The sequence below is a fragment of the Nansenia antarctica genome (genome assembly GCF_963989245.1).
Source record: "Nansenia antarctica genome assembly, chromosome: 18".
Classification (NCBI taxonomy): Eukaryota; Metazoa; Chordata; class Actinopteri; order Argentiniformes; family Microstomatidae; genus Nansenia; species Nansenia antarctica.
This window is the reverse complement of record NC_137691.1, coordinates 14,734,205-14,801,580: the sequence shown is the minus strand read 5'-3', so window position 1 is coordinate 14,801,580 and position 67,376 is coordinate 14,734,205. Positions and strand designations below refer to the sequence as shown.

The 67,376-nt window shown below is 43.9% G+C and overlaps 2 protein-coding genes and 1 pseudogene across 3 annotated transcripts; all 3 read right to left on the bottom strand.

The window, feature by feature from the left end:
* Positions 1-8,081: 8,081 nt before the first annotated feature.
* On the bottom strand, positions 8,082-15,146 carry LOC308172994 (uncharacterized protein; the record flags this gene model as incomplete). Its single annotated transcript, XM_080547963.1, has 6 exons — positions 8,082-8,089; positions 14,156-14,308; positions 14,489-14,624; positions 14,763-14,838; positions 14,973-15,068; positions 15,136-15,146. The coding sequence occupies 6 exons, from the start codon at positions 15,144-15,146 to the stop codon at positions 8,082-8,084; spliced, it is 480 nt and encodes a 159-aa protein (XP_080404089.1).
* Positions 15,147-17,619: 2,473 nt separating this feature from the next.
* Positions 17,620-21,188, bottom strand: LOC308172992 (adenosine deaminase domain-containing protein 2-like; annotated as a pseudogene). The gene is made up of 8 exons: positions 20,810-21,188; positions 20,399-20,527; positions 19,878-20,028; positions 19,590-19,745; positions 19,193-19,408; positions 18,515-18,749; positions 17,905-18,037; positions 17,620-17,730 (listed from the first exon to the last, which is right to left on the bottom strand). The product of its transcript is annotated as an adenosine deaminase domain-containing protein 2-like (transcript).
* Positions 21,189-26,786: 5,598 nt separating this feature from the next.
* Positions 26,787-32,624, bottom strand: LOC308172991 (SH2 domain-containing protein 5-like; the record flags this gene model as incomplete). The annotated part of the gene is made up of 9 exons (XM_080547952.1): positions 26,787-26,984; positions 27,129-27,288; positions 28,241-28,346; positions 28,949-29,144; positions 30,032-30,232; positions 30,997-31,143; positions 31,700-31,774; positions 32,239-32,319; positions 32,571-32,624. 9 exons carry the CDS (start codon positions 32,622-32,624, stop codon positions 26,787-26,789), a joined length of 1,218 nt encoding a protein of 405 aa, XP_080404078.1.
* Positions 32,625-67,376: the final 34,752 nt, after the last annotated feature.

Below are 67,376 nucleotides of genomic sequence, written 5' to 3'. Positions count from 1 at the left end.
GTACTGATATTACATGCATGTTTCATTTACATTTTCACAACTACACGTTCGCTCATATGTGGGGGACGTACCGGTCCAATCAATAGAACGGCTATATTCAGTGGAAATAAGGGCCAGACGGACGGACCTTATTTCGCTGTAAAAAAGACGTCCACAGACGTCTGGTGCGCACTGGGCACGTTCACCATCTTTTTTTTAAAATGTATTTACTACAACATCAGAAGGCTGAGATTCAACAGAGAGAGAGAGAGAGAGAGAGAGAGAGAGAGAGAGAGAGAGAGAGAGAAAGAAGGGAAAGATATAGAAAAAAATAAAGATAAAGTATAATTACATGAGCGTGGATGTGTGTGTGACTCACGGCGGCGCCGCGGCCTCCGACCAGCTGCCTGCCGCCAAAGTCTGCGAAGGCCGGGGTGAAGTCGGGACCCCGAGAGATCACCCTGGAGTCCACGGACCCCCGCACCGGCACCTTGTTCTGGTTTATCTGGGGGGGGGGAGAGAGGGGGAGGGAGGGAGGGAGAGGGAGGGAGGGAGGGAGAGAGGGAGGGAGAGAAGGAGAGAGAGGGAGGGAGGGGGGGAGGGAGGGAGAGAGACAGAGAGACACAATGAACAGGCCAGCAGGGGGAGCAGTGAGAAGACAGCAGTGAACCTCTACTCTGAGCCGGGGGGGGGGGGGGGGGGGCGGGACCGGCCAGACCCTCCCCTTCCTCCCCCCTCCTCATCCTCCTCAACCCCCTCCCCCCCTCTCATTAGGATCTAACCCACTGGTGCTCTAAACGCTAACATGTCATACACATTAGATACTGTACTGTGTGTAGACAAACTCATTACTCTGGAGGGTCTGCTGAGAAAAAATCTATCTACATTTGTATTGACTGAATAAGCCAGACTCATGGAGTAGTTTGCTCCTTACAAACAAAGAGTTCCCCTCTGAGGGAGGAAGAAGACAGTTTCCATTGCTCCCATATTCCACATATTAGTTTTTAGAGCTCAATATTGACTGAGCCATATTGGTAGAGGGTTCAGGGCCTTCCTCACTGCTCTGGCTGACATACAAACACACACACTGTCTAAAACACACTCACATAGACACACACACAGACACACACACACACACACACACACCTTGTCCAGCACTACGTCACTGATCTGAGGCAGTCCCTCTGGCTTCTGCACGCAGGCGGGCGTGAACTGGAAGCCCAGCAGGAAGTCCCGGTTGTACTGGCGCTTCCCATTGGCCTCGGCCAGATCTAGACCAATCAGGGAGTGAGGGAGAGGGAGAGGGAGAGAGAGAGAGAGAGAGAGAGAGAGAGAGAGAGAGAGAGAGAGAGAGAGAGAGAGAGAGAGAGAGAGAGAGGGAGAGAGGGAGGGAGGGAGAGAGAGGGGGAGAGGGAGACAGAGAGAGGGAGAGGGAAAGAGGGAGAGAAAGAGAGGGAGAGAGATAGGGAGAAAAAGAAGGAGAGGTGAGGTGAGGAAAACTAGTTAGGTACAGAATGATAGAAGTCTAACTCTAAATTAAGACATTCATTCAAATCAGTACAAACAAAACAATTCCACAACCTTCACAGTGATCAAGGTCATGTGGAAACAGTAGGGGAGGGGCGAGGAGTTTACGCTCATGCCAATAGCTGTATAATCTGTATAATTAACCCGTCTCATTAACCCTTTTAGACCTAATTATATATTCATATTTTCATATGTGCATTTGATTGGCTATTATTAAATGATAGCATAATGTATCACAACGGCCAACATCACAATTACAATCTGACAAACAACAATTTCAGGCTGTCCACTTAAAATTGTACAATACTGTTCCTATAGACCATCTTAAAAGTCATACTACTAAAACTATTAAAACAACCTCTCGACTAAGACTCCATTAAAAAAAACTTTCAACAACCCTTCCCTCCCTCCTTCCCTCCTCCCTCCTTCCCTCCCTCCCTCCATCCCTCCCTCCCTCCATCCACCCATCCCTCACTCCCTCCACCCCTCCTTCCCTCCATCCTCCCATCCATCCCTCCTTCCCTCCCTCCCTCCCTCCCTGCCTCCCTCCCTCCCTCCCTCCCTCCCTCCATACCTGTAGTGGGACTCTTCCTAGAGAGGCTGTGTGTCTGGGGCTCGGAGGGGCTCTTGCCCTCGGCTGAGACGGGCGCCTCTGGCCCCGCTCTGAGGGGGGCCTCTTTAGTGTCTGAGGGCCTGGGGGCCCTGGCCGCCTCGCTGGCCTCCGCTGTGGCCTGCACGAGTGGCGGAAGGCCAGGGGGAGGGGCCGGCCCGGCGGCGGGGGTGGGGCTGGCGGCCGGCGTGACGGCGGGCACCGCGGCAACAGGTGCCACAGGGGTCGCGGTCACGGCCATCTCAGGGACCACCGCCGTGTCCGTGTCCGTGGTCTTTTCCGAGTCTTTTCGCTCTCTGGAGGCCTGAGCCTGGCTGGTGGTGAGGGCCTGGCTGGTGGTGAGGGCCTGGCTGGGGGTGAGGGCCTGAATGGGGGTGAGGGCCTGGCTGGGGGTGAGGGCCTGGCTGGGGGTGAGTCCCTGGCTGGGGGTGAGGGCCTGGCTGGGGGTGAGGGCCTGGCTGGTGGTGAGGGCCTGGCTGGGGGTGAGGGCCAGAAAATGCTGAAATGAAGATGAATATTAGGACCATTGGTGGATATTTGGTACTAAAAGGCAGCACCTCCACAGAATCTGTGATTCTAATACACTGGAGACAAACAATATGATGCTATGATAAGTTGGTGCTTACCCGGGCCCAAGATTGCAAGTCAGATACCAGCCTCTCCAGCTCCTGGGTTTTCTCCCTGGAGATGCTCAGTTCCTGCCTCGCCTTGTTAGCCTGACCCTGAAGCTCCTGTGCATGGCACTCTGAGGCCTCAGACAGGGCCTTCTCCTGAGAGGCCTCAAGCTCCTTGGCCTGGGTCTCACACTGCTGCACATGCTTTTCCTATACAATGCATAAGAAGAGAGACATTTTAACTAATTACATCACCAATTGTTAGGGAAGGGACAGGGAGGGAGAGAATGATCAGGAAAAGGTCTGGTCAAGTCTCTATACTTTATGTGTTATAGGTTAATATGTGGCAGCACTCAAGAAAAGGCATTTCTAATAACATTCAAAGCCATTTCGGTAGTCTTCACCAACCTCTTATTGTCCCTGACTTTCAATGTTTTATCCAGATCATCACTCACCAGGTCAACAATTTTCTTCTGCAGGCTGTTTAGCTGACCCTGATGTTTGTCTGTGATCTCCTTCAGCTCCTGGTCCTTCCGGCCCAGTTCCTGCTGTTGTTGCTCTTCAGAACGTGCCATCCGTTCCTTCTCCTCTGCCAGTTGGGTCTGTAACTCCTCTAACTGCCTAGGAAAAGGAGGGGGAGAGGGGGATAACTAAACTACTACTACAAACTAGAGGCTCATTCTATGGAACAGTTTTAAAGAATGATAGACTGAATATTGATCATATCGATGGCCGAAACGCAAAACCTCCTATCTGGAAAATGTTCTGATTTGCGGTTTTCACTTTAAATTAAAGTAAAGGCCGATTTAAAGTTCTGCGTCGAATTTACGTGCGTAGCTTACGTAATCTACGTAAGGGGTCTCACACTTTACACTTCTGCGTAGGCCGCGCTGCAATTACACCATCACATCGCTAGGTGGCAGTGTGTTTTCTATGCCCCTGTGCTGTGCCTCTTCCGGTTAGGAACTCAACGGAGCTCAAAGCTCAAAGCGGCATAATAGCGATCTTTTTGTTGTTATGCTTGTTGTAAATAAAAGTTCTATGATGCATTGAAATGACATTAAACTAAGATAATACGATGGTTATCATAATTTTTCAAATCTTTATTAATGAGTAATTACAGAAAAAGTAAATGACATTTCTGTCATGGCTTCCGCATTTTGGCCGACGAGAGAGTCGGAATCATGTGCTACCAAGCGGACCAATCACAGAGCTTATGGTTGCGTAGAAACTGACGCGTTCTTAAATTTTTGGAGATGTGCGCGTCAAGCCTCTCCGTAGGCAAGGCGGGCCCACGCGGGCCCACGCAAGGCTACGGCGTCGATTTTACGCAGAAGTTTAAATCGGCCTTCAGGCTGCACATGATAAGTCTGTCTGTGAAAAAGTGAATTTTGCAGATAGGAGGTCTGAAGTGTTGAAAAACCCACTCAATATAACAAATAACAGTTTTAGAATCACTAAATACTTATAATTTGTGAATTGGATTCACTGTATCGCCAGCCGTCCTGTTCCTAGGCTACTGGGTTAGAGATACATGGCTTTTAAACAAACATGTTTTAAAATGTTCATGTTCAAAAGCAAGGACTGTGTGATCATCTAATTATGTGTAGTTATGTTGATGTTCTATCAGCGTGTTCTGATGTGCTAAACATGCAGTTACATGTCAGTATAGCGATGTTTTCTTTTTAGCTGCTAGGTAGCTCAACGAGATGATACCAACATTCAAATAAGCAAATCTTCTTCAACTATTTTTCAATGTATGACACATCCTTTGAAAGCTTACAATCTGCACTTTCATAATCTCTGAACTGAAAAATTACCTTGCCCTACTTGGGGACTTTTTCACCAGACCATGTCACATATGGAGACAAAATTAACCTCAGTAAGACCTGATAAACCAAGATAGAAATATGGTGAGACCTACTTTAATATAGCAACTATCACATGCTTTATGAGCAACATCTTACTATTTGAGATGAGCATTAAAACTACAGTACAAGTACAAGATGAGTAATTTGTGAATATTTTGTATTCTGTTCAGCAAGCAATGTAAAGACACTTCAACATCACCCAAGATTATACAACTGTAATTTCTTAAATAACACCAAAGGCAAGTCAGGTATCAACATTTGTAAGATAAAAATGAACGTTTCATTGTTCTACAACAGAGCAAATAACATTTGGATTGGCATGTTTGAGGACACACCTCTGCTGAAAATGCAATGTACGAGAGACTTCATCAGAACATTTTTGGGCTGTTAAAGGCATGTACCTTTCTTTTTGAGTGAGGTCTTCATTCATTTTGGTGAGCTGTTCTGAGCGATCACCTGTTGACTTCATCATGTCTGAGATGTCACTTTTGAGTTGGGCCTTGTCCTTTGTGATCTGATCAAGTTTCTCATCCCCAGCCTTTAGCTTCCTCTCCAGGCCTGAATGTGAGAAACACAATTAAATCTACTAGTCAGTCCCTGAACAAGAACACACGCCGTTTTGTTACAACATACACATATTTCCCACACAATGGACATGTCAGTAAAGACAACTTTCCCACACAATGGACATAAACACAACTTTATCACCAAGGAGAGCAATAATGGGGATATTTTGTGATTTTTTTTTATCATCACGTGTCCCCTTTTTAACCAGGCATATTCACACTTACACCGGTGTTTTATGGAATGAAAAATAACCCATAAGGAAGACAATTCATTGGAATTTACTCACACTTTACTCAACTAGAACAAAAAAACAATGTCACATAAATGGTGACTTGTACTGTGTGTGTGCTGTACGTTAAACACCACAATTCTGGCCAAAGCTCTGACCTGCAAGTTGGCTCCTTAGAGCCTCTGATTCATCGGAGAGAGATGTGCATTGCTCCTCCTTTTTGCCAAGCTTCTCAAGCAACTCTGAAAGAAGGAGTTGAATTCAGATTACTTCATGTATCTACAAGTAAGATCTGTCAAACAAAAAGGGTATGAAAGATCAAGCCAAGTAAATACATTTACCTTGCATAGTTTGTGTTGATTTAATCTTCTCATCTGTGCTTTCTTCCAGTTTTTGTTTCTGAGGAAATAAAAAAAGTTATTAGTATGTGTGTGCATGCTGGAATGTGTTGTTCTAAGACACACCTCAAAATTACTCACAATTCATAATGAGACATCCAAGTTATGCTTATACTAAAGACTGAAATTATGGTTTATCCATGATGATATAATAAGTCAAAACCTCTATAGGCATCTAGCCTCTTGAAGAATGTGTCACCACCATGTGATGAATCTGTGTAGCACAACATTGCATTCTTTGTAGCATTCACTAGCATGCTGATGATGCTATGCTCTTCCTTACCTGAGCTTACCTTAAGTCCTATCCCAACAGTCATGCCACCCATGCCCAACCCCTGGCTCCTCACCACCCTTCTGTAGGCCCCATAACTCACCAGCTCCTGCTCCAAGGAGCTCTTTTCCTGCTGAACAGAGGTCAGGCTGTGCTGCACAGAGAGAAGCTTCTGCTGCTGTCCTTCCAACTCAGAGCTTAACTCGTTGAACTATAGCACAGGCCCGATGGTGACACCATGCATGGACATGGAGGACATTTTGAAGAAAACAAAATGACAATAAGTAAACAAAATAAATATGGAGGAAAGGGTAATAATGAATAAAAATAAATTCAAGTAAGGAATTTGATGAAAGGGATAAGCTATAACAGATAGTATCATACAGATGTATTCCATGATCAATTGGCAAATGTGTTAGTTATAACATATGGGATTGGATATACATTTGGAGATTGAAAGGGTGATTGACAATGGGAAGATGGATGTAGGCCCACCTTGACGCCCTGTGAGCGGGCCTGGCTCTGGGCCTCCTCCAGCTGGGTCCTCAGGCTCTGGAGTTCTAAGTTACCTTGAGTTTCCTGGGAATTCAGGGCCTCCATAGCTGCCACCTGCTCTTGGGCCTCTCTGGCTCTGTCCTGGACCTGCTGGACTAACTTTGCTTCGTTGTCTTCCAGCTCCTTTACTTTCATCTCAGCAGCATGCAGTTTGCCCAGCACATCCTCCATCTCCACCAGGTGCTGCTCCTCAGCACTCTCCACACTGGTCCGCAGAGACTCATCCAGATGCTCCTTCTCTTCTGACACAATCAGCAGCTGTGATTTTAGCTCCTCTGTCTCCTGTGCCAAGACTGCAGCCCCTGCCCTGTGCCTGGCCCCTGCCTCCTCCAGCGCTAACTTGTGGTCCACCTTCAGCCTCTCCAAGGCACTCTTGGTCTCTACTAGCTCTGTCGCCTGGGCACCTTCCCCTTTGCTGAAGGACACCTTCAACCCCTCCATTGCTTGTTGGTGAGAGGCAATGGCAGATTCCAGCTTAGAGCGCCACAACTCTATGATGTCTGCATTTTCCTTCCCACCTTGGCTCAGGCGCATTCGCAACTGCTCGTTGTCACCGGAGAGCCTCCCGGATGAAGCCTGAAGCTGGGCCTGTGCTTCACGGTGGGCTTTCTCTTCAGCCCCCATCCTCTCCTTTAGCTCAGTCAGCTCACCCTGTTGATTGGCTTCCTGAGAGGCCAGCTGAGCTCTTAGTGTGATCACCTCCTCAAGAAGAGGTGAGGCAGTGGAGTCAGCACCCTCAGAGACCTGTTGGGACTCCAGACGCAACCGCAAGTCGGCCACTTCCCTTGTCCGCAGAGAGAGGTCCCTCTCCAGCTCCATGATGCGGGACTTCTCGGACACCGTGGCAACCTATAGGACAGGACAACTCTGGCTCAAAAAGAGTGTGTTCTGTATACACTTGCAAGACAAGGTAACTGCTGAATATCCCTGGCATCGCGCAAGTCTTTGAGGAAGGGTCTGTATTGAGTTTAAATAGGGCCCTATACAAACACGTGGCAGAGAGGTCCATCATAGCAGTAGTATAAGTACATCAAATGACACTCTAATCCCACATTTGTAATAGGATGCCTGTTCCTAATGTATTGCGCTGCCCTCTAGTGGATATAGTTTGGTGGTACCAAAGTTCAAAACACCAGAGGTGTGCTGTGTGAGAACTGATATTATCAGTTCTCACACAGCACACCTCTGGTGTTTTGAACTTCAGCCCCCAGGAGCTGCAGTGTCTCCTGGTTTTCATACTTCGAATTAGATCTGGAAACCCAGACGTGTACACTCTCAGTGATTCATTACATCAATTGAAAAAAGAAAACCAGCAGAGACTGTGGCCCTTAAGGATTGCAGTTGAATGCCCTTACCATATTGGTTATGATACACCTAAGGGAGGAACACATTGGCTAGGAATAGGAGCAGGAGAAAGACTTGCAAGAGATGGGGAACCCCAGATAAGCAGGCTGGGAGGGTCAGGTGTCTGAGACACAGGATAACTGGGAACAAGGGGGGGTTGGGGATAGGGAAACTGACTGGCTACTCAGCAGCACCAGCATCAGGGCTTAAAGTGGGGAAAAATGCTGTGCCTGAAACTTTTTCTTGGGGAGGGGTGTCACAGTTTGAGATATTGGGAGAGCGGGTACATAAGACAGCTTCTTGTCTCAATGTTTAAATGCATTAATACTATTTTATAGTCAATACAAAATATATGTCTCAATGTTAAAATGCATTAATACTGTTTTATACTCAATACAAAATAAACGTAATGCTTTGTACTACTAACATACATACACCTAGACTAGAGACTGTCATCATTCTCTCCTAGTGGGAGATCTTACCTCACAGATGAGGACAGTGGGTGAGTCTTCGTCTGGTTGACCGAGGTCTGGGTTTCCCACAGGGTGGGTCAGGACACACGCCTCAGTCACTGGCAGATCCTCCACGGTCAGGACTAGTAATATCAAACATGATTATGTTTATTGGTAGGGTTTCTAGAATGTTCTACAGGCTATATAGGTGGTTCACAACAACACACAAGTGTTGTAATCATTTCTGAACTAATAAATGCACTCTATTATAGTGGGTTGATGTTATGTACTGTAATGTGATTTGTAAAATTCGAGCCATGCTTGCCGTAGCTAAATTACCGTCCAACTTTGTCCACTCGGTGGACTAGAAGGAATAATGACATTGACATTATGAGCTTAGAATGATAAGGTTCTATCCAGTGGCGTACCGAAAATCCCGGGGGCCCCCCGCAAGGTGGCGGCGGGGGCCCTTTCGCAACGGAGGTTTAAAAAAAACGTGCGTTTTTTAGAGTCCGATGCGTTATTGACGTTGTGAAATTTCGCAATATGCACTCTACATTCTAAATGCTTGACTTAGCAAAAGGTACAAGTGAGAGCAATAGCCTATGACTAAAACCAAATGGTAGACCACATCAGTATCATAACATAAGTATCATCATCAGTAACATCAGTAGCTGAATGATGTACCTGTATGATGCACTGGCATTCTGTGACTGTGAACCTGGCCGGACCCTGCCCTTCTGCCTGAGTTTGAGTATGATGCTGCCCAAATAAATGTTATTGTTTAGTGCTGTACGCTTTCGTGGTATTATATTGTGTGAATTATCATCTGTATGTTGTTTTTAGAGAATCTACCACCACCTAAAGAATGCTTATTGTACTTGTATCCATGTTGAGAGTGAATGACACAGGGACAGACAATCAGGCAGCAAGGTGCACCGAAGCGAACTGACGCTGAACCCCTCATATAGGGCTTTCACACCGGCAAAGAACCGTGCCGGTTCGCGTTCGCATGCCAGCTGCAGTAACACTGGCCTCCACAGTGGTGCTGCTAGCAACAGGTGCATCAACGACGTTTGTCCCTGACCCAGTGCTAATCGCATCCCTACCCGTTAGTCTCAGAAGCTGCATTGGGTAAAAGAAAAGATGACATTTTTCGAAGTTTAAAAAAAAAAACATTTTTCGAAGTTTCGAAAAAAAATAACCTACCTTCCTCCTCAGTGATAACAGGGGCCTCTTGAGAGCCCCAGGTCTTACAGATGTAGTATGAGCCAGCAGCGGCTCCTACTAGGCCAGCCGCGATGACAAATTCGCGTCTTCTCAGCTGGTTTAGAACAAAACTCATCTTTTAATTAATCGTCTCTTGTCTAGCTACTTCTTACATCTCCTACTGTCAGAAGGCTACTGAAGTGAAAGACTGTCTGAAACGGCTTTGCTATGTCACCTATGATGTCACAATGTACAGATCTATGTTAGAATTATAAGGTTCTATCTCCATTTTTGGTCATTATTTTTATTTTTTTACATAATCTGATCCATTAGGTGTTTATTAATGCCTGTGTGGTGTTATTTTTAAAATGTTTATTTTTTTGGGTTAGTAATTAATAAAATACAAAGGTTCCATCTCACAAAACATAAACCGAGTTGGAGTTACAAGGTTCTATCTCCAGTAGATTCAGTAGTGTTTGACAGCTCTCTCTCTAAGAGAAACTAAATCATACATCTTTGGGGGTCGCTAATAATACATTACCACAACCATTATTTGATCAAAAATGTCAATGTAATGAGTATTATTTATATTTATTTATATGATAAATATTCTAAAATAAACACGTTATCCAAAACAACGACGCGCACCATTAATCTCCTGTGAATGACAGTAGGCCTGTAAGGGTCTCTCTCTCTCTCTCTCTCTCTCTCTCTCTCTCTCTCTCTCTCTCTCTCTCTCTCTCTCTCTCTCTCTCTCTCTCTCTCTCTCTCTCTCTCTCTCTCTCTCTCTCTCTCTCTCTCTCTCTCTCTCTCTCTCTCTCTCTCTCTCTCTCTCTCTCTCTCTCTCTCTCTCTCTCTCTCTCTCTCTCTCTCTCTCTCTCTGTCTCTCTCACACACTGCGTGCGGCTAGGTGGTGGGCCGAATGCGTTTATCGCGAAGTTTATCTTTTTCCATCTACAGAGTAAACGATCTCTTACATATGATATTAAGTAATTGATTTATTTGTTTGCAGCTGATTTTCACAAACGTATTTTTTAATAGTCTGTCTGCTCAGGCACATCGCTGGTCGCTCTAGTTGATAAACCAATCAGAATTCGAGTACGGCTTCATTAGGACCCCGAAATGTAAACACTGGCTGACTGGATGTTAACCCTAGCAACCGCGGGGAAATAAAGAGATGTGATGAATTATGGAGTGTTGTATGCATTTCACAAACCGAACGGACAATATTATTATTATTATTATTATTATTATTATTTGTACATTGTTCTCTACAGTGGGTGATTCTTCAGCTCAAAGTGCTTTAATCATTATATAATCTTAATTTAATTATTTTGTAACTTAAATGCAATATTAAAAGCATGGGTTTTTATAATCTTAATTTAATGATTTAGTAAAGATGGGTTTTTAGTCTTGACTTGAACAAATTATCTGAGGTTGCATCCCTAATGTATATGCAGTATGCCAACATACGAAACATTGAAAGAGCCCACAAGAGAAGGGAAAAATCAGTACAGGAGGCTGCAGGTTTTTTATAGCAATATAAGTTATTTATAAGAACAAGATGATATAAACAAGCTAAGATATGACGTGAACATTATTAACAATATGATATAAACAAGCTAAGATATGACATGAACAAGATGTGAACAAGGCATCAATGGGTCAGGTTCAGCCCTGCCAGGTCAGGTCCAGAAGATGTGCAGTGCAGTCCAGGGCTGAGCATCTGGGGTTACCTGGGTAAACAGATTAGGAGAGTTTTAAATAAACTAGGCTATAACTTTGGAAGCATTACTACTTTTACTATTGTTGTGGGAACAGTGAGGAAGATAGACATTGGGGAAATGCTGGTCTACAGTCTGGGACCCTTTCCTGCAGCAATTGCGAACATAGATGGCTCTCTTGTGAAAACTGACAAAGCCAAATTAATGCACTTTCTAGAAGGATCAGTAAATCCACCAGCCACAGTTGAAATCCCTGATGGCTCAACCTGGGTGTGGGATGCAATGGCACTAGTACAGGCTATGAAACCTCAAGATACATTTGGAAGATTTGCCAACAGTGCACTAATGTACCTGATCAACACAGCCAAAGTGAGTAAATCTAAAGTGGTGCATTTTGTCCCTGACACCTACAAAACACTGAGTATAAAGAACGCAGAAAGAGGTCGACGAGCAACAAAAGGATGTCAGTTGACAACAATATATTCAGCTGACCAGAAGACACCAAGACAATGGTCCAAGTTCTTGGCTTGTGGCCAAAACAAAGAAAATCTACAACAGTTTCTTTTTGAGACATGGTCCAAGTCCAGGAAAGACCAAATTCAAGACATCACTTTGATTGTTGGACATGGGTCTGAGTGTCATGTGATCAGAGTCAACAGCAGTGGCACAGAACTTGAGGTTTTACCACTGCTCACACTGTTCTCAATACAGGAGGAGGCAGACACCCGGCTGTTGCTTCACTGTGCACATGCCTCACAGTATAGCTCACATGTTGTGATCAGCAGTCCTGACACAGATGTGTTTGTACTGGCTATCGCTTTCTGTAAGGAAATAGGAGCAAACCTGTACTTCCACACAGGGAAAGGGACAAACAAACGCACCATACACGTACAGAGAATACACAGCCATCTTGGAGATGAAGTCTCTGATGCGCTAATTGGATTTCACTGTTTCACCGGCTGTGATACAGTGAGTGCACTGCACGGCAATGGAAAAGTGAAGGCCGTAAAAACACTCCTGTCCAACAAAGAGCATTGTGCTACTTTCCAAAAGTTGGGAACAGCTTTTCAACTGCCAACAGAGCTTTATGAGGAAATTGAGGCATTTACATGCAACCTCTACGACCACAAAGGCTGTAGGGATGTAAATGTAGCTAGGTGTCAAATGTTTAAGAGTGGGAAGTGCAATGACCGAAGTCTACCACCAAATAAAGATGCCTTGCACAAACATACTCAGCGGGCAAACTACCAGGCAGCCATATACAGGAGGTCCCTTGAGAGCCAGCCAGACATCCCTCTGCCAATGAGCCATGGCTGGAAGATAGAGGGAGATTTCTTTGAGATTGACTGGATGTCACTTCCCCCAGCCCCAGTCGCAGTTTTAGAGCTTGTATACTGCTCCTGCAAAAAAACAAAATGTGTGAAAGGGAGATGCACATGCAAATCTAACAACCTACCATGTACAGACATGTGTCTGTGTTTGCACTGCGAAAACACACTAGTGTTATAAATGTTCTCTAACACTTGAATCTTTGTCTAGTCTCGTCAATTATAGGCAAGGCAAGTGAAGATACACTTAGTCTGGGTTTTGTCTTACCAGCTCACCTCGTAAAAGTGAGACGATTGACAATATCAAAAACATGCTTGCACACAAGTTAATGTTACTGGTCCCAATTTGGCACAATTATTACTGAAATAATTGAGAATAGAGACATTGTTGACATACGTAAACTAGCTGTTGTAGCCTTTAAAGTTAGATAACTAGCGTGTTAATTAATTAGCTTCACAATCGTGGGTGACGTTAGTTCGGATTCTTCACTAAAATAGCATATAGAACATGTTTGTATTGACACAACATGACATGGACTTGTTCATTAATATGTGATATAAATTAGTATGACATGCACATCTTACCTGAAACATGACTTGACAGTAAAGTTATCCGAAACAACTCAGTCTTCTTGTCTTTCCAGATAATAGTTGTTTACTTCCTAGTTCCGTATTTTGAAGGAATATCATTGGCAGACGTCAAGTCAGGTGACGCTTTAACGGGTTTTGATTGGTTAGCGGCATAGTAGCCCCAAGCATTCTCCTTATTAACTTATGGATCGTAAGTTTACTTTTCATAAAACGTCGATCGAAAATCGGCTGCCAACCGACGGAAACATGTTCCAAAAAAAACTATTTAGCTTATATGAAAAAATCAACTAGTCTGTAGTTGTAGATCAATCATTTCACAAACGGAAGCAGATAGACAGCTTCGGCCCACCGCCTAGGCAGGTACTTCCTGCCCTTCTCATCTCTCGAGGGAACAAACACACACAGGTTAAAAAGACCAGTGGGATAACGAGTCTGATCACTGACACCTGTCCGATAGCCTACTCCCCCCCCCCCCCTGCACGGGAGAGGAAATCGGCCACGACCATCTGCGCCCCCGGCCTATGAACCACCGTGAAATTGAAGGGCTGCAACGCGAGGTACCACCGGGTGATCCTCACGTTGGTACTTGGTATCCTTCATGCGGTGGAGCCACTGCAGGGGAGCATGGTCGGAGTAGAGGGTGAACGAGCGCCCCAGCAGGTAGTACCGGAGGGCGCCGACCGCCCACCGAATGGCCAGACACTCCTTCTCCACCGTGCTGTACCTGCCCTCCCGCTCCGACAACTTTCGGCTCAGGTACAGCACCGGACGGTCGGCTCCCTCCACCTGCTGGGTCAGCACCGCTCCCAGACCCCTATCCGACGCGTCTGTCTGCAGAGAAAAAGGAATGTTAAAGTTAGGAGCATACAAGACTGTCTCCCCACACCATATCGCTGGTACCAGTGCAAGTAGGCCCTGGCTTGCAGCATCTCTCCAGCACGCTGAACAACATGGCCCAGCAGACAGGAAACGCTGCTGTGATTGGAACACACAGTGAGGAGGCGTGAGGAAGCCGAGTCTCCCAGTGTGTTGTGAGGGTCTGAAATCAAATACAATTTGACACAAACACACCTTCAATACTTTGGAGTCGGACAGCCATTTTACATTGCTAATTTACCACTCACATACTTCCTAATGTACAGAATCAACTCAATTGCTGTTAAGCTGTTAATCGTATCTGAAATGGATCATTTGAAATACAGGCATGTTCATTGCTCACCAGTCCAATGGTCCACAGGAAATGGGTTCCAAGAGACACAGCGGTGGCCTTTTTTCAACTTCTGAATGGCATTTGACACAAGGAAAGAGTTCTCCTTTTCACCCCTGGCAACAGCCAACACTGCCCGACTACTATACTGAGGGAAAAGTAGAGTCAAAGATATATGAAGAAAGGAGATGAGATATCGTCAGTAAAACAAAGTTCAGCAGATATAATGATCTCGTTCAGCAGGGAAAATGGGTATAATAGAATAGAATAGTTTGTCAAAGGATACAGATGTCCCTGCGGACGAAAGCTGTGGAACTGCATGGAGGGTGCGGTTGGCCAAGGAGTCCCAGTGTGACTTCTCACTGAAATGTGGACAGCATCAATAAAACACATCTGCATGGGTAAAAATGTTTAAACTGAACCCTAAAAAAGGACAAATTAATTGATGCTGCTGCCTGGTATTCACGATCATACAACAAGACGTGTAACACTACACAGAGAGTAGGCCTGGGTGGTGGACAGGAGTTTAGCTGCAGGCGAGGGGCAGACAGACCTCATCAGCTCCCAGGGCTCTATGCCTAAACTCAACCCACTGGAGATGCAGGAAAGAAACGACAAAACATCAGCGAAAATAAGACAGACAGAGACAATGGACATACAAAGTGAACATCATTAATCAGCGATGTACAATGTGTTGCCTACGCCGACGACAATGGTGAGGTCACCCTCCTAGAGTGTGTGTGACTGTGGACACCTGCAGGGGTGCAAACTGGTGATGGCCCAAAAAGGTGTTATGCTATATTTAATGTGCTTTGTGTATAACGTGTTCAATTATGAGGATTGATGTATCTGGCTGATCCTATTTGCTGTAGATGGGTGGTTTAATGTGATGATCACACGATCGGTCGGTCATACTGTATCGCTTTTGGAAGTGCACTGATTGCGTGCCAGTCTCCTAATTTTAGTTACGTAGGCTATCCCTGGCATTTATTTAATTCTTGCTCTTGTAAGTGTGCTGGGTTGGTGCCAATTATTGACCTGTGCGCATTGTAATGAACAACTTGGCCTCTCCATGCTATAAAGTAACTTGCATTCAAATAATTTTAGCTCAGGCCTACTCGGGTCGACAAGGCCTTGTAATAAACCAGCTTCGCCTGTGTTTATTGTGTGCTGCATTCTGATAATTGTAGGTCTAGTCTTCATCGGTAGGCTCCGTGTCCAATTTAGCCTCTGCAACCTACTATTCATGTCAGTGTTGCATGACGAATACCATAGCATATCGGATTATATAGAATAGTTAATAATAATTGTGCCCCCCCATGCAGTTCATTGGCCCACCCTAAGACTGGGCCCTGGTGACGGGTCTGTGTACTCTGCCTTTGGTTTGGAACACTTACAAAGTGAGGTTATACTTAGCTGTAGCCAGGGGCGCCGCTAGGGGGTGGTAAGTTAGGACGATTCTAAGGCCCCAGCACTGACAGGGGCCCATGAGAATATATATTTTAAATACATTATATTTATAAATAATATTATTATTATTATTATCATAAGGACGTTAATGTAGCCGACTTCAAATTATAATTCTATGTATTAAAAAAAGTCACAAAAGAAACAAACTGGAGTTTTGTTTCTCTATGTTTAACAAAATTGAGCCTTATTATTTACCCCTCTATTTATTCATTGCATAGTTCAGTCCACCGCGCGCGAGCTGCTAGACTAGACGCAGTGGTTCTCAAAGTGTGGCGCGCGCCCCCAGAAGGGGGCGCAATAGCAATACTGGTGGGGCGCGAGAGACTGGGGAGGTCAACAATTAACACTCAGGTGAACTCTTTGACTTGTTCTAATTGTAGCTTCATAATCTTCGGAATGGAGTCATTTCTGATGACTGTGCAGGAGCAGCACGCCACCAACGTGCTGATGGAGACGGTGTCGCGCTCCCTGGAGCTCCTGTCTGAGTCGGTGCAGCAGCTGGCCGAGACGCAGCAGGAGTTTGTGCGTGAGTCCCTGCAGCTCCAGAGAGAGACTGTGAACGTGCTCAGAGACTTTGCCAGCGGAGCCCTGAACCTCATGCACGACAAGCTCAATGGACGACCGGCGCTATAGCAACAGAGGCCCCCCTGTGACGGTGTAACAGGCAGCCGAAGTCAATATGGTGCCTAGTATCAGAGGTCTCCTTTAGGACAAATGCATTTAGTGATGTGAATTAAGGTTGTCAATGCTTTGATCGAAAATGTACCTTAGTATAACGTGATTGAATGACGGTTGCCTCTACAACGTGTTTGAAGATTGTAACTTATAGTTACATCGCCTCACTAATTGTGTTTGTCATAATCAGGCAAAATCTGATCAGTTTACATCAGATACCAAGCACGATCTTGACTTGTCACCTCCAAAGACTTATCTGCCCCCCCCCACCCCCTGGTGCTGGACTTCTATAATCCTTTTACACTGGGCACAAGATTGACGCTTGGTCAGTACTTTAGGTATTTCCAGGGGTTTGTGTTCTGAATTACTGTATGTAGGGGTCATCTTCCTGTCACCCTAACCAGTCCAAATAATAACTGTCACATAGGAAAACTAATAATTGGATTTTACCATTTCTAGAAAGACTTATGCGTGCAAAACGTATGCATCCATTTGTTTCGTCTGATCTCAGATGGTTAATGGGGTATAGTTGGTGACAGAGCAGCTTAAATTTTAAGGCACTTTGCCAGTTCAGTTTTGTTCTTTTAAGTGGCTTGTTGTATCATGTGAAAATATGATAAACCTGTTTCTGAGAGTTTTTTTTATTTAAAAAGACATTTTAAGTTAACTCTTGTATTAACTGTCCCGGTGTACTAATGTAAGGAGATTTCGGAGATGGTGTGGTACATGTAAATAAATTACATTGATTACCTTTGGGGATTTAGGTCCTAAGCTTGGGCAAGATATACTTGTTTGTTTTCCCTTCTAATGCAATACTTCAAACTAAATCTTCAGACTTTTCTGTTTTTATTTTGCACATTATTGAACATGAACATGAATGTGAAACCAAACAGAACTTCAAACTAAAGAACATTAAGCATGCAGTAATGCTGAAATTAGGCACAAATCACAAATTCAAACTCCTCTTTGAAACAAAACTACGCCCACACCCATGGGACTCAGTGGCTGAAGCTGTCGACCAGGTGTTTGGAGTCCCAGGGTCCTGCGCCATTGGAGAGGAACTGGTGGTTGACAACCATCTTGGCATTCTGATAGAGACTGGCTTCCAACTGAGGGAAGAAGGAACACATCACACAAAATTCACATTCATGCTGTCAACACAATCTTGGCCAGATGATATTCGGTAGCACATGATATGGCTACGATGTCGCCTATATGCAGTGCAGACAAATACAGGTCCACGGGTGCCAGGATATCTACTGATTCATGGCTCAACAACTCACCTTGGCACTGTGATAGGTTTGGAGGTTCAGTAGAGAACTTTGCCCACTCAGCTTTGCAATTTTGCAGAAGTAACAGTAGAGGGCTCTCTTGCACAGTCTGCTGGAGAAGCCAGGCCCACTCACAGTTGGGGAGCTAAGGGGCCAGAGAGAGCATTACGCCTACATAGAAAGCTCCCTCCACAATGAAATTATACATTTACATAATTTGTTTTTAAATGTTTGACATTTACCAGACGCTTTTATCCAAAGCAACTTACAAACGTGTCTAACAAGTAAGTGAATCACATCAGTCATCATAAGAACAAATCAATGCTAGGAGCAGGTGCTATTGGCAGTCACAATGCTAGAAGAAGGAAGGATCTTTTTTATATATACAGTAGAGGAACTGTACAGGGTAGTGGGGAGTGAAGAGGTCTTTACAGTCAAGATGGACAGGCAAGATGTAGTCTGAAGAGATGGGTCTTCAGTACCCATCAGACTTCATTGTAATAGTAGTATACCAAGTACGTAAAGTATGAAAGTAGTCATCGAGATCATCTATGTTTCATCAAAAATACTTAAATTGTTCCCATGTTACGAGCATCGTCTACCAGTAGCACCATTGACTTACCCATCGACAACAAAGCCTGTTGTGCTGTCCAGCACCTCGATGCTCAGGTCCCCGAGGCACCAGTTGATGCTGAGGTCTTTGCAGTGGCGAGAGCTGTGTTGAGGCGCCACCCCGTCACAACCGAGGAAGAATATCCTCTGTTTCCTAAAGGGTGGGACCAGCTGCTCCTCCCAGTCATCCCCCAGGCGATTGTTGATTGCGTCCGACACGTTGTCCGAGTTATAGCTGGAGTCACCTGAACGGACCAGTAAACCAGAACCAAGTTCTCAAAATTAACCAGTTAAGGCCCCAATACAATTCTAGAACACTGCTGTAGATTGCTGAGAATTGTCAAGATAAAGATAAAATATTAGAACAAGCCTGAGAAAAGTATCACACACCAGTATTACACAGCACATTATTCAGGGAAAACAGACTAGATTGAGAAAGATTCGGTGACTATTTAAAAATGTACCAAAAGTCAGCATTAAGATTCTGGTTGTTGTGTTTGTATTATGGTTTGAAAACCAAAGCCGTCAACGGCTACTTACCGTAGAACATAGAACAGCCATTCCTGGCCGGGGGACGGGGGGGACTAGAGGCTTAATACCTCCCAGTGTCACTGGAGCACTGTCCGTCAGTCCTACAAGGGAGGGCGGCCTATGCTACTGTGATTGTAATGCATCCTTGGTTACTTACCTAGGACCACATTGATGATGTAGAGTGGCTCAATTAAGTGGCTCAGCAGCGCCCCCTGGACCCCGGTGACGGCCCAGCGGCAAAGTTTGTCACTGTCGGACATGCAGCAGACCCGGGCGGGCGCCCCACACACCCGGATGGAGGAGAGCCACAGGGATCAGAGAACCCTTAGCATGGCACTGCAGCATCAGGGAACTGTAGAGATTCAGGGAGTTCCTATGGGGACAGAGGATGCACACAATCACTCTCACTGGGTCACTCAATTAGATCACTAAATTAGTGAAATGTCCATCCAATACTTACACTTCTGAGTGGATGCAAGCAATTAAGATTTCCGCATTGGACACTCAACAACAGCAGCCAGTATGAAAATGCACACACTCACATGGAACCGCACTATGCTGCCCCTCTTGGGGTCTGGTTGGTGTAGAGGTGAAGGTAGGTTTTGGGCTTGAGCTGTAGCAGTTGGCTGTCTGAGTTTCTCTCGTAGATGGAGCGCTCCTTGCACTTTGGGTCATGGCTGAAGAACAGCAGAAGCTGCTTGTACAAGAACCTGAATAGAAATACAGGATCGGACACATCATTTGCTAGTCTCCAGTATTAATAGCTAAACAAACCAAACAAGTGAGTGAAGTGAGTAAGTAAGTCCAGACGATCCAACAAAACTCCTGTCAGGCTGATGTACCTTTGGAGAGCCCGTCTGGCGATGACCATGGCATGGCAGTCATGCACCATGGTGCCACTGAAGCAGAGCCAGTCACTGCAGCTTGACTCGCCCGTGCCCAACGCCACAACGTTGTAGCGCACATAGGACTGGCCCCAAGTGTCACACAGCTCTGGAGAGGGAATAATGTGGGAGAATCACATCCATAAACTATTCACAATCTATAGACATATATATATATATATATATATATATATAACACACATGGACGACACATAAACTGTGTGTGCGTACATTAGACATGCTCATCAAAAATAGGTGTCATTTACAGTCGTTAACATATTTTTGTAGTGTATTATTATTGAATAGATTCCAGGGACGGAGTTGAAAAGGTGAGAAGGTCAACGAGAGTTGTGGAAACAGACCTTCTTGGGGGGTTCGGATGCATAAAAATAAAAAAAGACGTGATTTTGGATAAAAAATCGAAAAGGTGACTAGTTTGCATCCCTGAGATTCCCCAGTGAGCAGAGAGAAGACCTCACCTCTCTCCAGGACAAAGGCAGCCAGGCTGCTCTTGCAGCTGTGGAACTGGGAACACTCCCCCAGGAGGTCGTCAAACACGTTACTGGACACTGCTGCCATCCGATGCATGTGCCAGTCAGTGTAACCCACTAGAAAAGCAGATGCTTTCAGAGTCAGAAGAAGAGATGTACTAACCCTGACTCTTGGCAGATCATGCAGTATGTAGGCTACAGTATGGAAGACTATTCAATCAAACTGTTAGAAAAGGCAAACAGGTTTATGCCCCATGTTATAATCCTCAAGCCTAGCTGTGAATGTTTCCACTGACTTCCATCACAAAATAACCTGTTCCCTTCTAAATACACTCACAAGTTGTTTAATATGAATTAAATATCAGTTTGATCATCAAGTGAGAGCACCTGGCCCCTAACCTCCACTCTTGGGGCTGCTCTGCAGGTTGTTTGACTGGTCCTGGAGCCCCAATTTTAGAAAGCTGTTGTCCAACTTGGGTGGGGATGTGCCAAGGAGGGAGAGGCCATCACTGTCGTCATCATCATCAGAGTCGTCCTCCTCCTCCTCCTCCAGCATTGGGTCAGGCAGTATAAGGCTATGCAGGGGTTTGGCGAGGGAAGACCTCATGGGCCTATAGTCCTCTGGTAGCAGAGCCCCAAAAACGTCTGGGTTACTGGAATCAGTGTCACCACTTACACAGAAATGTCGTCCAAAAGCGCCGCTGCTGCTGCCCCTGTGCATAAGAGAGGCCCCTGCCTTTCTAGGCAGCCGGCTACGTACAACATCTTCGTCCACCATGATTAGTACCTGCAGTGAACACAGAGTGCATGGGAATTCATTTAACACATGCATCAGTTGTTAGAAAGAGATGCCATTCGTAAACTAAAGTAAAGGCTAAAGGATACATCTGAACGGTAGGCCATTGTGATGGTAGTCCGTGTTAAGACCTAGCATTGTAGTACCACTGCACTGGACTGGCATCTTATGAGATGCTTTCGTGGATTTTTTCATAAAAACATTTTCTGATACAACAACAACACTAGAACCGTGTGTATGATTATCTGCAAATGTCTCCCTCACATTAAAATGCTGCTGGCATCCCGAACGACATCTGTGGTTGAAGTATGGTGGAAGAAAAAAAAAGCGCACGTGCAGTTTTGGCTAAACTAATTAGCTCGCTATCCTACTCAACCAGATTTTTTGTTGAAATATAATTAATTTCAATTGTTCTTTGTTTCACTCTATTCGACCATTATGTATGCCGGTTAGTCTCGTTGAGTTAAAATAAAATGTTCTGGTCTATATTTCAATTTTAGATAAAAGTTATAGGTAACTAGCAGGTGGCGCTGTGCAGACTCGATTACTGTACGAGTTAAGTTCATTCATTTATGAGTGAAGTTAAGGAGCTAATATATAACATTACTCTGTGTTGTAAGAATGATCTCTGTGAGAGATATTTATCGTTTTATCTTACCTGGCTTGTTAAGGGCTCATGATATGACAACGCAGGGATGTGACTGAACATAAGTTATACTGCACATACAGGGGCGCCGCTAGGGGTGGTAAGTTAGGACGATTCTAAGGGCCCAGCACTGACAGGGGCCCATGAGAATCTTTTTAAAAAATACATTATATTTATAAATAATATTATTATTATTATTATTATCATAAGGACGTTAATGTAGCCGACTTCAAATTATAATTCTATGTATAAAAAAAAGTCGCAAAAGAAACAAACTGGAGTTTTGTTTCTCTATGTTTAACAAAATTTAGCCTTATTATTTACCCCTCTATTTATTCATTGCATGGTTCAGTCCACCGCGCGCGAGCTGCTAGACTAGAGGAACATTACCGCAAATAGTCTGACAAGGAGAGAGACGATGTCGTGAAAGCCAAAGCCAAAGTCAGGGTCTCAAAAGAGAAAAGTAAAAGTAAAGAACGAGGAGAGTGACAAAAAAGGGCGACAGCTAGTCACAAAGTAAAAAAAAAGAAGAAGGGTAGGCCTATTCATTCACAGACCTTCTTTTGGGGCCCATAACATGTAGGCTATCTAGACAACAGTGGTTTAGTGATCTAATCACTGCGTGGATGATCTAGTTAGCTCGCTATAGCTAATTAACATTAACTTCAAGTAAAGTTAACTTACAGTGCACTGTCAGTATAATTTCAGTTAAATGTATGAGATGAGGGCAATTTTGGTCCAAATATAGATTATTAGAGCTCAGTGAATTTGTATCCAGCAGCTATGCACTCTTGCTATAGCTAGCTAGCTAACTAGTATAATGTTACATGCTAATCACGTCATGCACAGATGCAGCTTCAGGATCAGGCCTCCTTCCCTCAACCCACCTCCCAGTTGAAGGAGAAGGAGGTGGGCAGTAGGAGTTTGGGGTTAACATTAAGATTTAAAATATTTTAATGTATGCTGCATTACCATGCAAGTATTGAATACAACTTTAGCTAATATTCATATTTAGTTAATAGTTCTTCCAGTAATTGCAATAACATTGACCACTGGCATCTTAATAATATTGTTAGCTAGCTAGATAACATTTAAGTTAGCTAATCTGGTGTAATGTATGTATTACTATGTTAATACTATTATAGGACATATTATGAATTATGTACCTATGGATACTCCATGCCAGGGCCCTCTTCAAGCAAGGCAGCCAGAGAGGAGAGCAGAGGCCAAGAGGCAGAAGAAGAAGAGCAGAAGTAACAAAGGACAATGACAGCAGCACAGCAAGTTGGCTTTATCACTAGATTTCAAGGATCTTATTAAAGATTTTGCTACTAAGAAGGCCCAGCGTTTAGTTGATTTGATCTCTTTACTCCTATCTTGAATCGTTGTGCATTACTCTAGATATAGTTTTTAGCTCTCCAGGTATACTATTCCACAGTACTGCAGCAGTGTAAAAATGACATTTCTCCCATTTCACATTCAATTTCGCTGGCACCATGTCTGTGTTGCTCCCTCTTAAGACACGTTTGTCTTTGTGTGAAACAAGCAATGCTGAATCAGTAAATATATCTCTGCTGTAATTCTTCATTGTTCTAATCCTGACAGTATTATGGCCAACTGATCTTTACAAGATCTACATTTATTTAGACACAATACCACCCCATTAAAATTATATTTTTACTTTTTGTGTGATTTATACTTTTATAATTGGGTTCAAATCTTCATTTAATTATACTTTAGTCCTTGTGTTGTTCAAGTCTTAATTTAATAAGTTAAAGAATGTTGAGATTTCTTTGCTGAATTGTTGATTCCTTAATTTTAAATTACATTTACAAAAGATGTCCATCATTGGATTTCTTGCAGTGCATCAATAGTTCATCAACTTCAACTGGGTTTAGGTTGATGGGTGGTTTAGGTGGGGGGGGGGGGGGCCCAAAATGATATTCTGTCATGGGGCCCAGAATCTCTAGCGGCGCCCCTGCTTAGAAGAGTAGCCAAAGAGCCAAGGACCACTAGAAAAGAGCTCCAGAAAGACTTGGAGGCAGCAGGTACAACTGTGACAGAAAGGACAGTAGGCAATGCACTCCACCGCCATGGCCTCTGTGCACGCTCAGCCCGCAAAACAATAAGCACAAAGCACAGCCGTAATTCATAGACAAACGCCTACCTTTTAACCGAATCGCGGTAAATCCATTCCAATTATTGGATAAGCAGACGCCCTTCCAGATAAATCCAGATACAATTCCTGATTGGTATGCAAAACATATCAAATGTTTTGTTTTGCATAGCTGATATGCCAGATCGATGTCATGTGTCACCAATCAGTCAACGTGGATGAAAAATACTCCATCCATTCGTGTTACTGCATTCAGCTACTGAAGCTAAATTGTTTTGCAGCCAATTGGCTATTGCCAGAACTTTATCTGGGAGTAATGACTGTATTTTGAAGTTACAAACATAAGGCTTGGAGTTATTTAACTGCATCTCTGCGTTGTTATCTGCCTGCAGCCTGGCCAGCTTCTCCTCATACTCCTACAGGGGACAGGGTGTCAACAACAACAACAACAACAACAACAACAGCTGGGGGGTATTCCATCAACGTCGCTAAAGATCAATCCAGGCTTATTTTGATAAATCCCACGAGATGTATACAAAAATCAAGCCTTATTGTGTTGAGTCTCGCGAGACAACAAAACAATCAAGTTTTTGAGCTTGTAATAGAAGCCAGTTAAGAAGAAAAAATCTGCTTCCCAATAACCTTGCTTATCACTCGCTAGTTTAGCCAAGTTAAATAGCAAGATATCATATTGACCAGAGAAGCTTGAGCGATCAGAAATCAGACAGGTTGTCAATTGGAATCCAAGCTCTTAACAACCATCCGCCAACTATAAATAGCTACACTTGGCGGATGGCATCATTTGTAGATAAATAAATACTACTACTACCCGTGCCGTGCTATCAAAGATAAACCAAGGTTGAGCAAACACATCAGCTCACTACGTGCTCTTATCTCCCCTGCCGTCCTCTACCTCCCATCCTCTTCCTCCCCTGCCGTCCTCTTCCTCCCACGGCGTACTAAGTTGCTTATAGTACAGCGGCTAATCTGTCATATTATGAGAAATTGTGCACTTTTTGAAGAAAGCATGACATTTCTACCATAGCTAGTACATACCATAAGGTTACGGTAAATGTTTACCTTGACCTAATTGCATTTCTTGAATTCTGGCAATCTCAAAAGTATCACCAAATGAATGGGCATCCCTAACTTGGAAATGACACCTTAAGTGTTTTTCTACTCTGTTTGGTTCCAAAATTAAGCGTGTTTTAACATTAGGCCATCTTGAATTTGACCTCTCCCGGGCCTCTGGGGTCAAATCTGACTTCCCTCCACATCTGAAAATAATAAACCTTATGATATGTACTAACTATGGTAGAAATGTCATGCTTTGTTCAAAAAGTGCACAATTCTTGTGCTAAGCCGCTCCACTATTTATATAATTAGCAACTATAAACTTCAGCCGTCAGTTTGATTTACTACTACTACCCTCATTCACCTTCACTGGCTGCCGGTCAAGTCCCGCATCACATACAAAATCCTCCTCCTCACCTACAAATCCCTCCACGCCTGCGCCCCCCAGTACCTAACTGACCTCCTCTCCCAACATACCCCTTCCCGGAACCTGCGGTCCGCAGACATGGGCCTGCTGTCCACCCCCCGCACCAACCTACGGACCTTTGGGGACAGAGCCTTCAGCGTGGCCGCAGCTACCCTCTGGAACTCCCTCCCCATAGTGATCTGCAACGCCCCCACCCTGGACTCCTTCAAATCAGCCCTTAAAACCCACCTGTTCACCAAGGCCTTTGGCCCCTAGTCACTGTTTCTGGTTTGCTTGTCTATCTGACCATTCCCCTTTAGAATTGTAAAGCATCCTTGGGTTTTTGAAAGGCGCTATAGAAATCAAAGTTATTATTATTACTACTAATAATAATAAACGCTATTTATCTATCCAAAATCTATCCATGTTTCATTATGGCCACTTACTATAAATAAAAGAACCCCAAATTGTTGTACCAAACAAATTGATTGATCAAGGTAAACAAGAAACTCGGATCAGAAGTTGTTTGTGCTGTTTATGCAGTACAAAATAGTTACACGGTATAATAAAAAAAACATCTATAATCTTCAGAATAATAACTTCAGGCATGATATTATGTAATAGCCCAGTTAGAAATGACTGCATTGCAACATTAAACATCAGGACAAAGTTTAAAATCAGCTTTGAAAAAACATGATACAAAAACACATTCTCACATAGAATATGTCACTGTACAATCTTTAAATGACTGTAGCATATATGCTGTATATAGCAGACTATATGTACTGTACATGCAATTTACAGCAGAACATGGGGTAATGTCAGAGAACATCTTAAAAGACACCCAGACAAATTCAACCACAAAGTTTTGAAGTATTGAAGAATTAATACAGATATTTTACCTTACCGTTACTTTTTAAAAGCAATTTGAGGTGTGTCTAAAAACCCATAGGGTGAGACAGTGTGAATCTCAAACACACAGCCTACACATGACAAAACAATCGTACACATAAAAGTACAAGTGCCAACATCTTCTTCCACCCCAACAGTCAAGCAAGTGATTTGTGCTACTAATATTCCCATCTAATAAAATACTCACCAAACAATAACCAAGTGCACTAAAATAAGGCACGTGAATGAACAAGCTATATACAGTACCAGTCAAAAGTTTGGACACACTTTCCCATTCAACTGAATGGGGAAGTGTGTCCAAACTTTTGTCTCGTAAGTGCAAAGTAAAAAAAAAAAAAAAAAGTAAGAAGGTATTGTACATAATGTCACATATAAGGCACATGAGGTGGAGGATACTGCGATCACTCCGTTGACCAGAGATGATGTTTAAACCCACTGCTTCCTCTGGGTACCTTTTCTAGCGCTTCTTTTGCGGCCTGAAGTCTGCTGCGCCTTGCTGGCGTTCTCGTCCCACTCGTAGCAGTGGTTCACCCTGGCGCAGCTCAGCTTGCACTCCAGCTCCGCCTTGGCCTCTGTGTAGTGCTCGATCAGGGACGTGATGCTGCTGAACTCCATATGGCAGTTCTAGGACAGAAGAAAACATTCCAAATCATGCACAGAAAAGCACAACAACAAAAAGCTCAGTTAGAAGCACACAGTTGTGAATGAAAACCATTTCAGTTGTCACGGGAGAAAGAGACATGTTTTCAACTATCGTTGTGTCTTCACCTCCAGGACGTATTTGCCGCTGGTTGTGTTGTCGACGAGGTAGGTGACCAGGCCTGAGGAGAGGCGGATGATGAGGGAGCCACAGCTGGGTCTCTTAGGGTGGGAACACAGGAGGTACGAGCCCAGGACGTCCTCGGCCAGCAGGGATGAGCTGCTGTCACTGCAACGCCAGGATAAAATGGTAAACGGACTGACTTATATATAGCGCCTTATTCCAAAGCGCTTTACAATGGCCTCTCATTCACCTATTCACACACACATGGCGGCAAGCTACCATGCAAGGTGCCGGCCCGCTCATTGGAAGCAATTTGGGGTTCAATGTCTTGCCTAAGGACACCTCGACATGTGGTCAGCCGATCTACCTTGCGATCATTAGATGCCGGCTCTACCTCCTGCACCACAGCCACCCCCTACACAAGACAAGGGCGAAGGCTTGAAGTCTAGTGGCAGCTAGACCAGCGATACTCAACCCCCGGTCCTGGAGAGGTGGGGAGCGGTGGGTCAAAGTTTGTCCCAGCCTAGTGCGATCCATCACACCAGATTTAACTAATCAACTGATCTTCAGAACCACCGCTGAGCTGGGACAAATGCCTGCAGTACCGCAGCTCTCCAGGACCAGGAGTGAGGATCCTTGCGCTATATATATATATATAGACTATGCTCAGCAATGAAGTGAATCAAATGAGTTCTCATCAAGCAAGAACATAAAGGACCTGGGCTGTGTTCGGATTGTATAGAAAAAAATGCAACCTTTTAGACTTTTGCTTGTGAGCAAAGGAAGGATTCTAGATGATCCGAACACAGCCGTGGTCTGGGTTCAGTGTACAGTCGTGAGCTTAGAATTATAAGGTTCTATCTCCGTTTAGGGCAGTTCAGAGATATTGAGCGTCAAAGTTTTTACATTCCATTATGTTTTGTGAGAACCTTTGTGTTTTATTAATTACTAACTCAAAAATGTCAACATTTTAAAAATAACACCACACAGGCATTAATAAACACCTAATGGATCAGATTATGTAAAAAAAAAAAATTTGGACCAAAAATGGAGATAGAACCTTATAATTTTAACGTCACGCAGTGTACGTGTAAACACCAGAGAGGGTGGCACTCACGTGGCGATGCCAGCCCAGCACCACACCGCCTGCGCCAGGGCTTCTTCCGTCTCTGCCAGGCTCGGGGCCCGGGTTCTCCGCACCGGCGTTTTGTCCCGCCCCTTTGCTGTTTCACACACAAGGGAGATTTCCTTAGAATTCGGGTTTTCTGGGATTTTGAAGACCACAACATTCCAAAGAAGTCCCTCGGGGGATGGTATTATATTTCAAGAGGGATTGTTTGTTTTGGATGATCTCCAAGTGGAAGTCAACCTCAAGTGGAGAGTCACAGTGGATCAAATGCATAAAATGTACAAGAGTTGAGATGAACAAGGATATACAAGAGTGATAAAAAACAGTTTATAAAAGAGTCAAAAGTATGTTCATGCTCAAAACCGTGTGTCGTTAAACATGTGACCGGGTTACAGCACCCAGTCAAAAGTTTGGATATGAAAGTGAGTCCAAACTTTTTGACTGGTACTGTATGGTAACGGTGAAAAGCTTTCAACATCACCACAATATCGGAACCCCCACTGTGACAAAATAAGTGCCCATCACCTCGTCGACAACGACGGTGAACGGATAACACAGACTGAACACCACGACAGACGGTGAGTGAGGGGCGCGCCCCCCCCCCCCCCTCCTCCCCCCATCACACGACACAGAGGGTTATGCTTTACCTCATCAACTGTTTGACTCTTGAGAGTGCTCTGTGCACACTTAGCCCACCTGGTGGAGAAGGGGAGCTCAGCTGATCCTGAACACGCCGTTGTTTGATGGGGGTGTACGTGAAGGAGCGATACGCCCCGGAGCGGATGCATTTATTGCGGATGGCTTTCTTGCGCACCAGGGAGGGGGAGGAGGAGGAGGGTGTGAAGACCTCCTCTTGGCCGCTCTTCGGTTCCCGCTCGGGGGGCGGGGGGGGGAAGACCTAGAGTAAAAGAAAGATATCTAATCAACAAATCTATCTAACAACATGCCAACAACATCTGTTGTTGTGGGTCTACTTTTAAACGGACTGCACTTATATAGCGCCTTATTCCAAAGTGCTTTACAATGGCCTCTCGTTCACACATTCACTCATTCACACACACATTCACACACCAAATGGCGGCAAGCTACCATGGAAGGCGCCGGCGCCGCTCATTGGGAGCAATTTGGGGTTCAGTGAAGGACAAGGACACCTCGACATGTGGCCAGCCGGGGTTCGAACCGCAGATTTGTCGACCTTGCAATCATCAGCCCAAGGACACCTCGACATGTGGCCAGCCGGGGTTCGAACCGCAGATTTGTCGACCTTGCAATCATTAGACGCTGGCTCGACCTCCTATTGTTCTGTGATAGGCCTATCAGCTAGTTGTAATGACACAGCAGTACGTTGGTCAGTACTGGTTTATTTTTTTGTCCCTAAATACACCAATCAGCCGCAGAGTGATCATTTCCAAACAACCAAATCAATAGTGGAGAGCCATCCAGTGGATCCAATTACATCCACCCAGTGACTCAGAGGGTAGGGTGGTCTAGTAGGGGTAGTGGTGGTCTAGTAGTGGATAGTGAGTCAGACTAGTGATCGGAAAGGTTGTGAGTTCAAATCCCGCCTGAAAAACACCACCACTAGTGTGCCCTTGAGTAAGGCACTTAGCCTTCAGTTACTCCAGGGGGAATGTCCTCTGTAATCTGTAATTGTAAATCCCTTAGGATTAAAAGCGTCTGCTAAATGGCTAACTCAGTGACCACTCGGTTAATACACTGCCAAGACCATACCAAGCACGCAGACGTGACAAGAGTCAGGTGGGTGTCCAGGGTCCATACCTTCTCCCCTGGTAGTAAGCCCTGTGTCGGGGCCCTTCTGAAGGACACGAGGGCGCTGACGCTGAGAGGGAAGCCGTGGTTGAGGAGGGAGGGGGCGCGGCGGGGGAGGGCTCCAGCACTCTCCTCCTGAGCCTCCTCTGGGTGCTTCTCTAGGTAGGAGAGCTGGAAACACCTGCACAGCAACAGGTTCAGGAACTGGGCCTAGGAGAGATCCCAACCCACAGAGACACCATTAAGACCAGCTAAAGCTACAGTACAACACTTCAACACACTGGCACTGGCACCAGCACTGCCCCCCTTCCTTCACACTTTTTATTTTTAATGTCTGTGTAGTTTAGAATCATTTGTTTTCTTTCTTTTCTCTAGCACCATGACGGCTTGTGGCACTTATTCTTAAAGAAAGACTTACTCACGGTGATTGTGATCGTAACATTCTGTCACTTTAGGACAAATGTAATTATTGTAAGTCACTCTGGACACACTGGAAAGTAAAGTACGTAGCCTTGAGAACCGATGGTTTGAGCCTAATGGCCCATCGGAGCAGGAACCTATCTCCTGTTTCCGTAGCGTGAGGCGGCTTGAAGTACACCCCCTGGACATGACACTGGTATGTTGCAGGGTCTTACCCCCAATCCAACCCTTAATGCTAAGTGCCAAGCAGGGAGGCATCGGGTACCATTTGTATAGTCTTTGGTGTGACTCAAACCTCCCAATCTCAGGACGGACACTCTAACCGCAAGGCCACTGAGTTGTTTCTCTGGATAAGAGTGTCTGTTAAATTACGCGTAAAGACTAAAGATTGAATTGGTAATCATCTTGCAAGACAATGAAGCTACAATTGAAAATGTACTTTTGGACATGTTACACATTAGTCAAAGGGGCTGAGGCACAGAACAGCCATACATTACAGACCATCCACAGGTGAGTGCGGGCATGTGTGTGTGTGTGTGTGTGTGTGTTCATACCGCTCTGGCATGCCTAGCCTTGAAGAGGTGGCAGTAGAGCTGGGCGTCAGGGCTGCCTGGGTTGTGGGAGACGAAGGCGAACTGGGCGTCAGACGGACGGGCGGTGGACAGGGAGACGCGGCGCAGGGCGTGGGCCATGAGGAGGGTCTGCAGACAAGGGAGAGAAACAGGACCGGAGAACAGGACCAATCAGTCAATTGAATGGTACTGTACTGTACTCCACAGGGAAAAGGACGAGTTGAGTCCATTTTATTATCCCATTGGGAAATGTCCGAATCCGAATCGCTTTTATTACATCAATGTACGGGTACGAAGAGTACAATTCTTGGGTTCAGGTTCATTAGACATTGGTATGGCAGCAGAAATACAAAATCAATAATAGCATAAGCAGGATATAAGTAAGTAAGTAAGTCAAACTTTATTTATATAGCGCCTTTCGTACATGAATGCAACTCAAAGCGCAACTATAAACAACAAAATCAATAAAACAACAAGATCAATAAAAGAATAAGCAGGATAAACAGTCGACAATCAACAATAGCTGTATATACAATAGCATCAATAAAAGTTTTCCTGAGTGTCCCTCAGGACCAGAATGTGTGCACCACCTTTGTTCCTGGAAAGAAGACACCAGTTCCTCATACTAACTACAATGACACGTGTACGTTGCACTTTATACTCACTAGGAAGTTTCCATTCTTACCGTCTCATCTTCATCATACATTTTCACCCCTTTGATTGAGAACTTCAGGGACACAGACCTCCTCCTCTTGCATGTTTGCTACTGTCGCAAAAGACAAAGAGCGAAAGGGAGGCGTTACGCTTCACGCCTGGGGGCCCAATTTCCTTTAAGCATCTGTAAGTGGCATGAGCAGTCAGGACTTGTTTTAATGTACTAGCTGAACAGGCAAAGCCATGCTGCTGCTACTTCACTCTCAAACCCAGGCGCATGAAATTGAGTGAAGAGGAAACCTCGTGTTTTTTTAACGCACTGCCTCGGTTTCATCTGCCGTATCCTTGCGCCTACTTTTTTTTTTTTTTTTTTTCTGAGTGGGGCAGTCCCACTCATATTTTTCATTTTTATTGACAGATATAGTAGAGATTTAGACAGGAAGGATGGGTGAGAGAGAGGAGGGATGACATGCAGGATATGTCCCCGGCCAGAATCGATCCGGGGACCCTGCGGTTACATGGTCAACGCTTAACCCGCTACGCCACCTAAGCGCCCCTCCTTGCACCTACTTTGAGAGACTTGAGCTGTGTGTGCAGCTGCTGCATCTGATCGTCCAAACAGCAGTCGTCCACGGGAAAGGACCCGACATACTTGATGAACAAAAGAGATTAAAAAGTGTTAGACATATAGATTATAGGCCCGTTTCCGCAGACACAGAATAAGCCTAATCCTAGACTAAAAAAGTTATATTGAAAGATAAGATGATTTAGTCCAGCACTAGGTTTAACCTGTGTCTGGGGGGAACCATACCGATAAAGGTAATCATTGACTCCTATAATATGGATAATATCAATGACTGTAAGCAATATAAATGACTATGAGCCTACGTTTTTAGGCCTACCTCAGTGGTCCTTGTGACTGTGCTGTCGTCCTTGTTGACTGCTGACTCTCCCATCCTTTTCACTCGAGTTTCTTTGCGCCGCTGTTTTCCAATGAGTCTCCCTGAGTTCTGCAATAGCAGCCAGGCAGTAAAGTAAAGTGAAAGCACAGTTGTCATATCAACATTACATCCTCCTCAGTGGGTAAAGGTAATAGGCATCAGCAGGAAGCGTAGCCTACATTGGATAGAGGTGGTGAACAGTTAAACAGGGCTGGAACCCTCAGTGCACCACCACCTGTGCCATACAAGTCCACACCTCTTTGCAGATTATTATTAGTTTATTCTGATGCTTAATGAGACACATGTGAAGGCAGTGAAGGTTTAACTTTTAAGACACTTGTGAAGGCAGTGAAGCACACACTATGTTCTAAGACAACAGTGCAAACGCTTCTATGCTTTCCATGTTCAACATTTCAGGAAGAATCAAGGCTGTGAAAAACACCAGTCGAGTGTTTTCCCCAATATGAAAACAAACAAAGCAGCTGATCTGAGCACTCGATAACTTGACTGTGGTCAACGTGATAGTGTTTCAGCTGAGCATTTCGTGTAAACATATTGACATTAGCTTATAAGAGTTTGTGTGTGTGTGTGTGTGTATGTGTGTGTGTGTGTGTGTATGTGTGTGTGTGTGTGTGTGTGTGTGTGTGTGTGTATGTGTGTGTGTGTGTGTGTGTGTGTGTGTGTGTCTTACATGATGGGCTGCAGGAAAAGGGAGGGCTCCAGTCCTGCCTGCAATAGAGCGGGAAGCCAGTAGAGAGCCGTCTGTAAGCCTGCGTTCAGCGCCACATACAACAGTTTACTCAACTCCTCTGGCGTGAACATGCTTCTGCTCTTCTCCTCTGGTCCGGATATGTTGATGCTCTTACTCAACTGCTCTGGTCTGGAGATACTCCTTTGCTGGATTATTTGCTGCAGCTGCTCGGGTTTGTGGGTGCAAATGGCATATATCCATACCTCCTGATTTAAACTTGCCCCCGCAGCTAACAACAACCGGACAGATTCACTGAGACAGAGAGAGAGAGACACAGAGAGAGAGAGACACACAGAGAGAGAGAGAGAGAGAGAGAGAGAGAGAGAGAGAGAGACACAGAGAGAGAGAGAGACACAGAGAGAGAGAGAGAGAGAGAGAGATGAGGGTAAAGGTAAGACTGGTGGAGTGCAAGGGAAGTGTGTGTGTGAGTAATCAATCCATGTCACTCATAGTGTGTGTGTGTGTGTGTGTGTGTGTGTGTGTATACCAGTTATCTCTGCGTCCGAGGGCGCAGGATAGGGGTGACTCCGAGCCAAAGCGGGAGTTAGAGTTCTGGCCGTCTGGGCTGAAGCCCTCTCTCAGCAGCAGCTCCACAGCGTGGCTATGTCCATTCTCCACAGCCAAGTACAACTGACTCACTGAAGCCACTCCACGGTCACATGCACGATCCGTCACAGTAATAAGCTTGGCTAGGATACTGCAAGGACAAAGACAAAAACACCCATCGACCCACCCACCCACACCACACACACACACACACACACACACACACACACACACACACGTGAGAAGATGCCATGTTTCTTTGAGCAGGAGAAAATATGTTTCAAATGCATGTTTGCATACCTGATGTGTCCGAACTGCGCTGCGGCGTGGATGGGGAGCTGTGGCCATGCGCCATGGCAGGCTAGGTTTGCGTCAGCACCGTGGGTGAGGAGAACATCCACACAACCCTCATGCCCTCCTTGAGAGGCTACCATCAAGGGCGTAGCCAAGTCCAATGCCTGGGCATTAACATTCGCACCTACAACCAAGATATATATTAATATGCAATATATCACAGTATTCATAGGCAGTATATTGGCTCCCATAATATTTATATATATATATATATATATATATATATATATATATATATATACATACATAGCATTGGATGCTTATCTTTCATCTTTTTTGTCGTGTAAACAACTGTAATGATTATGCACATGAAAAATATAAACAACTCCACCAGTAAGCCATCACACACAAGCAGCCATTTACAAAAAGCATACAGATGCAGAGCGGTGTACCTACATCAATGAGGATTTGCAGGCATTCCTGCTGTCCGTACTGTGCAGCTACAAACAAGGGTGTGATCTTGTAGTCGTCGTCATACACTTCAAGAATACACTTGCCCGCCAGGATACACACAATCTCCCTGTAACCCTGAGGAGAGAGTGGGAGTGAATTTCTGTGTGTGTGTGTGTGTGTGTGTGTGTGTGTGTGTGTGTGTGTGTATGTATGTATGTGTGAGTGTGTGTGTGTGTGTGTGTGTGTGTGTGTGTGTGTGTACCTTGTAGGCAGCTTGGTGAAAGCAGGTCCATCTTGAAGCAGTGTGTTCCATTGACCTCTGCCCCCTTCCTGACCAGCAACTGTACAACCTCCTTATGCCCACCATCTATAGCTATTCACAAATATACACAATGACATTGAGTAATCAAGCCTCATAGGGTGTGTGTGTGTGTGTGTGTGTGTGTGTGTGTGTGTGTGTGTGTGTGTGTGTGTGTGTTACCTGTGTAGAGAGGACAGGACAGGTCAGTGGTTGGCTGGTTGAGGTTGGCACCTGCTCTGAGGAGGAGTCTGACCACTCCTAGGTGTCCATGTTGTGAGGCCAGGTACAGAGCAGACTCACCCTCGTGTGTTACAGAGGCAACATAGTCACAATGACCGCGGGAGGAACCTGCTGCTCAGAGTCAACGGAGAGAGGGAATCTTAGGTGAGAGTGCACAAGGTCTACAGTCACAACAATAGGGAAGATTGAGAGGGGGAGTAAATATCGTGGCATGTTTCAACTACCTAATTTGGCACCGTCCCCTTCATCCTCTCTATTTCACCAGAGCATAAATGGCTAAAGTGACAATGTAAATATTCAATTGTAACACCAAGCATGCAGACAGCCATCATCGCAAAGCTCTCCCACTCATTTCTCACCTGCAGCCCTGAGGAGCACACGTACACACGACGTTGCACCGAGCGCCGCAGCTTCGTGGAGCGCGTTCCAGCCACGGATGTCTCTAATGTCCACGCTGAGGCCCCTCTGGATCAGAGAACGCACCAGGCCCCGGTCACCTGTGCGCACTGCCGCAGCAACGCTGGAAACGGTGTCTGTGTACCACTCAGTGAAGTCCATCCTATCACCCTCAACCAAGTCTGAAATAAGAGAGGAGAGGTGGTGAGAGGAGGGTGGAGTGGAATTTAAGTAAGTACTAATTAGCCTGAATTACTTAAAAGAAGATCAATTCAGTGCAAATATACAACTCCTGTAAAATGTATAAGGCACAAAAAAATATGGTGGGAAAAAAAGAACAGTACTGCTTGACAGATCTGTCTCTGAACACTCAAGTCCATCCTATCACCCTCCTCAACCAAGTCTGAAATAAGAGAGGAGAGGTGGTGAGAGGAGGGTGGAGTGGAGAAAGAGGAGATGGAGAGAGAGAGAGCGATGACAGGAGGGTTCAGAGAAGCAAGGAATGCAGGCTATGATAAAACAGACAGGGGTAATGATGATCGCTCAATTATACGTTTCCACACTATTCGTAAACTGTGAACACCTCATGTCATGTCCAATTCAATTCTGCTATCTGACTGATATAAGAACTACTTGGTTAGGTAGCCAGATGGCGAGCAGGCTAGGTGTGCGGTTCAATGATTGTCGCGAGAGCTCAATACAACAAGGCAATCACGTCTCTCGTAGAAGGTGGCTTATAGCAATGCAATACTTATTTCAGAGTTGTAATAAAAAGGAATTCATGTTAAATCAACGTGGGTTTACCATATGAATCCAGTTATGCAAAGTGAAGTGTTTGCCAGTCCTGTTTATTTGGCAACATCTTCTTCTTCTTCTTTTTATTTGATTGGCGGTTGGCAACCAGCTTAAGGTGCATTACCGCCACCTACTGGACTGTGTGGCGCATTACCACCCCCTACCGGACTGTGTGGAACGTTAGCTTGACAGGTGGAAAATTGTAAATGAAATAAATAAACAAAATGGTGGGGAGGGGTAGGGGGAAAAATGTAAATGAAAGAAATAAACAAAATGGTGGGGAGGGGTAGGGTTAAATCCTACCTATCAATCCTGTTTCTTTCAGATATTTAATTACCTGGTTATTTACTTTATCTGTGTTTCCAAGTAAGTTCCCTACAGTAAACCTTAACTTAACTTTCTGAATTGCTGCTTTCAGGAGCTTTCTCTGTTCTTCATATTTTCCACATTCCAGCAGCACATGCTGAACAGATTCCGGGTTATTGCAGTGTGCACAAGTGCCGTTTGGGTGTTTTCCTATTCTGTAAAGTGTGTCATTCAACCCAGTATGACCTACCCTGAGCCGGGATATCACTGTCTCTTCTTTCCGGTTCCTGCCCATCCTACTTCCTATTCCGACTTTCTTTTGAATGTTAAACAAATGCCTTCCTGTTTCATTTCTGTTCCAGTTTTCTTGCCATAGTTCCTGCATGTGTTTTTTAATGATTGATTTTACCTCAGCTTTACTAAGTGGAATATCCATTTCTATTGATTCTGATTTAAATGACTGCTTAGCTAATATATCCGCATCTTCATTTCCTTCTACCCCTACATGAGCAGGAACCCAAACAAAGCAAACAGTGATATCCATACTATATATTACATAAATTAAATGATGGATCTTGAAAACAATATCCTGTCTGCATGATTTCAACGATCTGATACTTGACAGTGCTGCCCAACTGTCAGAGGCAATGAGTGCATTACTAACCCTATTCTCTACCAACCATTCTAATGCTGTCAATATTGCTAGGAGCTCCACTGTGTACACTGATAAATGATCAGTGGTTCTTTTTTTAATTCCTGTTTTATACTGTGGGAAGAATACTGCAGCTCCTGTACGTCCTGTCTCTGGGTCTTTTGAGCCATCTGTAAAAATTAAGAACTTGCCTGTATAGTGCTGACCAATATAGTTTTGTACCACATTCCCAGGATGTGCATGTTTGGACTTCTTTCGTAGTTCTTGCTGTATATCTAAATCTACTAATGGATTCACATATAACCAGGGTGGAATAATTGAGTGCGGGATTACTGGACTATACCGTAATTTATCTAAATCGTACCTTTTTGCTATTGTATTCCCTATCCATCCAAAACTCATATAATGAGTCTTATTATGCTCCCAACAATCTTGTACAATAGACCTAGTTGGATGTGAACTATTCTGACCTTGGAGATTAACCCAGTAAGCTAACAATAGTTTAATTCTGCGTATCCACAGTGGCTGTTCCCCAACTTCAACTTGTATTGCTGCTACTGGGGATGTTTTAAAAGCTCCACTACATATTCTAAGTCCTTGTGATTGTTGCACATCCAACTTTTTAAGATGGCTTACTGCTGCTGACATGTATCCTAAACATCCATAATCTAGAGAAGCCCTCATCAAAGCCTGATACACATTAAACAATGCTGCTCTGCTTGCTCCCCAATCTCTCCCTGACAGGCATCTTAACAGGTTATTGACCTTTTTACTAGGGCTGGGTATCGCCACTGATTTCCCAAAACGATTCGATTCCGATTCACAGCTCCGGATTCGATTCGATTCACGATTCGATTCGATTCGATTCGATTCCGATTCGATCTAGTTACAATATACATTTTTTGCTTGAATATGAAAGAGATTCTCCGAACTAATGCTATAAATGGTTCAAGGAACCCTATAACATGTAGCATTGTTAAACATATCAATGAATTGACTCCAAAGCAGTTACATGAATGTACTTTTTATTTACATATGACTTTGCTTTTGTCCAGCTCATCTCTATCGTCACATTTTTTAAATCCAAAATGCACCCAGACATCTGACTTTAAGCCTGGTGGTGACTTGAGTGTCCCTGCCATCGCCATGTTTTTAGATTTTAGTGTTGAGACCTCACGTTGCGTGAGATACATTCTTGTAGCGCGAGATCTGGCCACGAGATCTCGTTGCGGGTTGAAGCTGAGAGAAAAAAAAAAAAAAAAAAAATCGATCTCGGGATTTATGAATCGATAAATCGCTCATTTAATGAAGATCGATTCAGAATCGGGAAATCGATTTTTTGAACCCAGCCCTACTTTTTACATTTATCTTTTACTTTATCCGTGTGCTGTTTCCAGGTCAACTTTTCATCAAATAAAACACCAAGGAATCTAATTACATGAACCTGTTCTAAAGTATGCCCATATAATTTCAATGACACTTCTCTCGATCGTTTAGAAAAAACTATTACCTGTGTTTTAGGTATAGATAATTTGAACGCCCACTCATTTGCCCATTGTTCCACCTTCTCAATTGCAATCTGCATTTTCTTCTCTATGTATCTCAGATTCCGCCCCCTTATCCACAAGGTCCCGTCATCTGCATACAAAGACTTCCCTATTCCTTTTTCTATTTGTTCAAAGATGTCATTAATCATGACATTGAATAATACTGGACTACAAACACTCCCCTGTGGAGTCCCATTCTCAACCCTGTATTCCTTTGAATGTTCTGTCCCTACCCTTATCTGTATTGTCCTGCCAAAAAGAAAATCTAACACCCAGTTATATAACCTACCATCTACCCCCAGTTTACTTAATTTGATTAGCAATCCTTCCTTCCACAACATATCATAAGCTTTCTCAACATCGAAAAAGACAGCTAACACCATTTCTTTGTTAGTTTGAGCTTTCCTAATTTCTGACTCAAGACGTAAAATGGAATCCATAGTATTTCTTCCTCTACGGAACCCACTTTGAAAAGGAGAGAACAACTCTTTACTTTCTAAATAGTATGTTAGCCTTTCTGTGATCATTCGCTCCATAGTTTTCCCTAACTGTGATGTAAGTGCTATTGGTCTGTAGCTTGATGGATCTGATGGGTCTTTACCTGGTTTTAAAATAGGTACAATGATTGAGTGTTTCCATTTGTTTGGAATTTTACCTGATTCCCACACTTTATTAAACAACTTTAATACTACATATAATGCATGATCCTTCATATGAGCTAACATACTATAGCAAATACCATCCTTCCCTGGTGATGATTGCCTCCTCACATTTACAGCCCTTTTTAATTCAAGCAATGTAAAAGGTAAATCTAAACTATCCCTTGTTGCACTCTTCTTTACATTAACATCTATATTCTGAGCAAGAATTGTATCCCTACGGTGTCTAGCATTTACTGTTAAATTACCTGAACTGTGAACTTTCACTAGTGTTTCTGCCAGAAGTTCTGCCTTATCTTTTTTACTGACTGCTGATGTATTGCTACCTGTCAACACTGGTATTACATAATTCCTTTTAATTCCACTCATTCTTCGGATCATTCCCCATATATCAGACAGCTTAGTCTCCCTTCCTATCGTATTACAATATTTCCTCCAGTATGTCCGTTTAGCTGTTTTTATAGTTTTCCTAACTACTGCTTGTGCCCTTTTATATTGAATTAATGATTCCAGAGAATGATGTTTTTTCAACTGTCTAAATGAACTATTCCTATGCTTAACTGCTTGCCAACACTCTTTATCCCACCAAGGTACATTCTTCCTATCTTTACACCCTTTACTCATCGGTATTGTTTCCTGTACTGACTCTATAATGGCTGACACCAACTTCTCATTAAACTCATCCACATCTAATATTTCCTCTCTAAGTAACGGTTCAACCTTGACCCAACTAATTTGCTGAAAGTTCTCCCAGTCAGCTTTATCCAACTTCCATCTCGGTATCTTAATGTCCTCTTCTTGATTTACTTCTACTCCAAGCATAATACTTATAGGGTAATGATCACTCCCCACTGTAGACTCCCTTAACACTTCCCAATTTGTGATACCTGCTATTCCCATTGAAGCCAGTGTTAAATCTATTGCACTCTCCTTATTTTGAGCACTATTATATCTAGTACCTCTCCCATCATTCATACACACCAATCCCTTATCCTCTATAAATTCCTCTATAATTAAACCATTTGCATCTGTTCTTTCACCCCCCCACAATGCACTGTGTGCATTAAAGTCCCCACACCATATCACTTTACCCTGTGCTTGTGCACCCACCATATCTAATGTGTCATGACATAATCTTTTACATGGATTATAATAGTTCACTATTACAAACTCATCTTTCCCTGTCCACATTTTCACCACTATTGACTCATGTTCTTTCCCCAAGTTAATTACTTTAAATATTGTCCCATTTTTAACAAATGTAGCCACACCACCACCATTCCCATTCTTCCTATCATTCCGAATACCTACATAACCCTGTATTACAAAATCCCATTGCGGTCTCAACCATGTTTCCTGTATACATATTACATTAGGTTTCTTTTGTAAGTCTACAACAATTTTTTTAAATTCCTGTCCATTAGCAATGAGACTTCTTGCATTCCACTGTAATATACTTAAGCACATTATGAAGGACCAGCATCACCAGGTGATGAGTGTAGTTGTGCATTTAGTTTTAGAATCTTCTCAACTCCATCACATTCCAGACCCTTTATTCCCAGATATCTCTTCGCTGCTTTCACTATTATTTTTATCTTCTCTGTCTTACTGTTCGCTTGTGAGGAACAATTAATTACATCAACCATAAAGAGTACAAAATCATGTTTCCCCACCACCAATGTATCTTCCTTTACTTTACTACATCCCTCACATGATTTAGTTATGCTGCTCTCCTCTCCTTGTTCTGCCCTGACGATCTCAGCACTAGCGGTGAATCCACCTGGCTTCATCACTCTTTTAGCTGCTTCAGCATACAGTATGTGATCCCATGAGAAACTTTTACACGCTGTACTTCCGCTGCTTTCTTACTGACCTCACAACCCCCGTAAGCAGAGCTATGTTCCCCCCCGCAGTTACAACACTTTAGTTTGGCATTCTCTTCGCATCTCCCATACTCATGGTCACCAGCACACAGTGGCGGCTGGTGCTAAACATTTTGGGTGGGGCACAGGTTATGGGGGCATGCTCCACGGGGAAGAATATCAACTTTAAAATCTGGATTTACAGTCGATTTTAGCATGAGAATAGCTCTACCCCCCTGTACAGACCTCGCCATCCCCTCTACCCCCCTGTACAGACCTCTTCATCCCCTCTACCCACCTCTACAGACCTCTTCATCCCCTCTACCCCCCTGTACAGACCTCTTCATCCCCTCTACCCACCTCTACAGACCTCTTCATCACCTCTACCCACCTCTACATCTCCTCTACCCACCTCTACAGACCTCTCCATCCCCTCTACCCCCTGTACAGACCTCTCCATCCCCTCTACCCCCCTGTACATACCTCCTCATCCCCCCTACCCCCCTGTACAGACCTCTTCATCCCCTCTACCCCCCTGTACATACCTCCTCATCCCCCCTACCCCCCTGTACAGACCTCTTCATCCCCTCTACCCCCCTGTACATACCTCCTCATCCCCCCTACCCCCCTGTACAGACCTCTCCATCCCCTCTACCCCCCCTGTACAGACCTCTTCATCCCCTCTACCCCCCTGTACAGACCTCTTCATCCCCTCTACCCCCCTGTACATACCTCCTCATCCCCCCTACCCCCCTGTACAGACCTCTCCATCCCCTCTACCCCCCTGTACAGACCTCTTCATCCCCTCTACCCCCCTGTACAGACCTCTTCATCCCCTCTACCCCCCTGTACAGACCTCTTCATCCCCCCTACCCACCTCTACAGACCTCTTCATCCCCCCTACCCACCTCTACAGACCTCTTCATCCCCCCTACCCACCTCTACATACCTCCTCATCCCCCCTACCCCCCTGTACAGACCTCTCCATCCCCTCTACCCCCCCTGTACAGACCTCTCCATCCCCTCTACCCCCCTGTACAGACCTCTTCATCCCCTCTACCCCCCTGTACAGACCTCTTTATCCCCTCTACCCCCCTGTACAGACCTCTTCATCCCCCCTACCCCCCTGTACAGACCTCTTCATCCCCTCTAGTGAGTGTGTGAGTGTGAGTGTGTGTGTGTGTGTGTGTGTGTGTGTGTGTGTGTGTGTGCGTGTGTGCGTGTGTGTGTGTGTGTGTGTGTGTGTGTGTGCGTGTGCTGAATACATAAACAAACAAGCTAAAAGACGACAATAGAAAACGTACCATGCTGACGATATTACTAAATGTTTGAAGTAGCTTTTGTCTTAGCTGACTCTCTTACCTTCAGGTCGAGTTTGTGTATTCTGGCTTCGCAAAACACCAACAGTAGCAGCCTAACAGCCGCGGAGATTGCGCGGAGATTGCGCGGAGATTGCGACCACAAACGAAGTTTGACTTCGGTAATAGGTCCAGTTGTAATATCCTCAAGCAGGGGAGGCTGGCTCCCCACCAAAGGGAGAAGAGAGAGATTTTTTTTCTATGACTTCTAGACAGTGTTGCTTCTGAATATCATAGTCCAATCAGCTAGTGTTCTGTGGCGTATATCATAGTCCAATCAGCTAGTGTTCTGTGGAGTATGTTCCAATCAGCTTCAAGTCCCGCCCCTTTCAGTGCATGTCCCAAAACCCCATAGACAATTGACCGAATGGCCTGAAGTTACCAAAATAGATTTTACATGCAAGTCTACGAGAACAGCCTAGTGCAACTTCGAGTAGACTGAAAGTTGCCCCGAAAGGGGCGGGACTTGAAGCTGATTGGAACATACTCCACAGAACACTAGCTGATTGGACTATGATATACTCCACAGAACACTAGCTGATTGGACTATGATATTCAGAAGCAACACTGTCTAGAAGTCATAGAAAAAAAATCTCTCTCTTCTCCCTTTGGTGGGGCATTGCCCAATTGCACCTAATGAACCAGCCTCCCCTGCCAGCACACCTTCCACATCTCTGCTTGCCTTTGCACACAGCCGCCACATGCCCAAACTTTTGGCACTTGAAGCACCTCAGTGGTGGGGGAATATATAGCCTAACATCATAGCACATATATCCGATGAATACTTGAAGGTAACCTTTCCTCGTCAAATATCAGAAGAACTGACAAACTATCACACTTCTCTCCATTGCGAGTGGTTCTCAGGCGCTTTACCTCACTGATTTTAGCTCCCTTCAAGTGATCCTTAATATGTTCTATGGACACATTTGAAGGAATGGCCGATATCACACCTCGAACCATCTTTTTATCACTGGTCAATGTTGCTAGCACTGTCTTACCCTCAAGCATAGTAAGCTTTGTAGCCTTGCCTCGCTGCAAACCATCTCTGCAAAACACCAGAAGTGATCCATTCCGTAGAACTCTTGCACTACTCACATCTCCTATTGCTTTCTTTATCGATGTGGTTAGACGAATCGGATTCCATTCACCAAACGAAGCACCTTCATCAAGCAGTTTCAGAATTACTTTACTATTCTCTTCCTTTCGATCAATTATCTCTTCAACAATTACATCATCATCGGATTCAGTACGTGAACTGTATTCATCATGATGCTGTTTCTTCTTTTTACGTTTAGCTTTCCTATTTATCGGACTCTCAAATTCCCCGCCATCTACAACCATTCCTGCGTCCTCCTCACTTCCTGGTTTGTTCCTACCACCTGTCATCTCACGTCCATTCACAGTCCGGTCCCACCCTCTTCCTCTGCCATGATCCGGTGTAGGTACCGGAATTTCCGACATCAACAAAACAAAACACAGATGTAGCCGCCCACTTTCAACTACTTCCGTATAATGTCACATGGTAGTTTAGGACCAATACGGAACGGCGTCTGCTTAGACCCTCCCCTTTTTACCTAATATGAACTCCGGCAGGCAGGCGGGAATCTGCTTCCAACTTCAGCCCTAGTGTCACCCTCACAATCCGGACAGACCAGGCAGGCACACGGGTTCACTTTCAAGCTGTTTTATTTATCTGAATGTGCAAACAAAATGATGGTTATCCACACTAGGAGCAACAAAGACCTGGTCTTTAAATTGAAACATAGTGAAACTGACTGATAGGGAGACTGTGACGAAATGGACAATGTAGGAATTGGATAAATCCAGAAGGTGGCAGTAGTGCAACGCGAAGGATGCAAGCTGCCGTTAAACCCAACAGAAGAAGAAGAAGGAACCGGATGTGAAACAAAGATGGTGGATCAGTAAACGTACACAGTGCTGAGACCGAAGACAACACGAGTCATTTATTAAGTTTATAACTGTGCCAGAGGGCAAACATTACAACATGTTCACTTATTACACAACGACTGGGAAAGCGACACTAGCTTGAACAACAACGGAGGCGCCGACCTGACGGTAGGAGTTGCAGTGTTGCTGTGAGGTAGCTTAGCTTTGTTAAAAAAAAGCAAAATCCGCCACAAGAGTCTAATCATTCTTAAACTTTGTAATACCCTCATACCATTTTCATATCATTTAATAAACAGAGATTCATATATTCAATAAAGTTTTTTTTAATATTAACATTTTCCTTATTTTTACTTCATAAAGGGGTTTGGACATCAACATTGCATGTCACGTCATTGGGCCAATTGCTTTTGGTCCCTTGAAAAGGAGGGGGCCACGTATTAAAGAGCTGTAATTTCTAAACCCTTCCTCCAATTTGGATGTGAATACCCTCAAATTAAAGAGGGTATTTGAGAGTCATATTCATTCTATAACTGTAACGTGAATATGTTTTGGTAAACAGCTAAAATAACAACAATTCTGCCAGTCCAAATATATATATATATATATATATATATATATATATATATATATATATATATATATATATATATATATATATGCACCTAACAGTAGCTTGGCCACTGTTTTCCAATTCTGGTTAAAAAAAAAAGAAGAAAAAGTATAATGTTTTGATGAAATTCTGTCACTCTGTTTTAATATTTTGATCATCTGTGTTGGTAGGATTCCCTGCACTGTTAACTCTCCATCTGGGCAGTGAGATGGATGCTTCTGCTTATTCAGTGTCAGAGAGCCAGAGGACACACCTTGGGTCCTCTGATGCAGAGACAGAAGGACAGAACCACCGGAAGGACAATCTTATTAGGCTCCAGCCACCACCACTACCACCACCTCCCACCCACAGTAGGAACCATCACTCTCCTAACATTAAAGAAGAGTACGACACACCGTGGGATAGGTTTTTACGGGACTACATCAAAAACCAAAAGGCCAAAGATGAGATGCTCAGCACAAATGCCTCAGGGCAAGATGCACATGCTCTTAAAGAGGGGCATCGACTCTCTGAAGCACCGAATGACATGGATAGTGACAGTAACGCCAGTTCAGAGGTCAAGACTAGAGGTCAAGAGGTCAAGATCGAAGAGTGCTATGGTAGGAATTCCTCTCAACAAAGGCCAACCACAGGCCGCGCTAGGGCGGACCAATCACATCCTGGATGTGAGTCAGGTGGTCACAAGAGCAGCTCAGTGATTGGATTACAGGAACAGCAGAGAAGGACAGCGGCAGGGCAAACGAAACATGGTTGTGGTCATGACGACATGCGCCAGTGCTACGTCCAGTGTGGGAAGAAATTAAACATGGCGGATATTGTGACAATACAGCAGCAAATTAGAAGACGAGAGCAACACCATTGTGCTCCAACTGATCAGTAAGTCACACACATGCTGTGAATCCTGTCCACAAGTATTGTGTTCAATAATTCACCATAGGGTGCCAGGTGTCAAGTATGCAAATGGTGGTCATTGAATTGATATGATGAATCATACTGCCAGTTACATGACTAATAAGTCGATTTGTAATTGAATTAGCTCAGTAACACATTTCAACAGCAGCTAAACAGTTGGTAATTAAAGGGCAGAACTATAAGCACATCTAATAGATGAATGTAATTTATGATATCGCAGCAAGCTAGCTTGAAAGGGAGCTGCCAGTCAAGCGTGCAAAGTCCACGCCCATACAGCCCTCGGAACTGTCTGACCAGGAAGTTGAGCCTAACAAGAAGCTTATTTCCATTTATTTTGTGTTAACATTTTTCCTGGAAACAAAATACAATTGGAACCATTTAATGTCTACTTTCCAGACCCTTTAATTACAACAAATACAATCAGTAATCCATGTCCATTTGCAGGACGTGTCCTGTCAGTCTAGATGGGAGTTCAGTGAACTGTTTGTCTGTCATTTCTAATCGACCCTGCGTTGTTTGTGCCTCCAGTGTTTCTAGCCGCAGGTCCTCTTCAGCTCATGTAACCATGGTAACCATGTATGAACCAGAATGCACCGAGTCCCCCGGATCTGGCTGTGGTTCTCCAGCCCTGAAAAGCCCACAGTGGGGTCCAGAGATGGTGGCAGTGAAGCTGGAGGAAGAAGATGTAGAGGAGTATGGTGTGATGGTAAAAGAAGAGGATGGAGGAGACCAAATGAGAGAGGAGGGAGTGATGGTAAAAGAAGAGGACAGAGGAAGAGTGGAGATGAAAGACAGTGAGATGGATGGTAAGTCTTTGTTATTGGTGAGTGTAATTGCCCTGTTGTAAATAGGGATGCTCCGATCTGGATTTTTGGGGCCGATACCGATCACCGATTTGTTTCCTCAAGATCAACCGATACCGATACCGATTTTTAAAAAAATACATAACTGACTGGATAGCCTAAATATTTTTTGCTTTTTAGACAAAAGTTTTGATCCATTAGGCACCAAGCAAACGCAGACCCATTTTTATGGCATAGTAAAGGTCTGGCCTATCACCCAGTTAGGGCCTGAAGCCCAAGTCAGTCGATATGGCTGTATAAAAGACATCATAAACGTGGCCTTCATGGTTTACATAGTGTTACGTCCTCCTATGTTTTCTGTTCAGTTATCTGTCTTCCCCAGAAAAAAAAGAAAACAAATCGGTTTTTGCGATCGGCCATTTTTGCCGATCACCGATCGAGTCATTTGGAGTGAAATCGGCCGATTTAAATCGGTGGCCGATAAATCGGAGCATCCCTAGTTGTAAAGTCAGTGCTACCAGTGTATGGAAGCATATAGTGGACTTAATTCAAATGTTAATGCAATTTGAGATTGCAATTGCTTGTTCCACTTTTGCACGCATTCTTTCGGTCAATATTCAAAATCAAATGCAATCATATGATTTGCATTTTAATTTTCATGTAGCTGGTATGCAAGTTCATTCTGAAAAAAGTTCATTCTGAACTGAAAATTACTATGCAATCCCACAATAGCATTTTCCACTTTTTCCTGCATTACTTGAGTCAATATGACAATTGTAATGCAATAATGTGATTAGCGTTTGCATTTCCATGTTCTAGTAAACACATCCGCTTCGTAGCTGAAAACATTCAAATGTTGACCATTTCATGCAATAATGGTATTGCATGAAACACACACGCTTATAGGCTAATATATTAGAATATATTATTCAAATGATCCCATTCTCATATTCTACCGGCCTGTCAGTCATTCTCTGATGCTCATGACAGAATAGAACTAATAATTGAAAATGTAGCTGAATTCTCTGCGATCATGAATAATGATAATCAGACTACATGCACAATCACTTCACTTCTACTAATACGGCTGGTTAGCTTCCGGTCCAGCGCTGTTCCCCACCAGCTGTTTACAGGAGCTCCGCAAAGTGTAACGGACGTTACGGACAAGCTTTTTCACAGCGGACAGTCAACCAGCTGTTTTCAGTAGCATGTATTCTGTCAAATTAAATTATTAATATTATTTGCTTTAGCTCTCGACTTTGGAAGTACAGAATGCCTGAGAGCCTTATATTGCATTATATTTTGAATGGTCATCTGGTGCCTGAATATTGTGTAATCCTTTACATAAATAATGACATTTCCACCATAAATTGATGCAGAAAAGGCACAAATTGGTGCATATCAATTCACCAGAATGCAAGAAATTAAGTGTTTGATGCCCGTGTGAGGATCCCCAGACAGCCCCGCTTCATGGGTCCCCCCGATGTCAAACGCCTGTGGTACCACCTCCGCCTCATTTTGAGCCAGGAAAAACCCTGTAAACATACCGTAACAAATATTTTGGCTAGCTAAGCAGGGCTTGACGCTTACCTTTTCCCCAGGTAGCACTGTGCTACCATGTTGAAAAATTTGGTAGCACACCAAGAATTTCAATAGCACAATGAAAATTGCCAATGAAAAAAGACAATTTTCGTATGACGACAACAAATGATCATAATCATAACATATAAAAATGATAATAACCGGCTCTTGGCCGTAATAAAAATGGAGACTCACACAATGTAAAGGGGAAGTAAGAATATTAATTTCAGTTGGCCCACGGTTCGGTATGAGTGAAGCAAGTGAAGTGACAAAGAAAAACTATGAATGGGGATTTTCTCTGTAAAGCCTGGTACACACATAAAGATAATCTGTCTGATTTCCCTCCTTCCGACCAAGGACAGCAAATGCCCGATTATCGGATGGCTCTAAAGATTATCCTACAAGATTATCCTGTGGTGTGAGGTGTTTTAAGATTCAATTTCTCCCGACAATCTGCTCGGAAAGTGGTCGGGGCCGACAATCGTAAATATTAAACGTGTTCAATGTTTACGATCAAAAGTCCTCTTGTGTGTGGGCAACTCCCGACTCCTGACAACTCTCGAGCAGGGTTGCCAGATGGGCTAGTTTTTTTGTGTGGAATTAGTGGTTTTAGACTGTGGTTATCCTAGAGTGTCAATCCCATCTGGCAACCCTGCTCCCGAGTCCGATTGTGACGTGGATGGAATGTAGCCAATCAAGAAGCGAGCTGACTTCTTCTTTTCGTTCTTCAGCACTTTATTTGCCCTGTCGCACATGGCTGCCTCGTACAGGTTAATCAGGGTACTACGTTAGATCACGTTTGATCACGCAAGATTTCTGGCTTGGGGAACGAGACTCTAGACTGTCGTAACGACAGATCTTTATTAGGGATACACAATATGCATTTTTTCTAACCGATACCGATAACCGATGTTTACCCGCTTCCCTGTGGCCGATAACCGATATCATAAGCGATATGAGAACAGATATAATTTCACATTTGATAACCTGTAGTTCATGCACACCTGAAGGTAAGAAAGGCTGTCATCCAGGAAACCGGAAATAAATGCTGCTAACAGCTAGCGGCTAACAAAGCACAGCACTACGAAAGTTTCAACTGTATTTTAATAACATCACAACATGCTGATAGAACATCAACATGCTAAAAACACATAACTACACATAATTAGATGATCACACAGTCCTTGCTTTTGAACACGTCCTAAAACGAAAGTATATTTACAAGCCATGTAAACCGATAGCCGATTACCGATAGCCTCCGGACAACAATAACAATGAATCAATTCCTCAAAGTATACATATTAAGAGAGCTATTTATAGCGGTTTCACGTATGCGAGTGGTGTAGCCCATATATGCATTGTGCGCATATTATGTGCATATACGACACGCGTGAAGCATTTCTGCGACACGCATTTCTGTTAACTGTTTTCGTTCCCTCATCGCTGTATTCAATGCCAAAATCATATTCCTTCCATACAGCGTGCTTGCAATGGTGAATCTTCAGGTGACTTATGAGATTCGTTGTGTTGTAACTCGTAGACCTTTGCCCTCCTTTCCGAACTTTTGCCGAACATGTATTGCAAATTGCAAACGCACTATCTGCCTCAGAAACTCAGAAAAATTTCCACACCGGGGAAGCCGAAGGTAGTGGTGGTCTAGTGGATAGTGAGTTGGACTTGGGATCGGAAGGTTGTGAGTTCAAATCCCGCCTGAAGCCACACCACTACTAGTGTGCCCTTGGGTAAGGCACTTAGCCCTCAGTTACTCCAGGGGGAATGTCCCTGTAATTCGTAATTGTAAGTCGCTTTGGATAAAAGCGTCTGCTAAATGGCAAAATTATAATTATTAATTATTAAGCCATGTTTCGCTCTCGTCTCTACACTGCGTGGCTGTACGCAGGCGCAGCATCATGAGCGTGACAACCGGAACTGGAAATATTTCTGGCTTCATATTATCGGCTCTATATCGGCTAAAATGTAATAAAACCGATAAATATTTAATAACATTAATTTCCCATAAATATCGGCGCCGATAATATCGTGCATCCCTAATCTTTATGTATGTGGTGTGCTGTATTGGGAATATCGGCGCACACCACACACACAATGGAATCAGTATCCTCATCCTCCTGGACCTCTCTGCTGCCTTCGACACTGTCTCCCACACCATCCTCCTCAACCGCCTCTCCACCCACCTGGGTGTCACTGGTACAGCCCTCTCCTGGTTCACATCATACCTCTCCAACAGGGAACAGTTTGTCTCCATCCACGGCTCAAGCTCCCCCCCAGCCCCAGTCAACCAAGGCGTCCCGCAAGGCTCTGTACTCTAGGGCTGCAACTAACGATTATGTTGATAATCGATTAATCTACCGATTATTTTTCGGTTAATCGATTAGTCGGATACCCACAAAAGCGGGGGGAAAATATTTTTTACGGAAAAGTTTTTTTTTAATTATTTTATTAAAAAAGATTTCTTTTGCAAATTTTATTTTATGTTTTCTAAATCAGCCAGGCCTATACATATACATGTGCAAAATGAATAAGTATTAATAAAAAATAAAAAATAATATAAATAAAAAAGGCTTTGCTACATCAAATAGGTTTAACAACAGGCCATGGACTATGGCGGTAGATTGTTTCAATAAAGTAGTTGAACTCTAGCTCAATACATGCATTGTTTTAGGTAATAACTTTGCTTAATGTAAAGGTCAGTAACCCAAAGTGCAATATAGGCTACAGACAAGACACTAATGTTTTTATATAACAGATATGCTCCAAAACAATGCAATGTGTCCTCTCACTCCATACAATAGGCTAGGCGACAGTCAGTGCCTCACTCTAACTCACGGGTAGCTTGGTAGGCTACCACTAGCTAGCCTTTAGCTTATCACCTCTGCTCTACCACTGACGTTAGCCAGCTAGCTAAATACACTTGTCATGCAATATTGAATTCATGAATGCGAGCAAACACTCACTGGCTATCGCATTACATTACAGTCATTTAGCTGACGCTTCGCCAGAACTCCCACTAACGCATTTGCATGGAGAGCAGGAGACCATGGAAGGGCTGAGCCCAGCAGGACTTATATAATAAAACAATAGGAAGTTAGCTTTAACCCTCCTCTATAGAAACATAGTTAGTGTAACCCTCCTCTATAGAAACATAGTTAGTGTAACCCTCCTCTATAGAAACATAGTTAGTGTAACCCTCCTCTATAGAAACATAGTTAGTGCTCTGGTTCTCAGCACAGCTACGCAGACTACAGCTGGACGAGCAGCGTAGTGACAGTCAGCTAGCGGCAGCAGCGAGCTAACCCTGCTAGCTAACTCACTAGCATGTCCTGACAGCAGACAGCAGACAGCTTCACTCTCAAGGCTTTTGAGTAGCATGATTTAAATGTAGCCGCCGCGCCGGTGTAGGTACCGGATTTTCCCACTTTTCCGGTTCCGGTCATAGGTTCTGCCCTTTCCGGCCATAGGTAGCGCTATGATTCGCTATGATTCGCGATGCCTACACCGGCCGCAAGACAGCGTGGCGTGCGTCAACAGGAAGTAGGTTTGTTATGGAAACAAAACCCCCCCCCCAAAAAAAAAAAACAACGAATCGATAATGGCATTCGTCGCCAACGAATTTCGTTATCGATTATTATCGATTTAATCGATTCGTTGTTGCAGCCCTACTGTACTCGGACAGATCCTCCGTCGTCACGGCTTTAACTACCACTGCTACGCCGACGATACCCAAATCTACCTCAGCTCCACCCCATCCTCTCCGCTCCCCCCCCAGTCCCTCATCAACTGCCTGCTCGAAATAAAAACCTGGATGACATCTAACCTCCTTGTAGCACCCTATAATGTAATAACTTCCTGATAATGTAATAACACCTGATAATGTAATAAAATGTCCACTTAACTCCATCGAAAATGTAATAAAACCCAATAATGTAATAATTGACCAATAATGTAATAAAATAACCTGACTGATATTGTAATAACATTTTTACTGATAATGTAATACCTTATTACATTATTGGGAATTTCTTACACTTTCAGGTGGGTCTTTTTTGTTTTTAAACTGATAATGTAATACTTGACAGATAATGTAATACTATGTTCATTTTCAATCCAGAGTTCTACTTTTTTTTTAAAGAATCTAAGACTGTTGTATACACTGGATTTAAGAATCTAAGAATCTTATTTACACTGGATTTAAGAATCTAAGAATCTTATTAACACTGGATTTAAGAATCTAAGAATCGTATTTACACTGGATTTGAAATAACAGAATGACTACTGGGTTAAATGACAGACTTGCATATGTGCAGAGGAAGATGATGAAAGTGATATAATAACAATTTATGAGGGGATATGTAGGCCTATGTTTGTGTCAGGTGTCATGTAAGTGTGTATGTAGGTGTTGAATGAATGAATGCATATGTACAGTGGGTGCGGAAAGTATTCAGACCCCTTCAGTTTTCCCACATTTTGTTGTATTATAGAATCAATTTAAAATGGATTAAATTAAAATAATTTGCCATCAATCCACACACAATACCCCAGAATCACAACATGAAATCAAAAAATCTACAAAATTGTACTAAACGTAATGCTTTGTAGTAAAACCAAATAAACACATTTCCTGCAAAACACAATTATGGATACGAGAGAGATTATTTTTTACATTAAGGGATTATTTTTTGCCATTCGGTTATAGTCCAATTTTGTAGAGTGACTGGCATGATGTTGACCCATCGGCTGTGCTTTTACCCCTCCACCATTCAACTTTTTTGTAAGTCTCCCCAGGCCTCAGGGTCACATTCCTGAGCAGTTTTGTTACTCTCCATTTTCTCAATGTTTTATGGCAACCTGATCTACACAGAGTCTCATCGACTCCTATGCAAATTAGAAACCCTATAAAAACAAATATGTTCATTCCAAAAAACGTATGGAGTCATTTGTTGATGACATTTTTGCATTTTAGCTTTTACAGTGTCATAGCAAAGGGTCTGAATACTTTCAACATGGGGGGTTTCTAGTATTTCAATTTTAAAACGTTTACTAACATTTAAAAAAAAAACTGATTTCCTGTTGTGATTCTGGGGTATTGTGTGTGGATTGATGGCAAATTATGTTAATTTAATCCATTTTAAATTGAGGTTATAATACAACAAAATGTGGAAAAACGGAAGGGGTCTGAATACTTTCCGCACCCACTGTATACCCTCCTCAAATGAAGAGTTACCAAAGGTTTTGTTCATGTCCCTGAGTAATCTGCACATATGCAAGTCTGTCATTTAACCCAGTAGTCATTCTGTTATTTCAAATCCAGTGTAAATAAGATTCTTAGATTCTTAAATCCAGTGTATACAACAGTCTTAGATTCTTAAAAAACAAATTGTAGAACTCTGGATTGAAAATGAACATAGTATTACATTATCAGTTTAAAAACAAAAAAGACCCACCTGAAAGTGTAATAAATTCCCAATAATGTAATAAGGTATTACATTATCAGTAAAAATGTTATTACAATATCAGTCAGGTTATTTTATTACATTATTACATTATTAAGTGAAGTGGACATTTTATTACATTATCAGGTGTTATTACATTATCAGGAAATTATTACATTATAGGGCGCTACACTCCTCAAACTCAACAGTAAGAAAACAGAGCTCATGGTTGTGGCACCCAAGGCGCTGCTACGGAAAGTTGGGGACTTCGACGGCTGCTCCATCTCCCCATCCTCCGAAGTCCGTAACCTGGGCGTCATCCTGGACTCCACCCTCTCCTTCCAGTCCCACATAAAATCCTTCACCAAATCCGCCTTCCACCTCAGAAACATCTCCAGACTACGACCTTCCCTCACTGACTCCGTTGCCGAAACCCTCATTCACGCCTTCGTCACCTCCCGTCTGGACTATTGTAATGGAGTCCTGTTCGGGGTTCCCAACAAAGCCCTGGACAGGCTCCAGTACGTGCAGAACTCAGTTGCCAGGGTCCTCATCCACACCAAGCCCTGGCAGCACATCACCTCCACCCTCATTCACCTCCACTGGCTCCCGGTCAAGTCCTGCATCACTTACAAAATCCTCCTCCTCATCTACAAATCCCTCCACGCCTGCGCCCCCCAGTACCTAACTGACCTCCCCCAGCATACCCCTTCCCGGAGCCTGCGGTCCGCAGACATGGGCCTGCTATCCACCGCCCGCAGCAACCTACAGGCCTTTGGGGACAGAGCCTTCAGCGTGGCCGCACCTACTCTCTGGAACTCTCTGGAACTCCCTCCCCACAGTGATCCGCAATGCCCCCACCCTGGACTCGTTCAAATTAGCCCTCAAAACACATCTGTTCTCCAAGGCCTTTGGCCCCTAGTACATTTTTCAGTTTTGCTTTGTTTGTTTTCTGTTCTGTCTGTCTGATCATTCCCTTGAATTGTAAAGCGTCCTTGGGTTTTTTGAAAGGCGCTATATAAATTAAAGTTATTATTATTATTATTATTATTATCTTTCGACGCAACATGGGCTAAAATTACAGGAATGCCATGTTGCCACGCTGGCACAAATATACTGTGCTAATAATGTTAGCGCCGCGCAGGCAGGCTTAGCATATTTATTTATTTGTATTCATTTAATCTTTATTTAACCAGAAGGTCCCTTGCGATTAAAATCAATTTTTCGAGGCAGACCTGGCCAACAGCACAACAGTTCAAGTACAAGGGCTCTCCTACCACAGCTACGCAGACGACACTCAACTCTTCCTGTCCTTCCCCCCGTCTGATGTACACGTGGCAACCCGTATCTCAGCATGTCTCGCTGACTTTTCAACTTGGATGGCTGACCACCATCTCAAGCTCAATCTTAACAAGACCGAGCTCCTCTTCATCCCCGGGAAAGCCTGCCCTCTCCAAGACTTCTCCATCACAGTGGAGAACTCTACTGTAACCCCCTCCCTGACAGCCAAGAACCTTGGAGTGATCCTGGATAACCGACTATCCTGTGCGGAGAACATTGCAGCAACGGCTCGCTCCTGCAGATTCCTCCTCTACAACATCAGAAGGATACGACCATTCCTTACCAGAGAGGCAGCGCAACTCTTGACCCAGGCACTGGTCATCTCCCGCCTGGATTACTGCAATGTACTCCTGGCTGGGCTCCCCGCTTCAGCCATTAGACCTCTGCAGCTCATCCAGAATGCTGCTGCCCGGCTGGTATTCAACCTCCCCAAATACTCGCATGTCACCCCTCTCCTTCGCACCCTGCACTGGCTCCCGATAGCAGCTCGCATCAGATTCAAGACCCTGGTGCTTGCATACCAGGCAGCTAAAGAGGCAGCCCCTGCCTACCTGAAGGAAATGGTAACCCCCCAAACCCCTACCCGCTCACTCCGTTCCTCCACCTCGGCTGGCCGACTGGCCCCACCTCCTCTACACAGCAGTCGGGCTGCCCGATCACGTCTCTTCACAACACTGGCTCCACGCTGGTGGAATGAGCTCCCCACGGCCGTCAGAACGGCAGAGTCACTACCCATCTTCCGTCGTAGACTGAAGACCCATCTCTTCAGGTTACATCTTAACTGCTCCTCCTGAGACATCTTCTGACCCTCACCACTACGTCTCCTAAAGACACCCGCTTTCCCCTCTACTGTGTCCCTAAGAACTTCTACTGCCCCCCTTGTACTGTTTCTCAGTTTCTCCAGTAAAAAAAAAAAAAAAAAAGGGTAGAAGGTTTTTCCTTCTATCAGTGGCCCCGGGCCCGAGCTAGAGTACTCTTCCTGCAACGAATAGTGGACTGCTGATTCACATGCTTAGTATTCAAATGTATTGATTGTAAGTCGCTTTGGAATAAGGCGTCTGCTAAATGCCAAAAATGTAAATGTAAAAAATGTAAATGTACAAGTTTACACAATTGGAGAATAAAACATAATAAAAACAGACAAGGGACGAGAGATAAATATGATAGAAAATCCATTTTAGGAATAGCAACTGTCTACTAGCACTCTACTGCACTCTACTGTCACACAATTAATCAGAGTTTTGAACTCCCCCAGGGAGATGAGATTATTAACACTACAACAGCCATGGGTGGGGTCATTTGACCTAGTAAGTAAAAAAATAATTAAACTCACCTTTTCAGGACCCACCTTTCATGACTTTTCCTAGATGCGTTCTACCACCCAGTATCCTTACATTTTTAAAATCTACCTTGTATAAAGCTCTTTCTACAACAGGGTTTACCCAAGTTACATACGCAATAGTGATAGGATATTGTATGTCTATGTACAGACAATTATGAATGATAGACTGTACAGTAGGTCTCCCAGTTGAGTGTTGCACGCTATAGCTACCGCAGCAAAGTAATTGCAACAACCTACATTTGATTATGTCTGTAATCGTCAACGAATTTCCATGCAACATGGAACAAATACAATTCCATTTATAATACAGTATATCATGTAATCAAGTGTATTTTTGCAGCTTGATAATGTATTTGATAGTGTGTGTGTGTGTGTGTGTGTGTGTGTGTGTGTGTCTGACATGGGTTTCAAACGATTTCCCCGGTACCTCCCTGCTCCAACATGACAGGTTGTCGGGTCAACAAGGTTCGGGAAGTAAGCCTGTTCCGCTAGATAGTATAGGTATGTAGATAGTATAGGCATGTAGATAGTATAGGCATGTAGATAGTATAGGTATACTTGATCTTGATGTATACCTTATCCAGTGTTTTTTCTCCTCTTGTTGCACATTTAACATGCTGATAGAACTTCGGTAGTACTACCTTCAGGTCAGCATCAATCAATCAGTGGCAGAGGAAATTCATTCGTGGCGGCCCGCCTTTAGCGCTATGAATTGCCCCTGTTGTATCAAATGTGCTATACAAATCAACTTGCCTTGCCTAAACTTATATATTAAAGTTAAACTTGCCTATGTAACCCTGTCCTGTATATGTTCCTATTTTTACAGACCAGCAGAGCTCCAACCCAGGTTCAGACAGCGAGCCCAGCTCCACCACATTAGGAAACCATAAACAACACAGGAGCTCAAGGCGGAAGAATCACCATAAAACACACCCACAGACTAATGCAGGAGTCCTGAAGAACCATCAGAGAATACACACTGGAGAGAAAACATACCACTGCTCCCAGTGTGGGAAGAGTTTCAGTGGAGCAGGAGACCTGAAGACGCACCAGAGAATACACACAGGAGAGAAACCATACCAGTGCTCCCAGTGTGGGAAGAGTTTCAGTCAAGCAGGAGACCTGAAGAGGCACCAGAGATTACACAGAGGAGAGAAACCATACCAGTGCTCCCAGTGTGGGAAGAGTTTCATTGATGCCGGTCACCTGAAGACGCACCAGAGAGTACACACAGGAGAGAAACCATACCAGTGCTCCCAGTGTGGGAAGAGTTTCAGTCAAGCAGGAGACCTGAAGAGGCACCAGAGATTACACAGAGGAGAGAAACCATACCAGTGCTCCCAGTGTGGGAAGAGTTTTAGTCGAGCAGAAAACCTAAAGCTACACCAGAGAATACACACAGGAGAGAAGCCATACCACTGCTCCCAGTGTGGGAAGAGTTTCAGTCAAGCAGGACACCTGAAGACGCACCAGAGAATACACACAGGAGAGAAACCATACCAGTGCTCCCAGTGTGGGAAGAGTTTCAGTCAAGCAGGAACCCTAAAGGATCATCAGAGAATACACACAGGAGAGAAACCATACCAGTGCTCCCAGTGTGGGAAGAGTTTCAGTCAAGCAGGAACCCTAAAGGATCATCAGAGAATACACACAGGAGAGAAACCATACCACTGCTCCCAGTGTGGGAAGAGTTTCAATCGAGCAGATAGCCTTAAGAAACATCAGAAAACACACACAGGAAGAGTTTCAAGCAGGCAGGAAACCTAAAGACATGCCAGAGAACACACACACAGGAGAGAAACCGTACCAGATTTCAATCAAGAGTGAAAGGTGATTTGGTTCTATTTGTAAATATGCTTAACGTAGTTTTTCTATTTTTTAAGTAATTGTTTGATTAATGTGGATAGGCTCTTTGTCCATACAAAGCTTTTGCTGTGCATATAGTATGATATGCATTGTATTTTATTTTTTTTTGCAGGGCTCCCCACATGGTTTGTTCTCATCTCTTACGTTGTGTACTGGATAAATCACTTTGAACAGTCACAAGCTTGCTTTTCCACCCTAACCCATGGTCTTTTGCTTTTGCTCTGCATTAAGTCCAATTACTGTTCAGGTTCCTGTGACTGTAGTTAGGGAGATTTACTTATATTTACATGTTTTATTTTATTTGATCTAACGCGACTTGCATTTACAAATAAATACATTTATCTAAGTAAGTGAATTGTCTATCAATCAGCATCACAAGACAAAAACATCTCTGCTCGGGCCAGGGGCCATTGGCAGTCATAATGCTGGAGGAAGGAAGATTTGTTTAATGATTACAGTAGAGAAACTGTACAGGGGGGTTTGGGCAGGGTCCCACACTAAGGCTTGTTAGTGCATTTTATGTTCGGACAAGTGAAATTCCTCCTGCAATTGTCTGACGAATGTAAAAACAAAAAGAAATCAATGTGATGGCAGCTGGTGTTTGGAGCTACAGGCGCAGAATATAAAGTGGTCAAATCGGTCGTCAAACTATTTATGACCTAAAAGTCAGATTTTCAGGGGTTTTTCCAACACACAACAAAGTTTTGAAGTACCCACTCAATATGTTTTAAAACAGTTTCACGATAATTATATACGTGTACTTGATCAGCAAAATAAGCTTTTATTCAGCCTGATTTCTCCCGGCTTGGGGGAGGGGGTGAATGGTTTCATTGTTTTGTCAAAAAAATCTACCTTTGCACTCGATCAAATGTCAGGACCCTCCTTTCATGACTTTTCCTAGATATGTGCGTTCTACCACCCAGCATCTTTACATTTTCAAAATCAAGTTAGTATTAAGCGATTTTGCAGTATTTCTGTGTGTGTCTGTGTATTTGCCTTGGAATTCGGCTGCCATCTTTTTCTCCAAGGCTGCAATTATCTTTTATATCAGCAGAGGTAGCAAGGGGACACACACTGCTCAAACTTCAGGCTTCAGTGCTGAATTAGATACAGTCGATAAGACTGATAACATTGATGCAAACTAGTCACCTTTCGGCGAAATTCGCCGTTTTTAACTCAAAATAGGTCATCCACGTGAATCATGGAGATTTGCACACAAAAAAAAAGTAGGGGGGGGGTCATGAAAGTTGTGTCGTGACGTCATCATGGGCAAAGCAGTTCATTTCAGTGAACTCATTCATTACAATCAGTTCACTAAAAAGATTTGTCCAAAAGAGTCGTTCATCCAATCATTCAGTGCTTCTCAGAGCTTCGACTCACTGCGCGTAGTCCATTCACTGAACTGAAACACGTCAGTGTCCAGTGAGCTGAGAATGTGGGGCGGGGCCGCCTTCGTAAATTCACTTTGCGAGTGACGGCCTCTCGTCCAATCAAATTACTTGGTCCATTATAACATTGAACCCAGTGTGGGCTGGGCTCTGGCGAATTTACGAACGCGGATAAAGGTACCGTTTTCAAACAACTGAAAGCTACTATAAATATCGTACCCTATTATGTAAAGACTTAGAATTTCACGACACTTAATTATTAAATAAAATATTTGGTACTACTTCGAGACTTTCAAGACAAGAGGCTTCCCACCAGTTCAGTCAGTGACACCTGACACCTGACACCTGCCTGTAATTAGTTCAGATTTCCTCGCCAGCGAGTTGCATCGTGGAGAACTGCACACACTCACGGTAAGTAACCTGTTTGAGTAATTATATTATGGGGGTGGAAAAAAATGAAGTATATATTAATAAAAAAAGAAATGCGGGTGGTGAGGTAACTTGACATGTTAAGGTTTCTTCTAGCTTGCTAACGTAACGTAAATTAGCAATGGTTCTTCTCCATAGATTACGTTTACAAGCACACCAAATTCAGATTAAAGTCAATATGCAGGGTATTGTAACCGAATAGGTGTTTATAGGTGTTTATATGCGCTGTAGCAACTGGAATATTCTGTTTACATTTGAAAGGGCAAAATAATCTGGCCGCATGTAACTGCGTATTAAGGTACACTGGGCATGCGCGTACTGGTTGAATACAGGAATATGGTGTGCATGTAACGGAGTCATTGATATCTACTTTAGCATCATCAGTAGCCTAACTACTAGTAGCCTAACTGTACCACCTGCTTCAATTTGTTTTCAGAATGAGAATGAAAGAATTTGGAGAGGAAGATGCCATTATTGTGGCTCAGCTTAAAAAGATTGACAAACCAGGACATGCCCGGTGCAGCCTCTGCTGCAAAGAGATTAATTATTCAACCAAGGGCTGCCATGCCCTTGTGGCACATTGTAAAACTGACAAACATTGCCAAAAGGTGGTGACAATTATGACCACACACAGTGTCATACCACCGTCAGCAAGTCAGGGCCCATCACAGCAGAGCCCATCAACTCAGGGTCCATCACAGCAGATCCCATCTGCTCAGGGCCCATCAGTGCAAGGCCCAGAGAAGATGAGAGAAAGAGTTACGGTGCCAGTACCCCTGTTTGAAAGGGTAGCAAATGCAGAGGTGAGTGTGCATATAGTGCTATATAGATAACAACTAGCACAGATAATATAAAGTCGTAAGCCTAGACTTTGTTAATCAGAATAGGAAATCCCCCATATACAGTGAATCGCAGTATTGAATTATTTTTATAATGATGTCATGTTTACTTATTACAAGCTATGTGCAAGTGGTAACATATAAAATACTAATACTATTTTCGGGGGTTTTCCAGGCAATGGTTCTTGCAGTTCTTGCAGAACATTCCCTTCCCCTCTCTATAGCCCCTGTCATCCGTGAGCTTGCTGAGACACTGGCTCTGGATAAACCAGCTCTGGCAGGCATGAAGCTATCCCGGACAGCTGCCACATACAAGATGGTCCAGGGCCTGGGGCACACCTTCTCAGAGAGGACGTTTGAGAACATTCGGTCATGCCCTTTCTCCATCAACCTGGATGAGAGCACATCAAGCTCCAATAAGAAGGTGCTGTCAATCCTTGTCAGCTACTTTAATCAGGAGCTGAAGCATGTGGTCGTCGAGCACCTTGGCTCCATTGAAGTCCTAAAGGGCACTGCTGAACATCTGGAAAAGGCCCTAGTGACCTTTTTCAAGGAACACTCAATTCCATTTACTAACATGGATAGCATGATGATGGACTCCTGCAACGTCATGCGAGGGAGTAAGTCCGGGCTGGAGACCAGGATAAGGTCGAAGTACTGCCAGAACCTCCTGGATGTTGATGGAGATTCCTGCCACCACATCCACAATGCCGCCAAAATGTTTGCTGCGCCCTTTGGCCACTACCTTGAGCAGCTTTTCACGGACCTCCACACAGACCACCAGTGGGCTTCAGACCAGGTAATTGTCATAGATATTGTATATGCCTGTACCAGAAATACTTGTTGCATAATGGCAAATAGGCTAAGTAAGCCCTTTTTTTGCCTGTTTTCAGTTGAAATACCTGATGGAGGTATGCGAGTTTATGGGCATTCCAGGCACCAATCCACAGCGGTTTGTGGCGCATCGTTGGCTTTCAGCCTATGATGTGGGCCTCAGCACTCGCCGAATGTTCCCTGCATATAAGGTGCTCTACTTCGGGTTCCTCAGTCAGGCAGACCAGACCCTTTACAAAGCAGTCCTAGAGGAGATGTACAAGGACCACAGTGTTGGTGAGCGGGCAAAGGCCAGGATCCAATTTTTCCACCAGGACCTAAAAAAAAAGTACAATTCTTTAAATGAATCTAATATTGTAAAGAGGGGGCTCAGCCGCCCACAATCTTATGTGATTAATCCTCTTGTATACTGTATGTATTCCAAAATACATTGTATTTCATCTCTCTCTTCCAGGAATGATGCAAGTTGGGAAGGACAGGAAAGAAAGGGTGTGGAAGAAGCTCTGGTTTGAGAGTCGCAAAACAGACCTCCAGCTGAGCATTTACCTCGGCGTCCTTCCCATCATGAAGGAGTATGTGATGGTGTTCCAGGTGTGTATTTTCACATTAATGAATTAGTGAATTATCAATCTCTGATAGATAAACTAAATAGGCCTATCCTTGTATTCTCTCATTAGTTAGATTGTGATATAAACAGACCCTCAACTGCAAGTCTGTGTATGGTAATAGAATTGTTGTAGCATTTTATAATAATGCCACTATTCACAGGGCAGCCAAACCCTTGTCCACAAGCTGCATGACAAGCAGCTTGAGGTTGTGAAAACCTTCATGGGGTGCTTTATCAAGGCTGAGAATCTCCACACCACCCCAAAGAAGCTCATGGAGTTGGACTTCAAAGACAAAATGCTGCCTCTCTGTGAGCTGTATGTCGGACAGGTGGCGGAGAAACTGAAGGCAGAAAATCCACGCAATCAGGTTAGTAAATGTATTAAAAATGGCAAATCAAACATTTATACATTTCTCCAGGTAAAATGATTTAATTGCAATCGTTTTAATGTTTTCCAGACTGTGCTAGAGTTTCTCGAAACAGCGAAGACTGCATACATGTCGACAGCGGCATATATGCAGAAAAGGCTGCCACTGGACAGCAGGACCCTGCAGTCACTGTCTGCTTTGGACCCATTGGTGAGAGGACACTCCGAGACGGGCATCCTCCTGAAGCGGCTGGCAGGGATGATGAGCCACTTGGTGCCACCCCAATTTGACGTGCCAATGGAAGTGGTCAAATTCAGCAATGATCCCACCCTTCCCCTGTACATTGATGGGGACAACATGGGTAACTGGTGGGCAAATATTATTGACACTGGAAGGTACCCAGGCCTCAACCATGTGGTTCGAGCGGCACTCTCCATTTTCCATGGACCAATGGTGGAGTCATCATTCAGTGCCATGGGAGATATCATTGACTCCAAAAGCACCAAAATGAGCATGGACACTTTTAATGCCATCCAGACCACCAAGTATGCCCTCAGGTCCAGGGGTCAGACAGCGATCCAGATGTTCAGGAGAGAGAATGTCAAGTTCTCAAAGGTTGACAAGGTCCTATGCAAGAACATCCACACTGCAGGCTCAAAGGACAAGGCTCGCAGACAACAGGCCCTGTTAAAGAAAAAAGGGAGGCAGGAAGAGTTTGGTTGCCAGCCAACAACCAGTGCTGCACAAAGCAGGAAGACTGCAGTGGAGGAGGACAGGCAAGCCACAGTGAGGCACATGGCTGCTCAAAAAAGAAAAAAAGCACTGGAAGTGCTGGTACAGGCAAAAAAGCCAAAAAAGCACAAGTGATGTGCTTGGTGGGATGGACTGGAGTGGGTGGATGGTTGGGGTATTCATCAGAATTGGTTTTATTTGTTAAAAAATAAATGTTATTTATAGTTCAACATTGTTCAAAATATATTTACAAAATAAATTATACATCTAATTCTAATGCGTTTTCATTATTGTTACCACTGCTTCATAGGTCTGAATAACACTGACAGGCTTTATATGTGTCCCTTGAACAGAGCTTGTATAGAAAAATGATGCATTGCATCATGGGAAGGTGCCTGGGCGCCGCGCAATGATACTTTCCGTCGTTTTCAGTGAAAAAAATGTTGTCATCTTTTTGGGCCATCACCAGTTTGCACCCCTGTGATAAGTATGTAACATAATGTGTTTATATATAGGCTATATATAGCAATAGGGATACATAAGATATGCGTCTTTGAGCCTCGGAAAAGCGCTATATAAATTTAATGAATTATTATTATTATTATTATTATGTACATTTACATTTACATTTTTGGCATTTAGCAGACGCCTTATTCCAAAGCGACTTACAATCAATACATTTGAATACCAAGCATGTGAATCAGCAATCCACCATTCGTTGCAGGAAGAGTAATCTAGCTCGGGCCCGGGGCCACTGATAGAAGGAAAAACCTTCTCCCTATCGCCTTCTACTAAAACGATTTTTTTTTTGTTCTTTTTACTGGAGAAACAGAACCAGTACAAGGGGGGCAATAGAAGTTCTTAGGAACACAGAAGAGGGGAAAGCGGGTGTCTTTAGGAGACGTAGTGGTGAGGGTCAGAAGATGTCTCAGGAGGAACAGTTAAGATGTAACCTGAAGAGATAGGTCTTCAGTCTACGACGGAAGATGGGTAGTGACTCTGCCGTTCTGACAGCCGTGGGGAGCTCATTCCACCAGCGGGGAGCCAGTGTTGTGAAGAGACGTGATCGGGCAGCCCGACTGCTGTGTAGAGGAGGTGGGGCCAGTTATGTATATGTACAGACAGTTATGAAAATGATAAACTGTACAGTTTGTACTATCCAACTGTATAAACTGTACAGTTTGTACTATCCAGGTTCCATGCAATAGTGATGAGATATGATATGTGTAGCCTATGTACAGTTATGAATGATACACTGCACAGTATGTACCTATCAAGTTGTGTGGTGCATGCATAGCTACCGCAGCAAAGTAATTGCAGTAGTCTACGTTTGATTATGCATGTACTCACCAACGAATATTATATAACAAACTGATATTTATAATATTGTATATAATGTGTTTTTTGTTTATCACTGTAGAACACGGTGCTAGACCACTGGACCACCTCAGGCCACCAGTAATAACCATAATTGTGGATTACTATTTACAATTAGTAGTCTCCTGATCTCGCTACATTTTGAGCGAGTCTGTAACTACTTTTGCTTCAGCCCATTCTTGCCTATAGACAACTGTACAATCATTCATAGTGAGTTTATTCACCCAATAAAGTAAAGATGAATAATACTGCCCTTCACCTTATTATCAGATGTTCAGTTATGATTAGACATGTGTCGGCAATGATAATAATACACAACAGGCAAGACGGTTGTACCATAGATATACGGTACGCAGATTAATATTTGTAGATTCGTTTTCGAACATTAGATAGGCCTAGTTGATTTTGGCAACATTGTAGTAGCCAATTGCAGAGTGTATTAATTATGTTGTTTGTTTGAATCCTCACTGTGTTCATGTTATAATGTTTAGTATACGAACAATTGTTGGGTGTTTGCCACAAATCGGAATTCTCTTGCTGTGAAATGTGTACATCAAATAACATGATGTCAGCGATCTACTAGAACTGGAGCGGGACGACTGCAATGTACCATATATATCTGCCATATCATACCGTTTTATATTGAAAAATATGATGGTAAATAAATACATGTCACACTAAACGAGCGTCGGAGACGGCGCGTCTCCGGGTTTGCAACGACTGGAGGATTTTGTCTCCGACCGCGAAAACTGGTCGGCGACAGCTAAATCGGGGTTAAAATCGTCTAGTGTGTACTCGGCTTTAGCAGTTGGTAAAAGAACAGGATTAAAACAAAAATATCAGCAATAACATCGTGCTCTGCAGCAAGCACAATTACAACCCAACTGAAGCCACAATACTGGGACCATTCGTGACTGACAGTCAGTCAAAATACTAGGTGAATATGTAATAAACTTGGATTTCATGCATTTCAAGTGGCATCTTTGTAATCATTACGATGTAGTCATGTCTAAGAGGCAGACAAGGCTTCCCTTTAACTCCCAGAGGCTACGACTATGCTATGTCCTGTGCCTGGAGGAGGCAGAAATCAGAGGACGAGGGTGTTACAATGACCTGCATCTCTGCCTCCCCCCACCTGTCTCTAAAGCCGAAAGAGAGAGAGAGAGACAGAGAGAGAGAGAGAGAGATTGAGAGAGACACAGACAGACACATCAGCAGTGGTAGGCAGCTTACATATGATGCCAGCAACCCTCCAGTCACCACCAGCTCACATGACCTGCTGACCGATGGTGACCTGGCCTGACCGAGACTGCCTGCTGTCACCATGGTGAGGAAAGGAGAAGAGGGTTATATCAATAGGCCGTCCCTGAATGTAAATCATCCCTCACTCTCGCATACCCTCCTTTCTGTCTCTCTCTCTCTCTCTCTCTCTCTCTCTCTCTCTCTCTTTACCTGAGGGTTTAGTCCCAGTCCCTCTCTTGGAGTCTGGAAGGTGGAAGATGTCTGCGTTGGCATAGATCTCATCCTCCATCTCCATGGTCCACCACAGTCTCAATGTTCACATGACTCTGCCAGGTGATCCGTGCAGCAGTCTTCTCATTGGAGAGACTGAGAGAGATACCCCAGTGAGACTTGTTGGCAGGACCTGTGACCATCCGGATGCAGAACGATGCAAATATAACACAACATTTATGGACAGAGTGTACGCCGATAATATGCAAGGAATTTTTCCTGGATACATGGTGTACAGGTTTTTGCCCTTGCTTGCTTGCTTTGTGCCGGTGGTCCTTGGCCTCCCCTTGGGGACCGCTGGGTACTGGTAGGCAAACTGGCTAGTAGTCGCTCTATTGGTAGAGGGCTGCAAGGGAATTTTTTCCTGGCTACATAGTATACAGGTTTTTACTTTTGCCTGCTCGCGGCTCTGTCAGTATTGATTGATTGACTGATTGACTGAACATTTTCATTGTGTGAAGCGCATTGAGTTGCATCTTGTAAGAAATGCGCTATACAAATAAAATTTGATTTGATTTGATTTGATTTGTTATATAGGACTGGAGTCTGACAAGGCAGGCAGAGAATGTGATTGGCTGTTGGTAAGATATGGTAATAAGATGCGTCTGACCTAACACAACCCCCCAACCCCCCTCACCACCAGCTCAAGGGAAGTAAGAATAGAGATGTTGAGAACCTGTGGTTATATACCGTATGTGCAACTCAAAA